Source organism: Zonotrichia leucophrys, chromosome 23, assembly GCF_028769735.1.
Source record: "Zonotrichia leucophrys gambelii isolate GWCS_2022_RI chromosome 23, RI_Zleu_2.0, whole genome shotgun sequence".
Lineage (NCBI taxonomy): Eukaryota > Metazoa > Chordata > Aves > Passeriformes > Passerellidae > Zonotrichia > Zonotrichia leucophrys.
Genome location: NC_088192.1, coordinates 4,158,412 through 4,219,359, shown reverse-complemented (window position 1 = coordinate 4,219,359; position 60,948 = coordinate 4,158,412). Strand labels below are relative to the sequence as shown.

Below are 60,948 nucleotides of genomic sequence, written 5' to 3'. Positions count from 1 at the left end.
CCCCATCACCCTCACCCAGTGACTGGAGGGATAATTGGTGAATGTCTTGTGGTGATTGAGTTACCAAGCGAGCCCTGAAGTGTCTTTCCTCATCAGAGTGTCACACAAGTTGCATTTCTGATTTTCCTGGTGAGTAAGAGCCAGAGCAGAATCACTCCAGGGAAATCCACAGCAGTTCAGTGCCCTCGTTGTTAAGGGGCAGTTACTGCCACGTTATTGAGGGGCCAGGAAAGTTAGAAGTCTTGGTAATGCATTTTAAATGGTGATCAGCACAAAGATATAAACATGAAAAAGCTTGTAATAAATTGAGGAAACACCGTGAAACTGGGGAATGCAGGCCCAAGCTGCATTGGCACATTGGGGTCCCCCTTTGGGGTGCACAGGGGTGCTCTCCTCAGGAGCAGTGTGAACCAGACTGGCACACTTTATTCTTCAAAGTAACCAAGGTTTGGGCTGCAGGTTCAGTGCAGGGCAGCTCAGAGCTGCTGAGGGAGGTCTGAGAAGCATTCAGGCTGTGGAGGGAGCCTGGCACCAGGGCAGGCACTGGCCCTTGCTGTGGCCACTCTGGAGCTCCTTCCCTGGCACTGAACCCTGGCACTCACCTCAGAAATACACAAGCAGCAGGACCAGCCTGTCTAAAACACCTCTGACAGTGAGTGATGGCCACATGCTACAGATCCCTCTGTGAAACATAACCAGCCTGCTGTAAAACCATTTCTGATGTGACTGAAAATAAAAATCCTGATGACAGCACTTCAAACAGAACTGCTGCAAATCTCTGTAAGTGGATTTAATGAAACCAGCAAGGAAGAGAAGAGCAAATCAAAGGTAGGACAACTTCTTTGTTCAAATTACTGTAATTGGTACAAAAATTATGTTGGTGGTTGTTTGCACCATTATACTTGAGGTACATCCTCATTTCTCCCTCAGTTCTCAGTTCACCCACTCTGCACCTCTGCCTTTCAAGCAGAGCAAGTGAAGCCACAGCAGAGGGGCAGGCTGAGGGGAAGAAGCCTGGGGGGTGCTGGAATCCTGCCCTGTGCTCAGGGCAAAGCATCTCTGAGGGGCAGCACCTGCATGTTGGGGAGGATGAAAGTTTGACAAGAAAGTCTCACAGATATGTATGTTTAGCAGAAAGATTTTTGAATGTAGAATCTGAAGGAATAGAAAAGAAAGCAAGTTTTGGTATTGAAGAAAAGAATTGCTGAGCCAGTCTCACTGGATAACCAAGGAGGCAAAGGGTGTGTTAGTTAGAAGGGGTTTTTATGACTTAGAGCAAAGGATAAACCCACCTCAAACAAGAAGATGTTTTTACCAAGCAGAAAGATAGCACAGGCAAACAAGTCAGCAAAGTTGCAAGTAGAAAAAAGGTCTCAGAATTTTCCACTGCAAGAAAACTGAAAACCAACTTCTAGCTTAAACTGTAATGTACTGACTTTTAGTGATTGGAGAACAGTAACATGAATATGGTAATTATAGTAGTTATGATAGGCTGTAGATAAAAGTTAAGGTATAGATTGGTTCTGCTGTATTGAGATGCTCAGCAAAGAAAAGTATAGAATGCATTGTAACCAAAACCGAAGCATATAATGCATTGTAACTAAAAGAAAAGTATACAATGCAATGTAACCAAAACCAAAGTATATAATGGAATGTAACCAAAAGAAAAGTATATAATGCATTTGTAACCTAAACTCAGGGTCCCCAGGCCTGCCTGCGGCTGGAGCTGACAGCTGTAGGCACAGGCTCTGTCCCCCACAACCCTGGACTGCTGTAACATCTTGGATGGAATAAACTGCATTTTGGAGAGCAGCCTGGAGTCCCACATCTCATTTTGTCTCTCACATCTGCCTCCTCCATGAGCCTTCCCACTGCTCCCAGGGGAGCAGATCCCACACACAGCTCCTGAGCTCAGGGCCCCGTGTGCCCTTCAGGCTCTGTCACCAGGCTGTGACACCTGGATCCCTCCTGTCTGGCTCTAATTAGCAGCATGTGGTAATTTGTCTCTGCTTGAGTTGGAATTTAACACCGGGTGCATCCGTGCCCCAGCCAAAGGCAGGGTTCTTGCTGATGATGACAGAACAGGGTATGACTTACATAAGGGTAATGATGTTATGCTGCCTGGAGCTCTGGATTTTCTCAGTATATGATGAATGTGAGGCATTTAAAAAAATTAGAGACTCTATTTTACATTATTTTCTAGAACGTGGATATCTGGGGGCTGTCTGGAAATCCATTAGCAAGAAATGTAAAGATGCTTTAAGGCATTTACCCAGATTAGCTGTGTTTATGCAGTCAAGGGTCTTTTATGTGATTACCTTAAAAGCTAAAGAACTGCTGCAAAACATTTCTAGTGCAGAAGACATTGTGAGGCAAAGAGTACAGATCTGACAGAAAGACAGAGCTGTTAAAAAACAAGTGCTCAGCTCTGGTAGCTTTGTATTTGCAGACAAAGAACCCAGAAGGTAGAAGGGTTTTCCTTTTGCAGCTTTGAGCATGAGATTTATGGGAAGTGTGGTGGTGTTCACAGGGGTCTCAGGATGAGGGAAGAGATGAGAATCTTGACTTTATGTTTTGGAAGGCTGATTTATTATTTTATGATAGATATTATATTAAAAGAAAATTATATATTAAAACTACACTAAAGAATAGAAGAAAAGGATTTCATCAGAAGGCTAGCAAGGAATAGAAAGGAATGATAATAAAATCTTGTGACTGACTAGAGAGTGAGACAGCTGGACTGTGATTGGCCATTAATTAAAAACAACTACATGAGACTAATCAAAGATGCAGCTGTTGCATTCCACAGCAGCAGATAATCATTGTTTACATTTTGTTCCTGAGGCCCCTCAGCTTCTCAGGAGAAAAATCTTGTCAAAAGGATTTTTCATGAAATATATCAGTGACAGAGAAGCTTTACATTAACTTCCATTTTCACTGTGATTTCTGCCAGTTAGCAGGAGGGGATGAGCAGGAATGGAGCATTGTGACAGAGGGAAGAAATATCTGAGCCCTGGGGTCAGCTGGGGCTGGCACACTGGTGAGGTGCCACTGGGACCTGATGTCTGAGCCACTTTCCTCTCTGGGATATTCCCTAATTCCACCATGCTTGTGCTGTATTGCTGCTGCTTCCTCTGCTCTGGCTCTGCCCTTGTCACAGCAGAAGTCCTGGACTGTGTTTGTGTGACATGCCAAAAACACTGCAAAACTGCAGAAATCCTTTGGTTTTATTGTACAATAATACTTGCAAGTGTGGAAGAGAAAGGAGAGGTGCAAAAGCTTTTGTCAAGGATTGCTCCTTCAGCTCTACATTGGGGCCTGCATCCTCATGGCTCCTTTGTCCTTTAGCATAAAAAGTAATTTGTCAGCAGAAGAAGTAAAGTTTTGTTTTTCAGTACAGATCTGGCTGTCCTCCCACTGAGACTTTCAACTCTCTTTATCTCAGGAATTGATGGTCTTGGTTTCTGATTCTCTTTCCTTGGTGTTTGTATTGATTTTTTTTTTTCCAGGAGGGTTATTTTCACTGTGGTGTCAAAACTATCTTTCTGTCTGCACTTACAGCAGGTAATAGCTCAACTTGGCCAATTACACATTTTCTGGGCTAGCCCTGCTCTTTGCACAAGATCCCCTGAAAATCTGGAGCCTGGCTGACCTGATGCCTTTGCTTTTCCTTTGCTCTTGTCTCTGCAGGCTCCAGGCAGGAGTGGGGAAGGGCAGCAGCCCCAGAGCTGGATGTGAGCAGCAGAGATTGTGGTGTTTGTGAGGGTACCCAGGATGAGGTGAGAGATGAGAATCTGACTCCAAGTTCTTAGAAGACTGATATATTACATTACATTACATTAAATTACATTATATTATATTACATTATATTATAACATTGTATTACATTGTATTACAATATATTATATTAATTCTATTATATTATATTAATCACATATCATATATCATATCATGCTGTACTAAAACTATACTAAAGAAAGATTAAAGATACATCAGAAGCTTAACAAGAATGAATAATAAAAACTCATGACTGACTCAGAGTCTGACACAGCTGGCTGTGATTGGCCATTAATTAAAAACAATTCACATGCTGGATAAACAATCTTCAAATCACATTCCAAAGCAGCAAAACAGGGAGAAACTGAGGGTTCTCATCTTCCCAGGAGAAGAAATCCTGGGATTTTTCAGAAAATATCATGGTGACAGAGATGAGCAGGCAACCTGGTGCTGCTCTTCCTTCACCTGCTGATACTGGCCCCTTGTTGTGGGCTGTGCCATCCTGGGGACAGCATCCCTCCATGCTATCCTTGGTGTGACTTTGTGAAGAAATCCAGTAGGATCCATTAAAGGCTGCTCTGTTTCTCTGTTTTCTTCACACCAGCAATGGCTTTGTCATCTGCTGCTGCTGCAACAAAATTCATGAGATCATTTTTCCCAAAGCATGATACTTAAAATCTCAATTAAAATACCTCTGGCTGTTCTACCACCAAGGCTTTATAAGTGCTTGGAATAATATTTCAGATAAATGAATAAGCTGTGTGCTTTTAACATGACAGACCCTTCTTCCAGGAAAACATATCTAACATAAAATATTCTATATACTTCCAAAATCCTCTTCCCTGCTTGGCTCCTCAGTGACAGCAAAGTGTGCATGCCTGTGGAGCTTGGTGGTGAATGGAGCTGTCCCAGGGGTCTGGATTGATTTGCTTCATGACATTGATACCTTCCACTGTCCCAGCAGCAAGACCCAGTGTGTGAATACTAAAAGGAAGCTGCTGTGCCTGGAGGCAGGCAAGTGAATTCCTGTGTATTACACTGTGAGAGTTGTGTGTCATATTAGAGCAATCTGCCTTTAAAGGGCATCTTTCAAGCACAAACTAGCTTTTTCCCACACTTGAGTGATCACACAAATAACTGTGATTAAAGGTCAAGTGCCTGGGTTTTTCTATTTTACTCCTTAAAAATTTATATGCGAAAGAAAACCTAGAAGTTAACATAGCATGAAATTGTCATGCAGTTCTGAGCCTTTAACGACAACTAAATATCACTTTTCTTCCTGGGTGGCTTGAGAAATCTTCAGTAATAACGGGTCACTTCTTTTGGTTTCCACTTGAGGAAGATTATAAATAAACCCTGTCTTTTGCTTCCCTGCTCTGTAACATGAAGGAGGGAGGGTTTTGGTGGTATGAACATGTGTCCATAGCCAGCATGGCTGTTCCTGCTCTCACCAGGAGCTCCTGGGCTGCAGGTGCATGGCAGGAGGGGCTCCAGGGCTGGTGCAGCAGCACATGAAGCACTGATCCATGCTGAGCTGTCCTAGATGGGAGGAACATTGATAAATGGATTTCCTCACCAGTAAAGTTATCACAGAGAGATGAAAGGTAATGACCATGTTGAGAAATGGAGAGCTGGAAACATTCTCTGGCTCCAAATGTTCAGCTGGGCTTGGCGTGAGGTCTGAGCACCAACTCCTGTGAGCAGGGCTTGGTATGGGCAACCAGAGCCTGGCTGGGCTGTGCTGGATGGAGGCTCAATGCTTTTAATTTTAATTTATACTGCAATATTTTACATCTGACACACAATCACAGCAAAAGGAACATCCCACAGGAATAAATGTTTGCTTTGGTATCATAGTATCCACCATCAGGGAGAAAACTGGTGAGCATTCAGCCTGACTCAACTTTGCAAGAACCTGCAAGACCTACAATTAATAATCAAACCTCACTGAGTTCCTTCCCCCATGCAGGAGGCTGCTGGAAAATACCTTGGCTTTTACACGACTAAAACAAGCCAATAAACGCTGGATCGTTAAGGCTTTGTGCTGTGGTTTGCACACCAGCATGAGCACCAAGGGTTAGTCCAGCCCTTGGAATCCCAGGGCTGGGGAGGTCACTGGGAGCTGTGCCATGTCATGCTTGTTTCATCAGCCCCTGGCTTTGCTGCTGGTGTTGATCTAAAGCCACTTTCCGTGAGCTTGGAGTTGTGCTCCTTGCAGCCAAGGATTGAAGAATCGCCTCTCCATCGCAGGCAGCCGCAGCACGGTGCTGGGTGTGGGTCTGGCAGGACTCGCCCTGCCCGGGCTGCCTTTCTGTGGTTTCTCTCTCGGCATATTTGCTTTCACAGCAGCTGCTGGGCTTGGAGGACCTCGACACGAAGCCGGGAATAAAATTTCAAGACAGAAAGGCTCGATAAAACCGACATTCCCGGACATCGCCTGCAGCCAGGGCAGGGATGAGACTGCCCCGCTGCTCTCCCTGCTGATTGCGGCGGCAGCATCTCGTCAGCAGCGAGGGCAGCAGTTCCAGCAGCACAAAGCTCAGCACGGCCGCGCGTTCCCTCAGGAGCCAGCCCGGTGACCGAGCCCGAAGCCGGTGACCGAGCCCGAGCCCTCACGGGGGCCGCCCACCCTCAGCCGGCACCGGAGTCACCGCCCTCCCGCTCTGACCACGCCCCCTTTCGCCCCGCCCTTGTCTCCCATTGGCTGCCCGGGTCGAGGCCCCGCCCCGGCGGCCGCGGTTGGCGCGCAGCGGCGGCGCGGGGCGCGGAGTCGCGGCGCCATGGAGACGGCGCTGCCGCTGCCGCTGCTGCTGCTGCCGGTGCTGCTGCCTCTGCCGCTGCTGCTGCCACTGCTGCCGCTGCTGCCCGTGCTGCCGGTACTGCCCGTGCTGCCCCGCGCCGCCGCCGAGCAGGGTGAGCCGGGCGTGGCGGCAGCGCCTCCCGGTGCTCCGGCGCCTCCCGGTTCTTCGCCGCTCCCGCGCCGTGTCCCCGGTGCTCCGTCACCGCCGTGTCCCCTCGGCGCATCGGCGCCGGCTTTGGTTGCCCGCGGCGGGTCGCGCAGCGGGTTGCGGTACCGGGAGCGGCCGGCTCGGCTCGGCGCTGGGGTCGCTCCGGGATGGCCGGACCGGTTGTGGGGCGGGTGTGCCGCCGCTCTCCGGGGCGCGGGGTTCTGCCGGAGGAGCGAGAGAGGACGGACGAGTCCTCGTGGAGTGACCGGGTCAGCGCGGGGTGTCCCGGTCCCCGCGGTCACCGGGGGAACGAGGCAGCGCGCTGCCAGTGCCGTGACACTGTTCGAGCCTGGGGTCCGCGTTCGCGGGGACTGCGCTGCCACGGACGGAGCCCGGTGGTCCCGGAGGCGAGAGGAGCGTCCCGGAGCGTTCCGGAGCGGTGTCAGGGATGTGCCGGCCGGGGATGCGCCGCCGCACCCCTCGTTCCCGGTGTCTGAGCCCGAGGCTCAACCTGCCGCTCCGGGGCTGTGGCTGTTTGCTGGCTGTGGAAGGATCGTGAAGCTGTGAACTGAGGGAGATAGCTTTTCCTGTCAAAGACAGAATTGGCTGTTTTGTGGGAGAAGGGTGGTGTTTGCCAGGGAAATCCCTCTTTCAAAGCAGCTGCTGGTGCCTTTCGGGTCCAGCATCCGCACGCTGTGGGCATGGCACAGTGGCAGTGCTGTCTGTGGTGATGGTACAGTGCTGTCTGTGGTGAGGGTACAGTGGCAGTGCTGTCTGTGTGTCCCTGGGGTTGCACAGTCCTTAGGGCATTGATCAGGCACCTGTGGGGTTGTTCTGGCTGTGCAGTGACAGCTCCCTGCTCACACGGTGATGCCATGGCTGCTGGAGCCCTGGCACAGCATGGCACTGAGCTTCCCAGTGCATGGACACGGTGGGTTTTACCAGCATTTTTTAAACCAGCATTTCCTGTGTCGGTGGTTTTCCTAATATGTTGTCTTGCCTGCAGTTGTCCTGCTGGACTCCAAGGAATCACAGGCGGAGCTGGGCTGGACCTCTCACCCATCCAACGGGGTAAGCACAGGGGTGGGACTGTCCCTCTGCACCATTGGGGAGGGTGGAAGGGTCAAATGCTCAGCAGCATTTCAAGTCCTGCCTGCGAGAGCTTTGCTTACACAGAGCTGGGGTGGGGCTGGCAGCCTTGGGACCTCCTCAGTCAGGGTCTATAGGTAGCTTGGCATGATCACTGCCAGGAGCCTCTGGCAGCAGAACGAGGAGTGAGGTCCCTCCTCAAAATGGGATTTAACACTACTAAAACAAGCCAAAAAACAATAAACATCAGGGGGAACACTGGTGGGCATTCAGCCTGACTCAACTTTGCAGGAACCTGCAAGACCTACAATTAGTAATAATCAAACCTCGTTGAGTTCCTTCCCCAATGCAGGAGGCTGCTGGAAAATACCTTGGCTTTTACACTACTAAAAGACAAAAGGGATTTTACACTGCTAAAACAAGCCAATAAACACTGGATCGTTAAGGTTTGTGCTGTGGTTTGCATACCAGCATGAGCACCAAGGGTCAGTCCAGCCCTTGGAATCCCAGGGCTGTGCCTGGGGAGGTCACTGGGAGTTGTGCAATGTAATATTTATTTCATCAGCCCCTGGTTTTGCTGCTGGTGTTGGTCTAAAGCCACTTTCAGTGAGCTTGGAGTTGTGCTCCTTGCAGCTTTGGGTTCATTTTCCTAAATGGAAATTAAGTGTTCAGAGGGAAGAGTGATAGGTCTGGAGTCATGTGTGGCACAGCTGTTTGTTTGCAGAAGAAACTCTGTTCTGGGTATGTTTTGACTGTTTTGCATAAATTTACCCCCAGAAAAGATTGCTCTGGGAAATTGCCAGGTTGTCATTCAGGCTGTGAGGGTTGAATCATCATCATTTCACTGATCAGAATCTCTGCTGATAGCTTTGGGGAAACCCTGTTTCACTTGCAGGATTGGAGGATTTGTCCTGTTGCAGCTGAAACTTCTCCTGGCAGAGAAGCTGCTGCTGTTCATGAAGGTGTTTGACATTCTTATGTGATGGTGTGACTGGTGTCCTTAGAGACGGATTAGAGATGGATTTCTTGGAAATCTTGGATTTCTCTGGGTGGCCCAACCCCATCCAGCATTACACTGTGTGGATGCACTTTCCCAGGGATGGAAAATCTGAGGAGTGTGTTGGAAATGAAGGCTCTGGCTCCTTAGCAAATGATGTGTCCAGAACCAAGCTTTGTTTTCCAAGATCTGCTCCCAGTGCTGCCTTTCTGGTTGCATTTTCACATTTATACCTCTGTGGAGAGCTCAGGTGTTGGGTGGTCCAAGAGCAGCTGGTGGGTTTGGTGGGCTGAGGACTTCCAGGGACAGAAAATATGAGGAATGTGTGGGAGATGAAGGCTCTGGCTCCTCAGCAGATGATGTGTCCAGAACCAAGCTTTTTTTCCCAAAATCTGCTCCCATTTTGGTTGCATTTTCACATTTTTACCTCTGTGGAGAGCTCAGGTGTTGGGTGGTCCAAGAGCAGCTGGTGGGTTTGGTGGGCTGAGGACTTCCAGGGACAGAAAATATGAGGAATGTGTGGGAGATGAAGGCTCAAGCTCCTTAGCAGGTGATATGTCCAGAACCAAGCTTTGTTTTCCAAGACCTGCTGCCTTTCTGGTTGTGTTTTGACATTTGCACCTCTGTGGAGAGCTCAGGTGTTGGTCGGGTGGAGTAGCTGCTGGGTTTGGTGCCTACAGCATAATGGTGGGGAGGGGTGGCAGTGACATTTCTGCTGGTTGGTGTGTCTCTGCTGGGGCAGCTCCCAAGCTTTGTGTTCTGTCCCCAGTGGGAAGAGATCAGCGGCGTGGATGAGACCTACAAGCCCATCCGCACGTACCAGGTGTGCAACGTGATGGAGCCCAACCAGAACAACTGGCTGCAGACGGGCTGGATCGCCCGGCGCGATGGCCAGAGGATCTTCATCGAGCTCAAGTTCACCCTGAGGGACTGCAACAGCATCCCTGGCGTGACCAGCACCTGCAAGGAGACCTTCAACCTGTACTACGTGGAGTCTGACTCCGACCTGGGCTGGAGCGTCCACGAGGGGAAGCACACCAAGATCGACACCATCGCCGCCGACGAGAGCTTCACGCAGGGCGACCTGGGCGAGCGCAAGATGAAACTCAACACTGAGCTCAGGGAGATTGGGCACCTGAGCAAGAGAGGCTTCCACCTGGGCTTCCAGGATGTGGGAGCCTGCGTGGCGCTGGTCTCCGTGCGAGTTTACTACAAGAAGTGTCTGAGCACGGTGCAGAACCTGGCGCTGTTCCCCGACACGGTGGCAGAGACGGCCTTTGTGACGCTGGTGGAGGTGCAGGGCACCTGTGTGGCCCATGCTGAGGTGGATGTGGATAACCCCCCTCGGATGCACTGCAGCGCAGAGGGAGAGTGGCTGGTGCCCATCGGGAAGTGCATGTGCAGCCCTGGCTTCGAGGAGAAGGACGGGGCATGCAGAGGTAAAAGTTGCCATTGGTGTCCTGGAAGGTTTTGTGTGTGTCAGTCCATGCTGCTGCCAGAGCTCTCTGGTGCCTGAGCACAGTTTGGATAAATGGATATTGGATATTGGATATTTGGATAAATGGAATTGTCTTTTGCGGCAATATGTTTGTTTGGGTGATGGCAGCTCCCCAGTGAAGCACCAGAGGTTTGTTTGGAGGGCATGGAGACCATGGTGCTGCTTGGGCAGATGTGTCAGAGCAGGTTTGGTGGGCTGAGGACTGCTGCCAGAGCTCTCTGGTGCCTGAGCACAGTTTGGATAAAAGGATATTGGATATTTGGATCAGTGGAATTGTCTTTTGCGGCAATATGTTTGTTTGGGTGATGGCAGCTCCCCAGAGAAACACCAGAGGTTTGTTTGGAGGGTATGGAGCTGCTCTGCAGATGCATCAGAGAGGGTTTGGTGGGCTGAGAACTGCTGCCAGAGCTCTCTGGTGCCTGAGCACAGTTTGGATAAATGGATTTTGGATATTTGGATCAGTGGAATTGTTTTTTCTTTGTTTGGGTGATGGCAGCTCCCCAGTGAAGCACCAGAGGTTTGTTTGGAGGGCATGGGGCTGCTCTGCAGACCTAGCAGAGTGGATTTGGTGGGCTGAGGACTGCTGCCAGAGCTCTCTGGTGCCTGAACACAGTTTGGATAAGTTGATATTGGATATTTGGATAAGTGGAATTGTCTTTTGCAGCAATATGTTTGTTTGGGTGATGGCAGCTCCCCAGTGAAGCACCAGAGGTTTGTTTGGAGGGTGGCGTGGGGCTGCTCTGCAGCATAGTGATGTGTTAGAGTGGGTTTGGTGGGCTGAGGACTGCTGCCAGAGCTCTCTGGTGCCTGAGCACAGTTTGGACAAATGGATATTGGATATTTGGATAAATGGAATTTGCAGCAATATGTTTGTTTGGGTGATGGCAGCTCCCCAGTGAAGCACCAGAGGTTTGTTTGGAGGGCATGGGGCTGCTCTGCAGCATAGTGCTGGTTAGGCAGACGTGTCAGAGCTCAGGATGCTGTCAGGCATTTCCCACAGCTTTATCTGTAATGTTAAAATTACTCTAGAACATTAATATCCCTATTGATACGCTTTGGACACGGTTTAATGATTTGGTGACTGTACAGCTCACAAGGTTGTGTTTAAGGGCAGCTGCACAAATGGATGCACCCTCTGCCTTAACAAGGCATCCCACTAATGAACCTGGGGCTCTGACCATTTCCATCTTTCAAAGGCAGGTCAGAGCCAGGTGTGGGATGCTGGCTGCCATACTCTTCCTCAGAGTGTGCAGCCTCTGAATGGAGAGAATTGCTGGGATAATGCCACCCCTGGGCACCTTCTTGCCAGCTAGGACCTGGGGGAGGAGGTGAATTCTTCAGTAAAACACATCTGAAAAGATCCTTTGCTGTCCAGATGATACCTTGGATGTCCCTTTTCACCTCACAAACAGATTGAGAAGAAAACAGCTAAAAGTCCCAGGCATTGGAGTTCCCCACACTGGAGGCAGGAGGTGCAGTAGGAGATTGAGCTTTCTGCCCTCCAGGAGCACCTCCAGCCTTCTCACTGGTGGTGCTGCCTCCCTCCAGGCTGGTGGGATGCCCTTCCCAGTGCTCTGGGCAGTGGCTTCTCCTTAAGAAGACCTTATTAAAGCTATCAAATTGAAATCTCAGTGCTGTTGATTGCTTCAGTGGCTGCATGGCAGCTTGCCACGCTTCCCACATCTGTTTGGAGTGGGGATTTACATAGTGAGTCCCAGAAGGCTTTTGCTAATGTTTCAGGTTTCTCTGTGTTGAGTTTAAATAATTCATATTCTCTGAGGAAAAATATTTGAAGTAATTTAATGGACATAATTAAGTTTCTCTCCCCTCTCACAGAAAGCAGGTCATTAGTCATTCTCTGTGGAGCAGCGTCTGATGTCTGGTCAAATATCAGAAAATAGTTTTTAAGGGTTGAAAGTTTTGGGTTTGTTTGCAGCCCTGCATTAGCATAGTGCTAAGTGAATAGCTTGAAAAGATTCCTGATAAAAGCTGCCTGGGCTGTGGAAATTCTTCAGTGAGAACAAAAGCCCTTGAGCTGGAGGCAGGGGGATGCTTTGGGAGTTTGGGGGTGCTAAACCAGCCAGGTGATGGCACAACACACCTGGCACCACCTCTGTGATCCTGTGCAGGCTTTGGAGGGCTCTGAGGGTGTGAATCCTGCATGAAACCTCTTGGTCACAGGTTATTTTACAGGTTTTGTGGGCCTGAGAGGTCTGAGCGGTGGACTGGGGATGGTGGGGGCTTTGCTGGCGCCTGTGGGGTGGCATGGGGGCCAGGGTGGTGGTGGCAGCAGGACTGTGGAGGTGGTGACAGCAGGACTGTGGTGGTGGCAGCAGGACAGTGGAGGTGACACCAGGACTGTGGAGGTGACAGCAGGACTGTGGAGGTGGCACCAGGACTGTGGAGGTGACACCAGGACTGTGGAGGTGGCACCAGAACTGTGGAGGTGGCAGCAGGACTGTGGTGGCAGCAGGACCATGGTGGTGACAGCAGGACAGTGCACGTGACAGCAGGACTGTGGTGGCAGCAGGGCTGTGGTGGTGACAGCAGGACTGTGGTGGCAGCAGGGCTGTGGTGGTGACAGCAGGACTGTGGTGGCAGCAGAACTGTAGAGGTGACAGCAGGACTGTGGAGGTGGCAGCAGGACTGTGGTGGTGGCAGCAGGACAGTTACAGGACTGTGGTGACAGCAGGACTGTGGTGGTGGCAGCAGGACTGTGGTGGTGACAGTACGGCTGTGGTGGTGACAGCAGGACTGTGGTGGTGACAGTACGGCTGTGGAGGTGACAGCAGGACTGTGGTGGTGACAGTACGGCTGTGGTGGTGACAGCAGGACTGTGGTGGTGGCAGCAGGACTGTGGAGGTGACAGCAGGACTGTGGTGGTGACAGCAGGACTGTGGTGGTGGCAGCAGGACTGTGGTGGTGGCAGCAGGACTGTGGAGGTGACAGCAGTGGAGGAAGCAGGAGGTGAACTGCTGAAGGTGTTTAACCTTGGTGGCAGAGCTGGTGTCCCTGTAACCCTGATTGAATTACTGAGAGCATCCTGTACCAAGAGAAGGTTTGTGTCCTCACTCTGAAATTAGGAGAGATGACAAAAAGGACAATAGGATTTCTGACTCTGCTAATTCTGGCTGCAGGAAAGCTGAGCCTTCCCATGTCCAACCTTCTGTCCCGCACCACTGACAAGTTTGCATGTTTCTGATGAATTGTTTTTCTGTTTGGTGGAGTGCAGCCATCTCTGGGGTGGGACTGCACAACTTTAGTGTCTGTTTAACATCCACCCACGAAGAAGAGGAGAGTTTGTCACTGAAAATACACTCAGACTTGTCTTGCCTGATGTATCTCTGCAGCCAGCTGCTGCTCTGTGCTTCCTCTGACCATAAAACCCATTCCCAGCAGATGCACAGCAGGCAATTGGGCAGCCCTGTGCTCTGTGGATGATCCCTTGCCCATCCCTGTTTTGTTTTTACTTGCCTTCTCAGCTTTGATTTCTTTTTGCCATTAATTTTGTCAGGTGTGAGCTGCAGCCCCTTTGTGCTGGTTGTTTTGTGTAAATGAAGCCCTGATGTGGGGGATCTGCCTGACATTTTCATTCAAAGTTGTCTCCTTCTGCTTCCTCTTTTCTATCCAATCCCTGGTAATATCTGCAAGGAGAATTTCAACAAAGCTCAAGGTTAATATTTACCAGCCAGATTTGCTGCAAATAAGACAACTTAAACCAGACATTGCATTAATATGATGGAGGCCAGTTACCAAAAATAGCAGCCAGCCACTCTTCTTTGACAGAAACAGTAAATTTGTGCTCTGGCAAAGTTTCCTCCTCAATTCATTTTCCTCCATTTCTGACAGCCCTGGCAGGAGCCAGCTCTGCCCTGCTGCTGTGTCCCATGCTCTGCTGCCCCCACCAGCACCTGGAGCCCAGCTTGGTCTGGTCAATGATGGTCTAATTAGTGTCCCTGTCCCTTGGCTACATGGGAATGACATCACTGGAAACAGTTTTAGAGTTGGAATAGTTTCTGGTGCTTTGTCAGGATTTTTAAGTGACCTTTTAAAGAGATGAGGGTTGCTCATCTCTTTAAAACCTCACACAGGAGGCTTCAGTGCCAGCCTTGTCCACAGGTGCTGTTTGAAATGGGGAATAACAGAAATTCCCCCTCCTTGTCTGCATCACTGGGTGGATTTTTGAGCAGCATGTTGAATTCAGCCTGCTATGGACAAGACACAAGGAAGATTTATTTGTATTTCTCTTAGGGAGAAAGCAGAGGTTTAGGGTGGGAGTGGGATGTGGGGTGAGTCAGATGCTCTTCTGTCCATTGGATGTGTCCCACCACAGCATTGTGTCACTGCAGTGTCCTTAGGTGGAAAAGAAATAGTTCAATTGAAAGTTAGAGAAATTTTTGACAATATTTTGTCATTTACTGCAAAGATACCTCCTGAAGCCTGAGGTCTGCTTTTCTGTTTGAATAGAAAAAAGATGGATCCAAGTGTACAGCACTTGGAGCTTTTGATTTGTTTCATCTTTTATACATTAGCTTACAAACCTGTAAGTGCTCCTGGAGTGTTCTTTATCTGCTGACTGATGCTGGAGGATTATGCATACATTTATTTTTTCCTCCTGGAGCTCTGCAAGTTGCACAGAGCACCAGGTTTTGCTTTCATCACAGATGCAGCCACAGGCATCCCACAGTCAGGCCCTGTGCTTGCTGCTGTGTGGAACTGGAGGAAATTCCAGAGGAAATTCCAGAGGAACTGATTTCAGAGGTGAGATTCACTGGTTTGGGCTGTGCACGCACACACATGGAGAGAGGTGAGCATTGTTTGTGAAGGAGGGAAATTAGAGGTTGGATCTAACATGAGGAGGTTTAGGTGATTTGGGTGTGCTGCCCACCAGCCACACACATGGAGCAGCAAAAAGAGTGTCTCTGCAGTAATGTCCAGCCATGGAGGTGTCCATCCTTTGGGATTGCACGTTCCCTTGCTGCTCACAGCGTGTCTGAAATAATTCTGCCTTTGGAAGTCGTGACAGATGCACACACAAATCGTTCCGTGACATTTAATTTCAGAGCAAGCTGCTCTGACAATTACAAGCATCACAAGTTGTTTGCAGGATTCCTGTGAGGTTAAGGTCATGGATATCATGGATAACGTGTTGGATGGGCTGTTGAAATCCAGAGGGGACGTGTCCTGCCCACAGCTGAGGGGGTTTGTGTGAGCTCAGAGTGCTCAGTAGGGCTGTCCTTCTGTCTGTCTGTCTGACTGGTCAGCCAGTCCTTCACCAGGAGCTGCTTGGTGGCTGCATTATGGAGCTGAGAACACAGCAGTGAATTGCACTTGGCTCAGAGGATGTGCCTGCTTCAGTGTGTCCTTGAGGAACATTCTGGCATAAATAGCACAATGAGGTTCTGTCAGTCCTGGCTGGATTCATCAAATGCACTCTCTTAGATATTTCCAGACTGTTTCTTCTGGGCTAAATCACTAAATTTAATTTCTGCTGTTAAGAGTTCCTTTTTGGGGATGCACAAGGATCTTACCCTTGGACTCAGGTTTTCTTTTTAGTACTCCACAAATTATTTAACAGGGACAAAAATTACAGAGTAGCATTGTCTAGAGGTGTCAGAATTGCTGGCAACGTGTTGGACCATAGGCTGCTTGTTAAAAACCAGTTATTTAAAACCTCCAAACTGTGTGGAAGGCTTTTGGATTCTCTGGGGTGGTGCAGCCTAAAGTTCCCATCCTGGCAGACATGGGAGCAAGGTGAGAAGAGCCTGACTCAGTGCTTGCATTGATTGCTCCTCATGCTGGCTTTGTCCCTCTCACAGAGGCACAGAGACTGGACACGAGTGCTGTCCCTCCTCTCTGCCTGCATTATTGATCCCAGCTGGTGCACTAAGGCAAGGTGAGACCTCAAACTCAGCATGGAGGGGCAGGAGCCTCTCTGCCACCCAAGGATGTTTTCAGCAAGGCTCTTTGACCACCTCAGTGCAGCACTGAAGCTCTGTCAGTGATTTACACAGGGTGCCCTGGCTGGTTTGGGCAGGGTGTCCTTGTCCATGGGCACTGCTGGCAGCATCTGTCCCTCCTTGGGGCTGCTGTCCCCTCCTCTCCCCTGTGCTTTGCCTCTGAAGCACTGATGAAATGTTTGGAACATAATAAAGAGTGACTTGATAATGGGATTTGGATAGATGGAGTAGGGCTGTGCCAGTGAGGGGTCAGCAGGAGCTCCTGTGAGAGATGCATTGGGAACAATTTGGATGACAGTGGTGACATTGCAGGTTTGAGTGCTGGAAGGGCCCAGTGCTCCCAGTCTGCCCTTGCTGGGAGGGATTTGGGCTGTCAGGCTGCCTGTGGTGCTGTGCTGGTTCCTGCTGTGGCACCCCCAGTGCTGGCTGCCTGTTTGCCCAGCTGTGGCTTTCCTAAAGAGCATTTTTATGAATGTCTGCTTCAACAGAGAAAATTAACACACATTAAAGCAGATGAACTTTGTCAAATACAATTCCAGGACCAAAACTGGAAAGGAATTGATTTTGGAAGACAACCCAGTTGTAGTGTTAATTATAAATGCCTGTATAGGCATTTTGAGTGAGGCTGCAGCTGTTATTAATTCATGCTGGCACACACAGCACTGCTGCTGGTAGGACTTCACTGGGAAGGGGAATGGAAAGCTGTGCTGTGCCACTGGAGTGGGAAACCATACATTTTCTAGGTCTGCATCCTCAGTTACCCCTGCTTTCCCCATGGCACAGGCTGGGAATGAGAGAGGACGTTGCTCTTTCCAAAAACACCCTGGTGCTAAGAGAAGCCTTTCCCAAGGTTGCCCAATGCTGGGTAATTAGCCAAGCTGCCTCACAAATGAGTGCTGCTGGTTTGGCAGTGTGCAGGCAGTGTTACAGAGGGGGAATGTGCTCTCCCTGGCAGTGACAGGATCCTAAATGTGATCCTCCCCTCCTGAGGAGCTCCTGTGGTCAGCATGGTGGAGCTGGAGAGAGGCACTTGATCCATCTGACCCATCTGACTGCTTCTCTTTGGCTCTAAGACAGTTATTGAATTTCATTGTTTAATAATTTAGTTGTGGTAGCACCAGAGGACCAGGAACAGGATAGAAAGCAGTGTACAAAAAAAGAGAATTTCATTCTATAAATTGATGACCTGATCCCCCAAAGAGCTGTCACATACCCACTGCAGAAATAAGCAGTGTGAAACGACAGGGACACCTAAACCAGCTGGAGACCAAGAAAAACACTCGTAGGATGAGGTGGAAGAAGGTGGGAGTTTGTCTGAAAAAAGAAACAGAGACACACACATGATGCATCACATGTGCTGGGGGCACTTTTGTTCTTTTCAAGGGCAAGTTTTGGATGGCCAAGATAAAAAAAAAAAAAAAAGCAAATAAAGCTCATAGCTCCTTGTGGAACATACTCACATGTGGTGCCTGCTCCTGGGCCACGCAAATTGGGGCATTTTGTGGTGTCATTAATGTCAGGCACTTCTGTAAACTTACTTGTGGCTGTTAGAAAACAGGGTGGGCTATTCTGAAAGACACTTCTAATTGGGAATGTTCAGTTTCCTGCCATGAGATGTCAGATTTGTGTGACAGGCACATCTGAGGGATGGGGTCTGGGTTTAGTGTTGGATCTCATCATGTTTGTAGACAGGATAGATTTTCCTGTCTGATGCAGTGATATTTCTGCCCTGTATTTCTGCCCTCTGTGGTGGTCAGTGCTGCTTAACTAAAGGAAAAACCACACTCTGTCTCCATTCTATGGATACACTACAAGTTTTTATTTTGTTTCTCAACTCTAAAGAGGGAACTGGAAATTTCAGGAGTAATTTTAACATTTGCTATTTTTTCCTGGTTTATCTAGCACCCTAGATAGGGAATGACATTTATTATGAAAGTCAGTGCAGAGCTACAGAACCCAAATGGGTAAAACCAAGGGAATCTTTCTTTCTTGGTGCCAGGATCATGCAGGTGCTCAGGGAAAGCAGCTTAGAGGGTGGTGTCTGCTGGCCAGGGACAGCAAAGGAGGCTGCCGTGAGATGTCAGATTTGTGTGACAGGCACATCTGAGGGATGGGGTCTGGGTTTAGTGTTGGATCCCATCATGTTTGTCAACAGGATTGATTTTCCTGTCTCATGCAGTGATATTTCTGCCCTGTGTGGTGGTCAGTGCTGCCTAACTAAAGGAAAAACCACACTCTGTCTCCATTCTATGAATACACTACTAGTTCTGATTTGGCTTCTCAGCTCTAAAGAGGGAACTGGAAATTTTGGGAGTAATTTTAACATTTGCTATTTTTTCCTGGTTTATCTAGCACCCTAGATAGGGAATGACATTACTGTGAAAGTCAGTGCAGAGCTACAGAACCCAAATGGGTAAAACCAAGGGACATATTTCTTTGTTGGTGCCAGGATCATGCAGGTGCTCAGGGAAATCAGCTTAGAGGGTGGTGTCTGCAAAGGAGGCTCCAGGAATCAGGGAAATGCACTCATCAGACATGTCAATATTTGTGTGGCTCTCCACTAACAGCCTCTCTCTCTTTCAGCTTGCCTTCCAGGGTTTTACAAGCTCTCCCTCCGTCTCCCTCTGTGCTCTCCATGCCCTGAGCACAGCTTCACACATGAGGAAGCCTCCACCTTCTGTTTGTGCCAGACAAATTACTCCAGGTCTCCTTCAGACCCACCATCTGCCTCCTGCACACGTACGTCTCTGTCTGTCTGCCCAGGCACTCTGTCTGTCTGTCCAGACACCCTGTCTGTCCTGCAGTGCCCAGGGCTGTGCCTGCCTGCTCTGTGTGCTCACCTCAGTCTGTGCTGGGGTGGGGATGCAGGGGATGGAGGGGCTGTCCCTACAACCCAGACTGGTGAGGCAGATGTGCAGTCAGGCTCACAGACTCCCTGATAAACTGGGACACTGTCATTTAGGCACCATAATTCACAGGTTTTAATTAAATAGCCTCTGGTTAATTGGACTGGACTCCAGCTGCTCTGGTGATGGATGCTGTCCAGCTGGCAGCACAGGGATGAGGAACCCTCCATGTCTGCTGAGCATGGCTGGGCAGTGTCTGACCAGGAGTGAGCTCCAAGGGCTGGTGCTGCTCAGGGAGGTGCTGGATCCAGCCAGGTGCTCCTCATGCACACTGTGAGCTGTGGCTGGTGGTGCACACACACCCCTGCAGCTGGCATCCTCTGTCCCACATCCCACTGTGCCTCTGTGTCCCCTCGTGCCACCCCTGGCTGTCCAGGACCTGTGTGTCCCTTTGTGCCACCCCTGGATATCCAGGACCTCCCTGTCCCCTCGTGCCACCCCTGCCTGTGGCTGTCCAGGACTGTCCCCCTGTGCTCTACCCCCAGTGCCTGCTCTGCTGCTCCCATACAGAACCTTTAGGTTTGTGATGTGTTATTCTTTGAGCCAGGTCTTATGAGCTCTCAGAGAAACCCATCACACCTGAGACAGCTCAGCTACCCTGAACAGCATAAAATTAGCAGCATGGCTTCTGAGGCAGTGTTGGAAACAGAAAAAGGTTTAATAAAAGGCAAAATAACAAAGCTCTTAGAGAGAAAAACTGAGCCAGGTTTTGCAGGGGCAAGAGATTCTTGCTCCCGCTAAAACACCCCACAAAAGTGATTATTTCCTTTGTTGAATTAGCTAAGTGGGAGCTCTTGGCCTCTGTCCAATTGGGCAGCCCCAGGTCTGAGGTGAAGTCCCCAAGGTCCAAACTGCGAGAGGAACTTGTGGGCTTTATCCTTTTTGAAGCAGACAGAATAATTCAGTCACTCCACCAACAGAGAGCACATTCCTATATGTTTACCCCAACACCTGTGCCCTGACCCTGTTTTCCTTGCAGGCCCCCCCTCAGCCCCCCGGAACCTGGTGTACAGCCTGCGCCAGAGCTCGCTGGTGCTGCACTGGAGCGCCCCGGCCGACGCGGGCGGCCGCAGCGACCTCACCTACAGCCTGTGGTGTGCCCGCTGCCCCGCAGGGCCACCAGGGCACTGCCAGCAGTGTGGCACCAGCGTGGGCTTCGTGCCACAGCAAACGGGGCTAGTGGAGCGCACGGCCACGCTGCTGAACCTGCTGCCCCACGTCACCTACACCATCCGCGTGCTGGCGCTGAACGGCGTCTCGGCCGTCAGCCCGCTGGGAGGGCAGCAGTATGCTGAGGTCAACGTGTCCACTGGGCACACAGGTAGGTGACACTGTTGGAATAATTACCAATATAGCTGGATGGGATGTGCTTGAGCTTGTCTGGCCTTGCCGCTGAACCAAACAGCAGCACTGTGGTGTTTCACCCCACAGACGCTTTTGGCTGGCTGGGTGTGTGGTGTTTCACCCCACAGACACTTTGGGCTGCCTGGGTGTGTGGTGTTTCACCCCACAGACACTTTGGGCTGCCTGGGTGCTGCAGCTGGGCCCGTGGGGACAAGGCCAGGCCTGCAGGAGCTCTGGTGGTGCTGGGATGGAGCTTCCCCCCATAACAGGGGCTGCTCCTCAGGTTTCCCTCTGGCAGAGAAGCTTTAAGGCGATGGTGAAGGAAAGGAGTTGGTTCTGATGGAGGGTTTGGATGCAGAGCTTTATTCTGGCCCACAGGCCTCTGAATGCAGCAGCAGCTCCAACAGAACTCCCTGAGCCCGTGGTTGCTGCTCCTTTGAACCCCAGGGAGAGGGGCAGGGAAGGGGCAGGGAGCCACCAAGCAGGGACAGGAGGGGAGGGACAAAGGGACAAAGGACACCTGGATGGCCCAATGCCCCCAGGGGTAGAGGGCATCCTTTGAATCTGCCAATCACTTCTGGAATGCCAGGAGTGACAGACAGTGCTGGGAGGGGAAAGGAGAGGGGACTGACACACCTGGGAGGGAATTATCAGGGGAGGGACCCGAGGTTCTGGGGTAAACCCTGAAATCACAATGCAAGAGCACAGATGGGGACAGCTTGCTGCTTTGTGCCCCTGTGGCTGCTTTGCTCTGGCATGTTGTGTTTGACACTTCTCTGGGAGGCAAGGTGTTGTTGGGGAAGATGAAACAGGAAGGCCTTATAAATATGATTGCCTGGCAAAAGATTGTGAGAATATGGAAACTATAAGCGAGATTGAAATGAAAGCAAGCTTTGAGATCCCTCAGTTACTGAACAACTGGAAAACAATGGCATGGCCAGCTGAAGGTGATCCCCTTTGGATCAAACAATCCCCTCTGCTTGCAGACAGGCCCAAGGCTCAGAGCAGACCCTGCCAGCTTGGCAGAAGGGACCCAAAGAGGAGTTTTTAGGGTTTAAAATGTAACCCAGTATGGGAATGTAATGATTCTTATAGGATGTATGTAAATGCTATAGGATTTGTGTCTTGTACTAGATTGGTTAGTGAGAATTAGAATATTCAGCACAGAAGAAGATTTATTGTATTGTAATGGGAACCTCGCCCTCTCATCCTCTGTCCCCCTTTCTTCTCTGGGCCCTGCTCTGAGCTGTGGCTGGCAGCTCCCAGCAGGGCCCTGCACCCAGGCCCTTTGCAATAAACCACAAGTTCCCAGCCCTGGCTGCAGAGATCTCTGGTCTCTGTCCATCCCCACCCTCCTACCCCCATCTCTCCTACACAAGGAGTGAGCCTGGTGACAGCCTGGGCTGTGAAGGGACAAGTCTGCTCTGAGATCTGGCTCCAGTTTGAATTTATAAATCATAAAACCCCCTTTGATGAAGCAGCATTTACAGCCCATTCATCAAAAAATCCTCCTTAAAATAGATAATTCAAATGTTGGCTATCCTTCAGAAACAAAAAAATTGATTTCCTCTCTCTATCCTGTGCTGGTTTGTGACACAATTCTTACTGTAACTGTCCCTTTCCATTTCCAGTTTGGCATTTCTGTTCCCTCAGGTAAAGGGAAGTGAGTGCCCATCCTGTGGACAGAGGGGTTGGCTCAGGAGTCCCTCCTGAGGTGTTGTCTGTGCCAAAGGACAGTCAGGTCCCTCCTGTGCTGTTGGCTCTGCTGAAGGACAGTCAGCTCTGGCTTGTCGTGTCCTTGTCCCTTCCTCTGCAGTTACATTATTAATTTGCATGAAAACCCTTTCCCAAGCCACACTTAATGGAGACAGATGATCCTCAGGTACCTCTTGGCAGGAAGCGGCCAACAATTTCATCTGAAGAGATTAAACTTTGATCTTGTTAGAAATAATTTCCCCACCACTTGATCAAATGCTTTTTTGTGCACGTTGCTGCTTTCTCTTCCCTCATGCCATAATCCCTGTGGCTGCATTGGGGGATGCTGTGCTGCAGACTGCTCCTCAGCTGAGGTGTCACTCCTCATTAGGATCTTTGCTGTTCAAGGATGGATTTAGCTCTGGGAAGGTCTTCTGCCTCCTGAGCTCAGGCCAGAGGCACAGAGAACAGGCTGGGGTGTGGTGAGAAGCCATTCCTCCATCCTGGTGCAGGCAGAGGGACCTGGAGCTGCCACCTTGCCTGGGCCCCCAGGTCTGAGCTGGCACAAGCTCAGGTGTGGGCAGTGAGTGCCCTGTTCTCTTAGGGAGCAAAGCAGCAAGTCAGTGATGCCAGCCATGCCTTGGTGTAAGAGCCTGAATGAGAGATGTGGGACTCCAGGCTGCTCTCCAAAATGCAGTTTATTGTATCCAAGAGGCTACAGCAGTCCAGGGTTATGGGTGTCAGAGCTGTGCCCACAGCTGTCAGCTCCAGCTGCAGGCAGGCCTGGAGACCCTTTAGTTTTGATTACAGTGCATTATAGACTTTTCTTTTGGTCACAATGCATTCTATACTTTTCTTTGCTGAGCATCTCAATACAGCAGAACCAATCTACACCTTAACTTTTGTCTATAGCCTATCATAACTACTATAATTACCATATTCATGTTACTGTTCTCCAATCACTAAAAGTCAGTACATTACAGTTTAAGCTAGAAGTTGGTTTTCAGTTTTCTTGCAGTGGAAGATTCTGAGACCTTTTTTCTACTTGCAACTTTGGCAGGCTTGTTTGCCTGTGCTATCTTTCTGCTTGGTAAAAACATCTTTTTGTTTGGGGTGGGTTTATCCTTTGCTCTAAGTCATAAAAACCTCTTCTAACTAACACATCCTTTGTCTCTTTGGTTATCCAGTGAGACTGGCTCAGCAATTCTTTTCTTCTATACCAAAACTTGCTTTCATCTCTATTCCTTCATCAGACTTTACATTCAAAAATCTTTCTGCTAAGCACACATATCTGTGAGACTTTCTTGTCAAGCTTTCATCCTTCCCAACAGTCCTTGGCTGCTCAGAACAGCTTTTCCCCTGGGGAGGGGGAAATCTCAGCCCCTTGCTCGATACCATGTACTCCTGAGGGAACTGAAATGCACGTCAAGAATGTGGATAATTAATCCTGTAATCTGCTCAAAATCAATGTCTCTTGTTGAGCTGTCAAGTCTCCAGATGCAGGTGGTGGCTGGGAATTACCCAAACAGCTGAGGCTCGGAAGTTTCTTGGAACACTGACAGTTTTTATTGCTGGGGCTGCCCTGCCCTGGTTCCTCTTGCCTCTGCACCATTGGCAGGGGGTGACAGTGATGGTTAACCCATTCCTATCAGCAAAAAAGGGGAGAACTGAGGAGAAGCTTGTCTCCTGAGCTCTGTCTGCTGATAAGCAGGTTCAGAGGAAAAATTAAACAAGAAACAAGACCTTATTTATCTGTCAGAACCTGCTCCTCTAATCCAGCTCCGTGCTGTCCTTCCCTTCCAGCACTCACCAGAGGGAATTGTCCATCGCTCCTTGTAATTGCAGCCAAAAGAAGAGATGCAATTTAGTCTGCAGGTGGCAAAATTAATACTGTGTTTTTTCTAATCTGTCCCCAGCATGAGACTAAATAAAAGTGTTTGAGGAGTGAGGGGAACTGTTTGCCTGCAGGAGTGAAGCTGCATTAGCCATGTAAATGTGCACTCCAGGCCACTGTCATTTGTATTCCCGGCAGGAATACAAGGCTCCTGCCTTAAAGAGCTTTTAAATCTGCTGCTGATTAATAATGCAGCCAGTGCCAGAATGCATCCTCCTTCCTGAGGCTGGAGATGGGGGTTGAGCTGGATTTGGTCCTCCAAAGCAGATTTGCCTGTGTGTGCCCAGGGCTGACTCCGTCACTGTGGGGCAGTGGGGCTGCAGGATGAGCAACAAAAGTCTGAGCTCCTGGGGTCTTTGTCCTGAAAAGGTGCCTCTTGATGGTGAGGCAGCTTCTCTGCTTTGAAATGGAGATATCTGAGGCATGTTCAGTGTTGGGATGTTAGTAACTGGTGAGGGAAGGGAGAGGTAGCTCTATCTGCACAAGCAGGGGGATTTGATGTTTGTGCCCAAGTGCAGCTGTTGGGTGCAGTGAGTTGTTCTGGGGAAGGACACAGTGCCACATGTTATTTTATGCTTGTTCTGCTGTAGTTTTATGCCTGTTCTGCTGTAGTTTTATGCCTGTTCTGCTGCTACCCTGCTTAATCAACAGGAGAAAACCCACGTACAGGGGAATGGAGTTTATAAAATCAGGCAGAGTGGTGAATAATTTAATGTTTGCTTTTTCAAATATAGGCAATGATAGGAGAGCTTAAAATATTGATGGGAAACACATTTTTTTTCTTCACAGTGTGAAATGCTTTATAGCCTGTGTGATTTTCTTTAATGTTTTTTAAACATGTTTGAGGCTGGCACCTGCTTTTCTGTCATGTACCACGGGCTCTGCTCTAAAGCACATCTGTGAGTGAGGAGGATTTTTCCTGATGACTTTGTTAACAGTCAGGACCACACAGTCAGGTCTCTCCAGTCCATTTCCAGGACTCAGAGACACAGGAGGGCAGCTGGGTGATATTTTATTGATGGGGATCATACAACACTGTAAGGAGCACTTAGCTTATCTCACAGGAGCAGGACCCAAGGCAGGTGTTGGGGGATAATGTTGGATTATGTCCCACACCCAGAGGGAGCTCTGTGTGGGCCATGGAGCTGCACAGGAGCCCCTTTGACTCCTCTCACAGGGAGCCAAAGTGACTTGGAATCAAGGAGCAAACCGCCATGAATAAAACATCATGAGGGCTTTTTATTTAAGCAAAGATTAATGAGCTAAGTAATAAATACAAAATTTCACGGATATTTAAGTTTATTTTCTAGGGACTTGTTCCTCTCCATGGGAGTCTTGGTGGGACAGAGACAGGTCCAGTGAATGTCCTGATTTGATGGGAAGTAGAACAAGCTAGAAATACCCTGTGCAGCTTTTCCTGTGCCTGAGGGCTGTGAGCTTCTGCCTGCATAGTCTGGAGACTTGTTTGGAGCCAAACCTGGTTAAAATGGGAATATTGACAAGTGCATTTTGCAGTGGATGAACTAAATGGATGCATGCATGCTGGGGAGGGAGTTTGTGCTGACCAGAAACACAACACAGGCAGCTCCTGAGGCACTGCCTGCTCTCAGAGCAGGGGTCAAACCCTCAGCAGTCCAGGGTAGATGTGGTGTGAGGTGGTTCAGGGGGCCTTGGTGTGTCCCTCTAGCCCTCCTGATCAAAGATTGTGTTTTGCCTTTCCCAGACATCCTCAGCAGGGTTCAGAGCCCAGGACAGAGCCCATCCTCAGACTCCAGCAGCACTAAGGGTGGAGGGTGCTGTTGGGATTTTTGCCAGTTTTCCATTGCAGGCTGCCCATGGATTACAAAGCTATCTTCTCCCACTGCATGGCCACCAGCTCATCCTGGAGCTATTCCAGTCCTGATTCAGAGAGAGGGGACTGGTGTCTGCAGAAACCACAAACTCTGTGTAAGTGAAATGTTTTACTGGAGCAGCCCCTCAGTCTCTGCCCTTTTCCTCTCTGCATTTCCAGAGCCAGCTCCTGTCACTGACATCCGCACAGACAGAGTGGAGCAGAAGAGTGTCACCCTGTCCTGGCAGGAGCCAGGCCTGCTCACTGCCAATGGCACCGAGTACGAGGTCAAGTACTTTGAGAAGGTGAGCTCTGGGTGTGGGAGTCCTTAAAATCCCAGGGCTTTGGGAAAGCTGCAGAAGGCAGCCTCAGAAACAGCAGAACTGGGATTGGAGCTAAGCAGTAGCCATGAGATTGGTCAGCAGAAAAATTATGTAAGAATAGAAAAGGACGGACAAATAGAACAATGGTCTGGGTATTAATGCTTAAGGAGTTATTATTAAGGAGTATTAAGTTTTAAGGAGTCTAGAATAACTCCTTAAGCTACAGTAAAGTTTATCTAGCAGATATTAGGAAGTTCTAACCTTAATAATGGAGCTCTGTGCATTGTGTTTTAAGGCTTACAAGCAGGTATTGTATTTGAAATAAGCAAGCATTGTTTTAACCAAAGGTACCTGTGCTTATAGTGGTTGGATAGAACTACTGTCAATGTGCTTTTGCTTTGTGTGATTGGTCAAAAAACTTTTAACATGAGTTGTAACATTGAGTTCTTTGTCTGCTGCCTGGGATGTGAGCTGCTGGCATCTTCCCATTGACATAATCATGTAATGAGACTGATGCTGGAAAATAAAACAGCTCAAGGCTGTTCCCCAGCAGCCCCACCCTGTTTGTGATTTGTACAAATTTGTACATATTGCCTGGCTGGCAATACTGGGCACTGCCATGGGCTCTGCTTGTGCCTCTGGCTTTGTGCCCTTCCCTTGCCCCCCTCAGGAGCAGGGGTGCTGTGTGTGCCCATCCATCTGTGACTGACACCACAGTGATTCCTACATCCCTGAGGAGATGCTCTCTGTGTTCCCAGCCTGCTCTCCAGGAGGGTGTTGCACCTTGTGCTCTGCACTGGTTTAGGACTGAGAGCCACAAACCTGTGACTGTGGGTGGCCCTTCTACATGGGAAATATTTTCATGACAGTTTCTTGATTTTAAAAACTGCTGCTGTTTGACAGGTGCAGAATGTTGGGGATTTTAGGAGAAATACCAGTGGGCAGAGCTGGGACAAAGCTCTAAATGAAAATGAATGCAGTTTATGACACAGTTCTGCAAATTACCTTATCTGCGTGCGCTCAGGCTCGTTCTGGAGCTGATGGTGTGTCAGGCACACTGTGCAGGTGACATGTCAGCATTCTGTATTTAGAAACAAGCTACCCTGAAGCTGATTCATATTAATGTGATTTGCAGCATCTGATAGATTTGAGAGGAGGGATCTGTGGAGGAGGGCAAATGCTGGAGCCCAAGACAATAATTCCTGTGCAAATGGGCTGCAGCAACATGATACTTGGGGTATGAAATGAGGAACCTTCCTCCTTGAGTACAGAATTTAAATTCAGTTTAGCAGTTATTCACTGAAATGAGCCTCTTGATGCTGACATGGATATCAGCTTAGTTCCTAATCTTTGCTTTTAAAGCTTTTGTTTTTACTGTGAAGATTCAAAGGGGGAAACATATCAAATGGAAACACATTTGGTAGTGATGTGAGCAGTGCAGTGAATGGCTGCTGCAACTTGCCCATGCCCATGCCAGACTGTGGGGCTGGGACACTGAACTGTGGAGTTGGGACACTGCCTGTGCTGAATTGTGGGGCTGTGGGACACTGAACTGTGGGGCTGGGACACTGAACTGTGCTGAAATGTGGGACTGTGGGACTCTGCCAGTGCTGGACAATGGGGTTGGGACACTGCCTGTGCTGGACTATGGGGTGGGGACACTGAACTGTGGGTCTGGGATGCCCTTGGGGCTCCACCTGCCTTTCACCAATCCCCACAGATTTGCTCCAGTCCTCAGCAGCTGCAGCAGGGGAGCAGGGAAGGACTGGCTGCTGCCACAGCTGGGCCTGGCATGGGGAAGTTGCCATGAGGGGTGGCACAGCTGCTCCCCACCACCCTATTTTCTACCTTCATGTCCTCACAGCACCATCTGCCACCTCCTGTGACCTTCCCATGTAATTTCTGTTGATCAGACAGGCAGTGAATGTATTGTTTCTGATGGGGCCCAGAGCTGAGGACAGGACTGTGCCACGCTGGCTCTGTGTCACAGCTGTCAGTCCAGCTCCATCTCAGGTATTTCATTATTTCACAGGATCAGAGAGATCAAAGCTACTCAACTGTGAAAACCACATCAACGGCCGTGACAGTCAATAACCTGAAGCCTGGTACCCTCTACATTTTCCAAATCAGAACATCTTCCTCTCCAGACTACAACCCTGGCATTGAAGTGGAGACATTGGCAGAGTGTAAGTGCAGCAGGGCTCTGAGCTGAGCTCTGGGGATGCTGTGCTTGTGCTTCTGGTTTCATGGAGCAGCACTCGTTCCTCTGGTTCTGCTGCTCCAGGTCTAAGGGTCACTGCTGCCCAGGAATTTGCTTCTCCTTGCATTTTCCCATTAGATTTTGATGAGGTTGGTCCTGCCAGTGCTGGGGGAGCCTTTCCTGGCTCTTCTCAGTGAAGAGTCAATGAGGGCAGCTGCTCTCTGGCTCCTTTCTCATGAGGAGGCTGGGACAGGCTCTGCTCTTTGGCTGAGCTTGCCCAAAACCACGCTTAGCTCATGGCTGCTCCCTGCTGCTGTCCTGGCTCAGGAGGCACTTGGCTTGCCTGCTCCTTGGCTGGCTCAGGGCAGCCAGCAACAGTGTTATCTGCTGAGACTTCTCCTTTTAAATTCCCATTCATAACTCTGGTCCAAAAGCATCTTATTTCACTGAGAGAGGGCTGGAGGGATGTTGGGCTTCAGCACAATCCCCCACGCTGGCTGGAAGAGCAAGGCTGAGCTGGCTGGCTCAGAACAGCTCCCACAGATTGTGTTTAACAGGGCTTTAAATTGCCTTCATTTGCCACACAGAAGACATTTCAGAATTAATTGAAGCCAATAAAAATTTTATAGAGAATGTAGTAGCTATCTAATACCCCTGTTTGCAAAAGCAGGAGGAAAAGGGATTAATGTGATGAAAGAAAACTATTTGTGAGGCCATAAATTTTGATATGTTCCTCTGATAAACAGGATTCTTCCTCAGCTTTGATTCCCAGCTCCAGGAATTGTTGCAGCAGTGCTGGGCTGCTCTGTGTACAGTCCCCAGCATGTTGGACTGATCCCACCAGCCTAGGCTCTTAAAACAGACATGTTTTCTGAAAAATCCTTTCCTTAGGATTTTTCCTCCTGAGAAGCTGAGAGGCCTCAGGAACAAAATGTAAACATTGATTATCTGCTGCTGTGGAATGCAACAGGTGCATCTGTGATTGGTCTCATGTGGTTGTTTCTAATTAATGGCCAATCACAGTCAGCTGGCTTGGACTCTCTGTCCAAGACACAAGCCTTTGTTATTCATTCCTTCTTTTTCTATGATGAAATCCTTTCTTCTCTTCTTTTAGTATAGTTTTAATATAGTATATATCATAAAATAATAAACCAAGCCTTCTGAAACATGGAGTCAGATCCTCATCTCTTCCCTCATCCTCGGACCCCTGTGAACATGGTCACAGAACCAGAACATGAATTGTTGTGAGGATGGTGAAAAAAGCAGCCAAACTCCCCCAGCTCTTCTGGCCATGGGAGCAGTGAGCAAGGCAGCTGCTCTCCTCAAACCTGGCTGATGAGTGGCTCTGCTTCCCTCCTGCAGTGACAGTGGCCTCCAGTGAGCAGAGCCCAGTGCTCATCATCGCCGTGGTGGCCATCGTGGGGCTGACGGTGCTGCTGTCCCTGGTGCTCGGTGTCATGGTCTGGAGGAGGTGAGCAGGGCCAGCTGTGGTCCAGGGGGGTTTGAGCTGGGGTGAGGAGCTACTGCCCAGGTGCTGCTGGGCTGTTGGAGTCTCTGTGGTCAGGATGACTCTGAGATACCTTAGAGAGTCTCTTTTTCCCAGCCCAGCAGCTGAAGAAGGAGTCAGGATTCTTCTGTTCTGCTTTTCAAGGTTGTTTATTTTCTCTTATCTATAACATTCTTTCTCTGACCTGCTGAGATCTGTCTGGCAGGTCAGGTTGTGGCACACTGAGTGCCCTTGGGGTGGTGTTGGCTTTTTATACTAAGAACTACATGTACTTTATTTACAATAATTTTCCATTACCTATCACCTATGTTAGACAGTCTGTCTCTACTCTAAAACAATCCAGAAGTGCCACCATCACAGCAGAAGATGGAGGCTAAGAAGAAGAAGAAAGGACAGGACACTCCCAGATTCTTCCATCTTGCCTCCTGAACCCCCATTCTAAATCCCCAAAATTCTACATTTCACCTTGTGATAAACTCACTATCATTCTACTCAAACTCTTGTGGCTTGTAAATCTTCACACAAAACTGATAATTGTTTCCATGGGCTAAAATCAAAGGCATAGGTGTTTTTGACTCTGTGCCAAGGTCTCTGAGCCCCCTGCCAGGTTCTCGAGTCAGAGGAATGTCCTGGGTTCTGACACTGAGCATCTTCATTCTCTTTGCAGGCAGTGTGGGTACAGCAAAGCCAGCCAGGATGGGGATGAGGAGCTGTACTTCCACTGTAAGTGGCACCAGCTGTCACAGCCAGTGTGACTGTGGGGATCCCTGATTTATCCCTGATTTATCATTGTTAATAACCCACCAAAGCAGCCCTGAGCCTTCACATTTGAAGTGCTGTCACCCTGGGTTATCCCAAAGCAGGGGCCAGCACAGCAAGGCTCTCTGAGGAGCTCCATGTGCCAATGTCTGTCCTGGCTGCATGGGGATCACTGTGTGCCAGAGGAAATGGGGACACTTGCATCTTCCATGGGGTGTGTAAATTATTGTCAGCTTCTCAAGCAAACAGTTTTGTTTTCTGGGGCTACTCTGGATTATTGAGCAGCAATAATTTTACAGTTGTCAGAGGGAATTCAGATGTAGGGACTGATGAGTTTATTTGATTCCAAGCCTATGGAGTGCACACATGCTTTTCTGTTCCCCAAAGCACCTTAGAAGTAGAAGAGCCTGCTTTGACCATTTCACTTGGCTTTGGAGGGTGGGAGCTTCACTGGAGCAAAGGGGCTGCTTTTCTTTACCCAAGGGTTGTGGCAGTGGAGCAGAGCAGTTGGATTCACTCAATCCTAAAAAATAAAAATCTTAGGAATCTTAGAACTCAGTCTTTTGCTTTGCTTATAGAAAGGTGGCACGTTGGTTCTGCCCACAGACCAGGAGATGGATGAGCTGGGATGGTGTTTCACAGGATGGGTGGGTGGAAGTTTTGCTGAGCCCCTCTCACCTGCCCTTTCTGCCTTTCCTGCAGTTAAAATTCCAACCAGGAGGACATACATTGACCCCAGCACCTGCGAGGACCCCATGCAGGCTGTGCACCTCTTTGCCAAGGAACTGGACAATGCCAGCATCAAAATTGAGAGGATTATCAAGACAGGCAAGTTCCAGGGGTGGTGGCTGTGCTGGTGTGCTCCCCTTCCACTGAGCCATGGCAGTCCTGGGGGTACCCACCTGCAGCACAGGAATTTATCCAGTGAGGGTTTTATCCTGAAGCTTTGTTCCTCATTCCTGGTGTTTTTCCTGAGGCACTGAGCACAGCCAAGCCACACAGAGCAGAAAGCATCAGCAATTATCTGCATCTGGGCAGTTTGACAGCAGCATGAAAACTATTTATAAATACGTGAACCTAATGATTTATCGATTTTCATCAACTTCACTGCCTAAAACTTAAAAGCAAATTAAAATCCCCTGACTGGACCCTAGAGCCTTAATGGCTGCTGTGTGCCAGAATGTGGGAAACGTGATCATTCTTTGTCATTTGTTTTCCTAAAGATAAATTCAGCTGTAGCAGCAGCAGAGGAAGGGAGGAGGGAGGGCTTTGCCTGCAGCTGAAGGACAGTGTTGAAGGGGAGAGGACACTGAAGAGGGGATGAGGTTGCCTCTGAACTGCAGGGTGGTGCAGCTCAGAGGAGCCCCATGTACCTTTCATGAGCAAACTGGTGTTCGAAAAATCAAGAAAGAAATTAGTAAGGAAGACATTTAAATCTAAGGAATTGAGGAGTGTGTTTGTCTCACTGCTGACCTAACAATAACCTGATTTCCAAATCAATAAAGCTGCTCATAGCTACATGCTTTTTGCTGTCAAGCCAATATTGGTTTTTTATGTTGGGAATTCTGTAGCTCCTGTTGTGGAGCACATGGCTGTGCAGTGGGATGTTCTTCCTCAAGGATTGCAGGAACCCTCCCTCACAGCCCTGCTGTGTCCAGCTCTGTGGGAAGCAGACCAGGAGGCAGAACCAGCCAGACCCAGAGCATGACCTTGGTGATTAATTCTCCTCTCATGGGCTAAAACACAATATGCACTGGGGCAGAGCATGGAGAGAACACTGAGAGGCTCTGGAGGTGCCTGAGGGTCAGCAGCTTCCATGGGGTGTATAAATTATTGTCTTATGATCACAAGCAGCCTTGTTTTCTGGGGCTACTCTGGATTGCTGAGCAGCCATAATTTTACAGACAACAGTTGTAAGACTATTGGAATTTACCAATATTGCTGGACAGGACGTGCCTGAGCTTGTCTGGCCCTTGGTGCTGAGCCAAACAGTGACACTGTGGTGTTTCACCCCACAGACACTTTTGGCTGGCTGGGTGTGTGGTGTTTCACCCCACAGACACTTTGGGCTGCCTGGGTGCTGCAGCTGGGCCCGTGGGGACAAGGCCAGGCCTGCAGGAGCTCTGGTGGTGCTGGGATGGAGCTTCCCCCCATAACAGGGGCTGCTGCTCAGGTTTCCCTCTGGCAGAGAAGCTTTAAGGCGCTGGTGAAGGAGTCGGTTCTGATGGAGGGTTTGGATGCAGAGCTTTATTCTGGCCCACAGGCCTCTGAATGCAGCACCAGCTCCAACAGAACTCCCTGAGCCCATGGTTGCTGCTCCTTTGAACCCGGGGAGAGGGCAGGAAGGGCAGGAGCCACCAAGCAGGGACAGGAGGGGAGGGACAAAGGGACAAAGGACACCTGGATGGCCCAATGCCCCCAGGGGTAGAGGGCATCCTTTGAATCTGCCAACCACTCGGGGCCCTTCTGGAATGCCAGGAGTGACAGACAGTGCTGGGAGGGGAAAGGAGAGGTGACTGACACACCTGGGAGGGAATGATCAGGGGAGGGACCCGAGGTTCTGGGGTAAATCCTGAAATCACAACGCAACATAAGACAGAATTCAGATGTTGGGACTGATGAGTTTATTTGATTCCTAGGAGTAAGCTAGTGGTAAAGATTAGTTTTGCCTGGGGGTTCATTAGCAGGGGAAGGAGTTGAACCATCATTTTCGGTCTGTGGACCCAATAGTTTGTTTAGCTGACCGTACTAGAAAGTAATATAAAGGAAGTATGGAGCATTTTGATTCCTCTAGTGTGGGTTTGATTCCTGCTTTTCTAAGTGCTAGGAAATGAGAGGGCTGGTGTACCTCCATGTTCACTTTATCAAAGTGACCCTCAGTGTTCAGGCACATTTCCAGTAGGGCCTTAGGTAAGGAGGTAGGCCTGCATAGGTAGGCTCCCACACATGCACAGAGCTCAGGATGGCCTGGTGTGAGTGCAATCAGTCCTGCCAGGGATGTATTTAACCCATTTCTCTGCCATGCAGGAGAGTTTGGGGAGGTGTGCCGGGGGTGCCTGAAGCTGCCCAGCAAGCGCGAGCTGCCGGTGGCCATCCGCACGCTGAGGGCCGGCTGCTCCGAGAAACAGCAGCGCTCCTTCCTGGCCCAGGCCTGCACCATGGGCCAGTTCGACCACTCCAACGTCATCCGCCTCGAGGGGGTCATCACCAGAGGTACATTTATTGGAATATTTACCAATATATCTGGATGGGACCTGCCTGAGGCCTTGTCTGGTTCAGGGCCTTGTCTGGCACTGTGGTGTTTCACCCCACAGACACTTTTGGCTGGCTGGGTGTGTGGTGTTTGACCCCACAGACACTTTGGGCTGCCTGGGTGCTGCAGCTGGGCCTGTGGGGACAAGGCCAGGCCTGGAGGAGCTCTGGTGGTGCTGGGATGGAGCTTCCCCCCATAACAGGGGCTGCTCCTCAGGTTTCCCTCTGGCAGAGAAGCTTTAAGGGGATGGTGAAGGAAAGGAGTAGGTTCTGATGGAGGGTTTGCATCCAGAGACTGCTCTGAATGCTGCAGCTCTCTCCCATGAGTGTGTGTGCAGAGCCTGGCTATGGATGTGATAGTTAAATGGATATTTGTGTAAATCCAAAGAAACCAGAGCATATGAGCTGATTCTAACCCTAAAAACTAGGGTTTTTATAAGGAAAGGAAGTTCTGGCTGGGCTGGTTGCTTTTGCTGGGCTGTGCTGTCCTTTGTGATTCAGAGTCCTGACTTCTGATACTGGAATCCTTCCCAGCTGGGAATGGCAGGGAAGCCTTGGCCCTAGTGCTCTTTATAACCTGGCTGAGATAATGCCCTTATCTCCCCCAAAAGCCAGGCAGTGCAGGAGTTGGCACTTGGATTTGTAACCCCTGCAGGGTTTGAGTGATGGCAGCACTGACACCGTGCTGTTTGTCTGTCTGTGCAGGGAGCACCATGATGATAGTGATGGAGTACATGGGGAATGGCCTGCTGGACGCCTTCCTCAGGGTGAGTACTGGGGTGTCTGCCCAGCTTGGACTCTCCTGACCGTGTTCCCATGGCTGCCCTTTGGCTTTTCCTCCTTTGCTTTCACAGAAACACGAGGGGCAGCTGACGGGCACGCAGCTCATCTGCATGCTGCAGGGCATTGCCTCTGGCATGGCATACCTGGCAGAGATGGGCTATGTGCACAAGAGCCTGGCTGCCCACAAGGTCCTCGTCAGCAGCAGCCTGGCATGCAAGATCACAGGGTTCAGACAGCCTCAGGAAGACAAGATGGAAACCATCTTCTCCACCATGGTGAGCTGCATTTCCACATTCTGTTGTCAGCACTTTTCCTAGGCTCCCATCTCCTTCTTCAAGTATGAGCAGGGGTTCTGCACCTTGGGCTTCTTTCACAGGTGGAAATCCAATGTGTTTGGTCAGGGACCTTCACAGCACCATGCGTGCTCTGCCCACTACCCTGCTGCACAAATCAGGGCAGAGGGACTTATGTTTGTACAGCTGTGAGGGGGTTTTCCTTAAATATCAGTGACAAAATGCCATCAGCTCTTCCTGAGGACATTCTCCTCTCCCATTAATATTTCAGGACTCACACTCCAGTGTAGCATACAGTTGCAGTGACATTTTAAATGAATTTTGAGGAAAAAGTTTTCTCTTAGCACTAAATGTGCTCCTGGCACATGGGTTTGCTCAGTGCCCTCCCTGTGGTGCCAGGCAGGGCACGATGAATAGTGAATGGCTGCCTTGGAATTACCAGCCTTGGCCACATCCTGCTGGGCTCTCAGAAGGTTGCAGTTTATTGTAGCCCCTAGATATGTGAAAAGTCTCTGTTTCAGCCTGCATGTTCGAAGAATGAGTCAGAGCTCTTCAGTTCTCGGTCTCAGAGTTGTTTATTGTATCTTATCTATAAAAATTTTTCTCCCTGCCAAGGTCCATCCAGCAGGACAATTCCAGGTACATTGCCTGCCCCCAGGGCAGTGTTATCTCTTTATACTAAAAACTACATATAACATGTTTACAATTACTTCCCAATACCTATCACCTATATTAAGCAGTGAGCTTCTACTCTAAACCAATCCCAAAGTGCCAACATCACAGCAGAAGATGGAGGCAGAGAAGAAGAAGAAGAAAGGCTGGACACACCCAAGTCCCTCCATCTTGTCCCCAAAACCCCTATTCTAAAAATCTACTTCTTCACCTAGTGATAATTTTATTATTACATGACTTAAACTTCTGTGGCTTTCAGGTCCTCATACAAAGCTGGTAATTTGCTCCATGGGTCATAACCAAACCCACAGGTGTTCTGGGCTGTGTGCCAGGGTCTCTGAGCCCCCTGGCAGGGGTCCCAGCAACTCTGGACACCCAGAGGGATGCACTGAGTTCCAACACTGGGCCAGTAAATCCTAAATCATTGCTGCCCTTCTGCCTGTGCAGCGTGGGAAGAGCCTGGTGCTGTGGTCAGCCCCTGAGGCCATCCAGTATCAGCACTTCAGTCCTGCCAGCGACGTGTGGAGCTTCGGCATCGTCATGTGGGAAGTGATGTCCTACGGGGAGAGACCCTACTGGGACATGTCCCACCAGGATGTGAGTGCCCTGCAGCTGCTCAGTGCATGCTGCTGCAGCTGCAGGAGGGGCTGGGAGGCTTCCCCCAGGGTTTGCCTCTGGTTTGTAGCACCAGCTGACCCCAGCCCCTGGTGTCGTGCAGGTGATGAAGGCTGTGGAGGATGGGTTCCGCCTGCCAGCCCCTGCCAACTGCCAGCCTCCCCTGCACCAGCTGATGCTCAACTGCTGGCAGAAGGACCGCAGCCAGAGGCCCAAGTTCTCACAGATCCACAATGCCTTGAGCAAGCTGGTGCAGAGCCTGGAGCCCCCAGAGTGCCCCAGCTCCACGTGTCCCAGGTGAGCACACCTGCCTGTCCCTCCTCTGCCCTGCTGTGCCCCACTCCCTGTTCACCCCCCTCTCTGCTGGCAGGTCCCATGGCACCTCCATCCCCCTCTCCAAGAGAACCTTCTCAGCCTTCCCCTCGTTCAGCTCCGTGGGGGAGTGGCTGGAAGCCATAGAAATGGGCAGATACAAGGACAACTTCACTGCTGCAGGCTACTGCTACCTGGAGTCTGTGGCCAGGATGACAGCCCAGTAAGTGACCCCTTCTCCTGGCTGTAACCTCGTGTGTGGGTGCAGTGAGAGCAGAGCCACACCCAGAGTGATTTACTGATAACCTGTGGTGCTGCAGCACAGGGTGGTGGGCTCAGAGCTGCCCCACACTGGTGTGCTGCAGGCTCCTGTTAGCCCAGAATGCCTGGTCAGGGTCAGTGCTGCTTTGGCTGGGACTAAAGACTGGGGATTTCTTATTTGTGCACACCTGGAGTGGGTGCTGTCTGGCCTGGAAGCAGTCAGTGTTGGGGCACACAGTGGTCACAGTGATGTGAAATGCACATCAAGAATGTGATAATTAATCCTGTAATCTGGTCAAAAACAATGTCTCTTGTTGAGCTGTCAAGTCTCCAGATGCAGATGGTGGCTGGGAATTACCCAAGCAGCTGAGGCTCAGGAGTTTCTTGGAGCACTGACAGTTTTTACTGCCCTGCCCTGGTTCCTCTTGCCTCTGCACCATATGCAAGAATGCAATGATTCCCAAATGGGATTCAAGTTAGCTCATCTCCACATGCTTTTATATTCATTAGCCACATCTTAAGTGCTGTAAATACACACTTGAGAAGTGTGGATGGTTAACCCAGTGATGGTTAACCCATTCCTATCAGCAAAGAAGGGGGAGAAGGTTGTGTCCTGGGGGAATGGCTGCAAGCTGGGTTTGTCTGTAAGTGTTGTGTGTGCTGGCTGACGTGGGGCTCATTTTGCAGAGACATCCTGAGCCTGGGCATCACTCTGGCAGAGCACCAGAGGACCCTCCTGAGTGGGATCCAGAGCCTGCGGGCCCAGGTGATCCGGATGCACGGCCGGGGCGTGCAGGTGTGACACTGTGTCTGCAGCCCCTGCTCCTGGGGAGGAGAGACCTGCTGGGCCAGCCAGCCCCACCTCTGAATCCTGGGGGTCTCAGGTGGGCTGTGGGAGCTGCTGGGTGCTGCCAAACACGTGGTGGGAGAGCAGGGCTGCTGTCCCCTGTGCCAGCCCAGCATCCCCAGGGTGGTGCCTGGGGGACGTGGCTCTCCCCAGGGCTGTTTGTAAGATGAGTCAAACTGTAGTGATGCCATTTCATGTGGTAGTTGAGTTCACAGGGTGGGATGGACCTTTTTGCACTGTCTTAATCCAGAGCCAACACTTCTGTATCCAGTATCCTGCTGGTGAATCCATGGGGAGTTTTATACAGCCTGACAGATCACAGCAACCCCACAAGGAGTTTTTATTGCTTTTATATTTAGAGAGCAGCTCTCACCCAATGCCCAGCTCCTGGAAGGTGACTTTCCCCATCTGTGCTGAAGGAAACTCTTTCCCAGTTGCATCCCTTCTGCTCCATGAGCTACTTCACAGAATTTGACACCTCAGTTGGTGAACAAAACCAAATATTCTCCAGTAAAGCACAGAGGAAATGGTGCTGGCTGCATCCATGCAATCCACTCTTTATTTTGTGAGCACTGTGCTGCCTGCCTGGCATACTGGCAGCTCCCAGAGCTGCAGCCTGATCCCTGAGAAGACATAAATAGCATCTTAATAATACAACTTTCCTTGAGGTTTGTTAATTAAATGGGTATTTGCGGCTCTGTATGGAGTTTTGTCAGGTTTTATTGTGATCTGTAAGTGTCTCAAGTGAATTATTAATGCTGAAAGGCAAAGATTTACATGGGGGATGAAGGCTGTGGGAGATGCTCAGAGTCTGGTTGGAAATGTGCTCCAGTCAGACCCTGCTTTTAGCTGCTCTGAGAGGATGAAGATGTGAGTGAGGATTGAGTGCAGGGCCCCTTGGGGCTGGCAGGGTGAGCACTCTGCTCAGGAGAGTGCTGCATATGCTCTGGGGAAAACAAGATCTCTGCCCCCTCTGCAGTTCAAACCATGCTCCATCCCCAGAGTCTCTTGGTCAGTGTTTTTAAGAGAAATCATTTCTCCAAGTCTGGCCCATTCCAGTCAGGTTGGTCACTTGCCATCCCCCTGTTTCCCAGCCTGAAGACAGAAATAGCAGTGACCCAACCCTGCATTTAGTGAACTGCCTGATCCCAAGGATCAAGTGCAGTTTGTGTGCTCTGTGTTTACACTTTATCTCTAGAGAATGCATATTACAGCTCTCTAGGCAGGGGTTTGAACTAGCTTGGTTCTGGGTCTCCTCTCCCCTCTCCCTGCTGGTGCTGCCTGTTGGGATGCAGGAGCCATGCTGGGAAGTTGCTGCTGGTGGAGCTGGTTCAAGGAGATCTGGAGACATCTAGGGCTTGGTGGTGAGGTGACAGCGTGCCTCAGTGTCTTGGTTTGGAAAGACAGGAGTCTGCTGATGAAGGCAGGAGCCCCCCCTGAAATGGAGAATGTAAACTCTCCCCACCCCTCTGAATTGCTATAAATTTTAAACTAAGGGGCTCTCAGGCAAAAATATGGGAGCAGGAAATAACAGTTCTTTAATAGGGAAAGGAAAAAAAATAAAAGGATAAAATAAACAATGCAGTAAACTAAACCAACAGTGCCAGAGTCAGAACCCAACCTGACACCCTGTGGGTCAGGCTGTTGGCAGCAGTCCCATTGGAATTGTGGCTCAGCCCTCCTGCAGTGTCAGGGCTGGTTCTGCTGGAGCAGGGATCCTGGAGAAAGGTGCAGTCTCTGCCTCTGGAGATCCAGGGGCAGAGGCAGCTGCTGTTCCTCTGGGCAATCCAGTGCAGAAGCCGTGCTGGTGTTCCAGAATCTCCAGATTCTATCCGGGTAGGAATGCTTGGCTCCTCCCTCTGGGCTCCCATCTCCCAATGGGATGCTGTAGTTCTTATCAGCCATGCAGGGACATTCAATAGCTGTTATCAGCAGGTGTCCCCTCCCGAGGGAGGAGTGATTGTGATCACTCACAGAGAGAGATAAGGCAAACTGCCCACTTGACAAAAGACAACTGCTATACAGATGGTAATAGAGCACATCTTACCTTGCAATCTGGAACAGTCAGATTGGAAAACAAACTTGGCCATCAGCAGGCAGCACTGTGTTCCCTCGAGTCCCCCAGAACAGACCCTGCCTTTAGAATAAGGAATGTGACAAGGGCCAGCTCTGGGTGCCTCTTGTGGCACTAAAATCTGCTTTTCTGTCCCTCTGGATGCTGCCCAGCTGGAAAGGGATGAACCAGAGCACAGTTATCTGTGGTCATGGCTCTTTCCCTGGGCTACAGTGGCTGGGGCTCACCAGAGCTCAAATCTGAGCACCTGTTGGTTTGACCACCAAACTCCCCAAAAACTCATTTCCTTTTCAAACCAGGACACTCCTGTAGTAGCTGTGGCTGTGTGGAGGGGTCCCCCAGGAGCTGGGCTCTGGGATGAGCTCTGACCCAGCAGAAACAGGAGTGATCAGCTCTCCTGCTTTCTCCTGCAAGGAAGGAAAGGAAAGCCCCTCATGGAAGCAGCCTCCTAGCCCAGTTTTTGCAAGAATAAACCCTTTTAATTGAGCTCTCACCAACATGAGATAACAAAATTCATAGATTAGGCTACAGATTGTTGTTATGATATTAAAATTGCATCCTCTCAGCTTCTCTCCTTGGGGAAGCAGTATAATTAAATTAATCAGCAAGGCTGTTTTGCAGCTGCAAGGGAAATGCCTCAAAATGACCCTGATCTCTTCCCGTCCAGCCTCTGGCATGTCCTGAGGCTCTTGCCTTCTCCAGCATCTGCAACACTCCCCTCACTAGAAACCAAATGGGAATCAAGGTGGTTCATCCCCAGATGCTTTTATATTCATTAGCCACATCTTAAGTACTGTAAATACACACTTGAGAAGTCAATATATATTTTTATAAGCTTGAGACAAATGTAATATAATATAAAGGACTCTGTGTGCATCTCATGTTTGAGCTATAGTCAGACATCTCCAGGGAATCTCAGTTGGTTTGGAATATTTATTAATAATGATAATAACAATGATAATAATAGTTATTATAAATGCTAATAAAAATCTATTGACATTTTTTAATATTTTGTATTTATTGAACCACGGTTGAAGCTGGCAATAAAGAGATATCTAAATATCAATAATCCTGCCCTGGTTTGTCTGTGTGGGTCATTTCAATGTTCTGGGGGGAAATGCCACTTTATCAAAGGTGCCATGTGGTGAGTAAGGGACAGTTTTAGTAGCACCAAGGTGTGAAGTGATGCCTTGTTTTGTTAAATGACATCTGTGCTAAGGTGGGTGACACCTGTAGAGGGACTGGAGGGGTGGTTTCTTGCTAGTGGCACTTTATGGGGAGGAAAAAGCACCTGCTTTGCTTTTCTGGTGCATGTTGTGTGTCAGAAAGGTGCATGGGCTGGCCTGTGGGCCAGGTGCTGTTCAGAGAGGTGGGAATCCCTCCCACCACCCCTCAGCATTCATTGCATGGTGAAAGTGAAACCCAGCACTCAGCTGGAACCACCAGCAGGTTTGGGTTTTGGGGAGAGCAAGGGAGGAACCAGGGCTGCTCCTCCTGCCCCTCACTACAGCCCAGACATGAAATCATTACTTTCCCCCTTCCTCAGACATGAAATCCATCCCCTTCCCCCTTCCTCAGACATGAAATCATCACTTTCCCCCTTCCTCAGACATGAAATCCATCCCCTTCCCCTTTCCTCAGACATTAAATCATCACCTGCCCCCTCCCCCTGTGTTCTCTCAGTGCAGAGAGGCTGCCAGACCCGGGTGCAGGGCTCATGTGAGCCTGGCCTTGCTGCCACCTGTCCTGGGCAGTGCCCTGGGAAGGTTAAAAGGAACCAGGCTCTGCAGGAAGAGCAAGGTTTGAATGTGAATAATGGCTGATTATCAGGAAGAGCAGGTGCCATTTGTCATGCTAATCAGCGATCTGTCAGCTCAAGCAGCTCCTTTCCCCCTGCTGTTCCATGTGTGCCTGGAGAGCCCTGCCTGGGCTGGGACACGGCCAGACCCCTCAGCTCCTCCTGTCACACCAAGGACGGGTCCCCAGTGCCACCCTGGGCTGTCCCAGTGCCACCCTGGGCTGTCCCCATTGCCCTGCACCCCCCTCCTCAACCAGGATTAGGTGGGTGCCCCTGCACTGGCTGGCCAAGGGGTGCCCATGATGAGACAGATGTGAGGATTTTTGGCCCAGCTGAGGCACAGCTGGATGACCCTGAAGTAGGGCTGGGTGACACCAGGATAGGGCAGGATGACATTGTCACAGGGCTGGGTGACACTGGCACAGGGCAGGGTGACATTGGACAGGGTTATGTGCCACTGGCACAGGACTGGGTGACATTGGCACAGAGCTGGGTGACTCTGGAGCAGTGCTGGGTGACACTGAGACAGGGCAGGGTGATATTGGCACAGGGCTGGGTGACATTGGTACAGAATTGAGTGACACTGGCACAGGGTTGGTGACACTGGCAGAAGGCAGGGTGACACTGGCACAAGGCTGGGTGACACTGGCAGAGGGCAGGGTGACATTGGCAGAGGGCTGGGTGACACTGGCAGAGGGCAGGGTGACATTGAACAGAATTGGATGACATTGGCACAGGGCTGGGTGACATTGGACAGGATTGGGTGACATTGGCACAGGGCAGGGTGACAGTGGCACAGGGCAGGGTGACATTGGACAGGATTGGGTGACATTGGCAGAGTTGAGTGACATTGGCACAGGGCAGGGTGACACTTGTGCCTTGCCACTCAGAGCAGGGCCATGTGCACAGCAGCAAGAGCAGCCTGGCAGGCACAGCAGCCATTGAGTGACACAATTATAAACAACTCCAGCCTTTTTATCTTCCTGGGGCTGCCAGGCACCTGGAGCAGCACACAAAGAGCAGCTGTTATCACTCAGCACAGCAGCTCCTCCTGGGCAGCTGCCACCCCTGAAGGGGCACAGACAAAAGCAGAGGAGCTGTGCTGTGCCAGCAGGTCCAGGTGTGTCCCAGAGCCACTGGCACAGCATGGCCATGGAAGCCCATGGAAGCTGCATTTTCTTTTTCTGCCACCTCCAGAGCCCCAGCAGCAGGAGCAAAGGGGAAGGAGGACAGACACGAGGTTGTTCAGATGTTTCTGGAGTTTCTGTAACAATAAAAAGCACTTACAAGGTGTTCTCCCCTGGTACCTGCTCCCTCACACTGTTTGTTAAGGGTGATGTCTGGCTTAGAGGATGTCAGTAATTAAAAAGTCATTTAATGAGCTCTGGTTTATTGGCAGAGCAGACTTTCAGGAGTTGTTGTGCCAGGAGGAGCATTGCAGTGCTCACAGAACTCTCTGAAAAGCAGCCACTGTTGGTGGTGCTGCACAGCTCTCAGGGTGGCACTGGTGCCAAGCCAGGGTCATCCCCTGCCTGCTCTGCTGCTGGGCACCTCCTTGTGTATTGTGGCAAATCCCTGCTGTCTTGGCATCTCAGCTGCTCACAGTGACCCCAAAATACATTAAAAAGTCTTTTCCCAGCCCAGCAGTCAAAGAAGGAGTCAGAACTCTTCTCGTTCTCAAGGTTGTTTATTATTTCTTATCTATAAAATTTTTTCTCCTGTCCAGCCGCGATCCTCTCAGCAGGACAGAGGCGCACTGGTGTTATCTTTTTGTGCTAAAAACTATGTGTACAGTATTTACAATAACTTCCCAATACCTATCACCTATGTTACACAGTGAGCTTCTACTCTAAACCAATCCAAAAGTGCCACCATCACAGCAGAAGATGGAGGCCAAGAAGAAGAAGAGGAAGAAGAAGAAAGACAGCACACATTCAGATTCCTCCATCTTGCCCCCCTGAACCCCCATTGTAAAAACCCCAAAATCTATTTTTCACTCTGTGATAAATTCACTGTCATTCTACTTAAACTGTTGTGGCTTGCAGATCCTCATATGAGGTTGGTAATTTGCTCCATGGGTCATAATCAAACCAACAGGGGCATTTTGGGCTCTGTGCCAGGGTCTCTGAGCCCCCTGGCAGGGTCCTGGCAGTCCAGGACAGACAGAGAGATGTCCTGAATTCCAACCCCCTGGCACCTGCAGCATGTGGGGAGCTGCCCTTGCTGTCCCTGCGTGGTGGGAGCTCAGCTCACTGCTGGGTGTGAGCCCTGAACATTTCCCTTGACTCCCACAGGATTGAAATTCCATAATGGGGCTGAAATAAAGCAGCAGCATCACATCTCTGTGGGAGCCCTCAATCATCTGCTCCAGAGGCACCCTGGGGAAGCGTTTGGAAGAGAATTTAGAACTGGGCAATTCAGGTTTTTCTTGCAAATCCCTCCTGTGTAATGAAGCCTGTTCCTGGTGGCTTGTTCCCAGGGGAATATTGTGGCTCTGTTTGCTGGAAGTTTAATGCAGCCCAGGTGTGATGGGGCAGTGATGCCTCAGGTTTTAGCTTTTATATTTTTCATATTCTGTGCTGCTTTAGTGTGTGGGTCTGGGCTTCATATTAACGGATGGTGAGCTCTGCACAGAGCAGGGAGACAAAGCAATTCCTACTTAAGATGGGGACCAAGGACAAATAATCCAAATTTCAGGCCCAAGAGCATAAACAACGTGGGCTGAAGAGAGAAAAACAAGAAGGATGGGACGTCATAATTTGACAATTAACTCCAATATACAAATAGGGCAGAACTGATAAAAGTGAGAGACCCCATGACCAGTGGTCCATTTTTGTAACATTTTGCTTCATCTTGGGTATAGCTGGGTATGTGCTCTTGTGCTGCCCAAGGTGCATCCATTGAGGCCTTTTAATAAATCCCTAATTATTCTTTAGCTCTGTCCAGTCTCTGTTCTAGGGCAGCCTTCTCAAGGCATCAGCAGCAGTGGGGAGCAGCCAGTGCTGCCAGACCTGGCTCACAAACCCTGTGGCTGCAGGCCCAGGAACTCCTGGGGTCCTGAGCAGGAGGTGCTGGGGCTGAACCCTCAGGCAGCCCTAGGGGTGGCACTCAGCCCTGGGGGTTTATTTGAAGAAATAAATATTATTTTTAATATTTATTTAATATGAATTAAATATTTTTAAGTTAAATATTTTTAAGTGAATTCTATTAAACACTAGGAGGCAAAAAGATTAAGAGGGCAATGAAGGAGATTTTTGTGATATTTAGGTGTTCCTGGGTGATGGCAATTCTGTGTTGGATAAATGGCTGTTTGTGAGTGTAAATACAGTCTCCCAGGGTAATGGGATGTACATCAGGAATGCTGTCCACCCCTGGGGAAAAACAGACACCTCAAAAATGATGAGAGTTTCCCTGGTTAAAATCATCATTTAGAAGTGCTGTCCCTCCTGAGGAGAGCTGGGTGGATCTGTGAGGCACACACTGTCTCACAGCAATGCTCAAATCCCTGCCTTGCCTCAGGGGGAAAAGGATGTGTTAGGTATCACATCACACTGCATCAAAATGAGAAGTGGCACAATGAATCCAACTCCCCAAAATAAAACTTTCTTCCAGAAATAAGCTTGTCACTGTCAATTTAAACTCTTGCCAAAGAAGCGTGATTTGAGACAGGTTCCTCTTGCCAGTGATTTACAGTGGTGGGTGTGTTTAATCACTATTTCTGATAGCAAGAGTCTAAAGGGAGGTGTTTCTATTCAAAGGTCCAAACCCAGATCCTAAATGCAGCTCTGATACAGCACAGCTGGGAGGAGAGAGCACAAAGGACAATGCACTGAAGGAAAAGGAGCTTTTCCTCCATTTCCCCTTCCCCAACACCACGGTGGTGACACATTGGGGCTCTGAGTAGGACCACTGCCCACCCAGCCAGAGCCCTGCCCCTGCACCCCACCACCCTGAGGGGGTTTAAGGGGTTATTTAGAGACAAAATCTTACAGAACTCTGCAGGGAGGGAGGGGATCCTGCCTGGTTAACAAACTGTGAGAAAGGCACCAGAGTGCCAGCTGGGGAATGGCCTTTGTCTGGAGAAAGGCCTGATGTGCCATGCATGGCACCAACCCCAGTGCCTCCATGTTGGGGAAGATGAAACGGGAAAGCCTTATAAATATGGTTTTCTGGCAAAAGATTGTGAGAATATGGAAACTCTAAGCGAGATTGAAATGAAAGCAAGCTTTGAGATCCCTCAGTTACTGAACAACTGGAAAACAATGGCATGGCCAGCTGAAGGTGATCCCCTTTGGATCAAACAATCCCCTCTGCTTGCAGACAGGCCCAAGGCTCAGAGCAGACCCTGCCAGCTTGGCAGAAGGGCCCAAAGAGGAGTTTTTAGGGTTTAAAATGTAACCCAGTGTGGTAATGTAATGATTCTTATAGGCTGTATGTAAATGCTGTAGGATTTGTATGTTGTACTAGATTGGTTAGTGAGAATCAGAATATTCAGCACAGAAGATTTATTGTATTGTAATGGGAACCTCACTCTCTTACCCTCTCATCCTCTCTCACTCTCATCCTCTTTACCACGCTCTTCCTTTCTCTCTCTTTACCTCTCTTTCCCTCTTGCTTTTACTCTTTGATCTCTCTCTGTCTCTTTCTTTGGGGTTCCTCTTTGGGCCCTGCACCCAGGCCCTTTGCAATAAACCACAAGTTCCAAGCCCTGGATTCAAAGATCTCTTTTCTCTGTCCATCCTGACCATACTACCCCCAATGCTCCTACAGCTCCCTTACTCCATCACTAGGGGATGGGATGGGATGGTGAAATGCTCCTGGGCTGTTCTGCTGCCAAGACAAATCCCTGCCATGCCCCCAGAGCAGCCCAGCCCTGCTCAGGGAACCCACTGAGGCACCAGCTTGTGGCTGGTGGGACCCTGTAAGACCATGGATGTGCTGTTTGGGTCCAATCTGCAACAGGACCCTTCCAGGCTGAGCCCGGCAGGGGCTCTGTCACTGGCTTGAGCAATGTTTCAAACACATCATTTATTTTCATTACACTTGTACCAATATCTCTGTCCCAGCATTCCTGATGCAGGTCGACAGCAGTCCTCAGGAATGCTTTAATTGTGTTTTCCTGGCTTTGCACAGCTCTTATCTAATGCCTCCTGGCTTCATTAGATTAGACACCTCTTGTCCCGAGGATGTTGTCATGTTTTCAAATGGCTTCAATCAGCACCTCCCAGGCTCTGGCTATTTCAGGATACAATAAAGCTGAACCTCATCCAGGCTGGTGAGTAATGGAGGTGCATCTCCCACCCCCGTGCAGCCTGGCTTTAAATTTGCCTGCCTGACATCCTGTAGCTGCAGGCAGAACACAATTAAACCTCTTGTCTTTCAGGCATCGTCCACGCTCACACACAGCTCGGGAGGAAGAGCTCAGCAACAGCAACTGGGTTTGTAATGATCTTGTCATCCAGAAGAGCAGAGAGAGATAAATGAAAGAGTGAGGAAGCAGCCAAGATCAAAGCCAGCTCTCCAGATGTCCAGGGCATGGCAGGTTGCAGGCTGGCTGTGCTCATCTCCTCAGACCCACGCTGGCACAGGATGCAGGGACGTGTCCTCAGTGCCAGGGAGTGAAATGCAGAGGGAGCAGCCTAAGCCCACCCAGCATTGGTGCTGGGGGCTTCTCTCCAGGTTTGACTGCTCATAAATCTCATTCTGCAGAAGTGTTCCTCCTCTTGGGGTCCCAGGATCCCTCACCAGCCTGTGTCCCCACCACCCAGCTGCAAAGTGCCCACAGGCTCAGGAAGGAAACTGAGGTGGGAAGGGACAAACCAGACCCCAGGGTGGGGACAGAGACCCCCAGCTGCTCTCTGGGGGAGAATGATGGTGATAGTGGAGCCCTGGAAAAAGTTAAAGATAGAATCTAAAATGTTAGGCTTTGTGCTTTCCCAGATCAACTGCACCTGCGTAAGCCTTATAATTTAATGATAAATTATGTAATTGTTAGATGTAATGATTGTTTAGTAATTAAATATAATTATTATATAACTATAAGAAGAATAATGAGAAACTATGTTGGAAATTCAGAGAGGGGCTAAATTTATGTATACCATAGAACAATCTAAGTTTAATAATTAACATGAAAGTTACATAACAATAGAGTATAAAACCATGATCATTTTGGATGTATGGTCAGAGTCAGATTTGGGTTGAATATACCCCTGGCACCCAGAGCTCTTAATAAAAAGCACTGCATATAATCCCCTGTGATTATGTGGTTTTGAACACAGCTAACAATGGCTCCAGGACAGTCCCTGCACTGTGTGTCCCTCCTGCAGCCCAGCACAGCAATCCCAGGCACTCTTCCCTGGCAGCAGAATTTCCTCAGCCCTATCTTCTTAACATGAGCCACCACAATATCAGCATCGATCCATTTCACCCCACAGGCAGTGTTTTGACTTCTGGAATTCATCTTACCTAGCAAGGGACTCTAAATATATCCCAGACAATTTCCTCTCCTCATTTTTAATAATCTCTTTCAGCCTTAAATTCATTTTTGAAAATATGTATTGGGATGATGGGCTTTTTATCACACCTGTGTCATACAGCTCACAACACACACACACACATTCCTTACAGCACTCCTGCATCAATTTGAACAGCACTTAATTCATTACAGCCCCATCACTGCCTGTGCCTGCTCCCCTCAACAATGACACTGGTGATTTGTCACTTGGGTCCCTGTAGGCAGCTCTGTCCCACCTTGCAGAGCCACTGTCACTGCCTGAGCCATGGGACGGGGTGGAATAGCCCTGTTCAAGCACAGCAGGTGTAAAGGATGCTGGTGGAAACTCAGGGCACTGGGAATATTTCTCTGTCTGCTCTGGGGTGCTTTGATTTCTAGGGGAGCACTGACTTTGACCATCATTTATGGAGCAAGTTTCCTAAACCTCAGAATAGCCTAGAATCCACTAGGGTGTGAAATATATTGTAGATGCATCACTTAGGTGGGAAAATTTAGGTTTTGGGATTTTTAGTATGTAGTGGATGGAAGCAAAAACCTGAAGACAGAAAAGATCCAGTGGATCTCTCTTTACTGACACAAAACCACTCCAGGAGGGTTGGGAGGGCCCAGCCAGGGTCCCAGAAGTTGAGGAATCAGCCACAAGTACCCAACAGCTGCTTCACTGTCCCCTGTGAAACTTCCAGAAGGTGGCAGGTGGGAGAGCAGAAGCAAAAACCCCTTTTCTGTCCAGCATCTCTTGACTCACTGGGCACAGCAGGGCTGAGGCTGTGCTGGCACATCCTCCCAACCCTGAATCTTGGTGAGACCAGAGGGGAAGAGCAGGCTCTGGCTATTTCTGGATACAATAAAGCTAAACCAATGTGCTGGGGCTGTGCTGGCACATCCTGCCAACCCTGAGCCCTGCTGAGACCAGAGGGCAGCCATGGGACAGCACCAGGGCTGCCTCTCTGGGCTCCCAGCTCAGTAGCTCCTCTAGGAAAACTTCTCCAGCAAATTCCCATTTTGCTAGAAATTGGGCAGGACCAGTGGTGCTTCTCTGGGCCCCCAACTCAGCTGACCCAGGAAACACAGAGTTTTGGTGGAAATACATGAGTCAGAGGAGAGAGCTGCATGTGCTGTCCTGCACCTTCAAATCAAGAACTCCTGCATGAAAAATCTGCCTGGAGATGGCTCTAATTTGTTCCAAACCATCATCCCTTCCATCAGCAGGCAGGGAATTGTTATCTATTTATGTCTTACACTGCCATTGAATCCATGGCCAGCTGGAAGATGTTGAGGATGACAAACCTGGCAGTGCAGCTCTGCCAGGCTGCTGGAGCTGCTGCTCAGGAGCTCAGAGCCAGCACAGCCCAGGAGCTTCACTGATCATTATTTCTCAGATCAATAGTTTCACATTTCCATTAATAATTTGGGCAGAAATGTGGAGTTCTCACAGCTCAGCTCAGCACAGAGTCCCCCAGGCCCCAGGAAGCCCTACTTGAAGCAGGGCTGAGCTCTGGCACAGCCAGGGGAAGCAGAAATGGATTTTCCCTGCCAGGCTGCACTTACCCAGCCCTGGGGAAACAGCCATGTGCTTGTTCCCTCTGTAGCTTCCTCTTTCCTAAGGAAAACTTCTTTTGGAAGAGCTTTGATCTTAAAAATTCCAACTCAAGCTTTTAAATCAGTTAATTGACCAGTTAGAGCTTTTAAATCAGTGTTGATTTAAAAGAATTCTATAGCCAGGCTAAAAATTCTAGTTAATTTTGTTTTCATTTTTTAAAGCAGAATCTCAACTTAGACATCCAAAAGCACATACATTTTTTATTTACAGTTCAACTAATGGATACCTTTAATTAATTAATATGTGCACAGCAGAGCAAGGCAGGTGTATGTGGAGCTGAGTGGGATATGTTATTGCCACCTGCAGTTAGGACTCAGAATCTGCTCAAACCTCTCAATGAGAGTTTTCCAAATCCATGAGGTCTTCCATACAATAAAATGCTTGCTCTCCAAAAGGAAATTAATGTATAAATGCTGTTCTATAAGCTTTGCCACACCCTGCACCAAAGAGCTCTGATTGCAGTTTATCTCCATTTTAACCACATGCAGGCCTGGTTTTGCCAAAAGTAGAACTTTTGAAATATAGAAAAGGTTTCAAAATCTCAACATCCTTGTTTATAGCCCCATAAAGAGGCTTAAAGCAAGGACAGTGTAACAGCTTACCAAGAAACAAGCTTTTTTCTAGAAAAAGAAAATTCTAGACAAAGTTAGAGAGAAGCAGAGTTCTTTACTCTGAACATGGCTCTTAACATGACAACCATCAGGCTTTCTGCCCACTTGCTAATCTGCAAGCCCAAGAGAAGCGTCATGGTTTCAACCTTAAATGAAATTTCCAATTAATTTTATTTCTCTCCAAAGTTCTCTCTCAAAGTTCATTCACATTGGCTGGCAAAGTTCTATTCATTTTTCTCCCATTACACACCATAGGTAAAATGACTAGTTTTTAGCTTCCATTCTGTATAACAATAAAAGAAATATACAAATTAAAACAAATTAAAACAAGTCTTGCTCACTGACTTCCATCTTGGGGCATTTTTGCCTGGTTGCAAGCCTGTGTGAGACAAACCTGAAAGGAAAGAGAAATCCATCAGCACTCAGAGACACTGGTACAGCCCACAAGCACCTGCAGCTCCAGCCTAAAGCACAGCTCTGTTTTTCAGAGTGACAACAGCTCTTTTCCCCACTCTGTACTGAGCCAGACGTGATTTGAAGTTCCTGCTTCTCCCTTCTTTCCTCCATGCTGCTTCTTCACCTCAGCCAAAATTCAGGACAAGGGGTCAGGGGGAATAAGGAGTTTCTATTGCAGCTCAGCAATCCCTTGACTGGTGGCAGAGGGACAGCACTGCCTTACAGCCATGGCTGACAAAAACACCCAGACTTACTGACAGCTTCTGCATGAGCCCTTGGGCCTTGGGGTTCAGCTGAAGGAAATTCTTCTTGGTCAGATCCTTTTCTGTCAAACGTATGCTCTGTGGAAACAAACACAAAGCTCAGGTTTTCTGTCCTGCCAGCTGAAGACAGTAAAAGAGTTAAATAAAATAAAAGAGATTAAGATCTAAGTATAGACAGGCAGAGAACTACATTCAGCTCATCTCACACCTTTCCTGCAGAGCATTAATGCATTACTGGTTGTGGTGGTTTTAAACAGCTCGATTTGTGGTATGAGGGATAAAGCCAGGGAGTGAATGATTTTGTTTAGTGGGTGCACTGGCATTCAGCCATCATCAAACCCACTAAAGCTGCAGTAGTGTAAGTGCTTTAAAGTGAATGCACAGTGAAACATCCTCCTGTTCTGTTTCAATCAGCTTGAGCAGACCCCACTCCTGGCTAAGAACCTCTTCAGGTTTGTTTGAAGCTCAATCAACCCCTCAGATAAACTGCAGTGGCACAGCTAAAGAGACAAGAGGGGCTGAAGGGAAGCAGGTGAGGCTCCAAAAGGTGCCTGGGCAGTGAAGGGTCAGGATTTACCTCTCCCCCACCGAGGGGCAGGGTGAGGATGACATCCTCAGGCTCGGCCAGGGGGCTGCCCTTGGCAGAGAAGGTGTAAACGCGCTCGTTGATGGCAGGAGTGCGCAGCCCCGGCGTCTTGAACATCCTGAAACGAGATAGCAGTGAGTGATGCTTGCTCACAGCACCTGCAGACCAGTAAGAACCTGAATGAGGGATGTGGAACTCCAGGCTGCTCTCCAAAATGCAGTTTGTTACATCCAAGAGGTTACAGCAGTCCAGGATTGTGGGCAACAGAGCTGTGCTGACAGCTGTCAGCTCCAGCTGCAGGCAGGCCTGGAGACCCTTTGGTTTTAGTTACATTGCATTCTATACTTTTCTCTTGGTTACAATGCATTCTATACTTTTCTCTTGGTTACAATGCATTCTATACTTTGCTGAGCTTTTCAATACAGCAGAACCAATATATACCTTAACTTTTATCTATAGCCCATCATAACTACTGTAATTACCATATTCATGTTACTGTTCTCCAATCACTAAAAGTTAGTACGTTACAGTTTAAGCTAGAAGATGTTATTCAGTTTTCTTGCAATTAAAAATTCTGAGACCTTTTTTCTATTTGCAACATTGGCAGGTTTGTTTGCCTGTTCTGTCTTTCTGCTTGGTAAAATGATCTTTTTGTTTAAAGTGAGTTTATCCTTTGCTCTAAGCCATAAAAACCCCTTCTAACTAACATCCCCTTTGCCTCCTTGGTTATCCAGTAAGAGTGGCTCAGCAATTCTTTTCTTCTATATCAAAACTTGCTTTCATTTCTATTCCTTCTTCAAATTCTACATTCAAAATTCTTGCTGCTAAGCACACATATCATGAAACTTTCTTATCAAGCTTTCATCCTTCCCAACACAGTCCAAGTCTTTCATTTCAGGTTCAAAGAGACACTAAAGGCTGTGTTATAAACAGATGGTGTGAAGCAGACTGGAGCAGAGATAGAAAGGAGATGTATTTGTTTTCTCTGTTAACACACCTGGGATCAAATCTGGGTGTAACCATGGAGGTGCCTCCCTGAGCACACATATCAACCATTCTGCCAGAAGCTGGAGTGATGAAGCTGTTTTTGCTTGATCTGTTAAAGGGAAATAAACATCTGTACATAACACAACCTCTAACAAGTGTACAGACACTTGGAGAAGGTGACCACCACTAACCCCAGGGGTTATCACTAACCACTGACCCCCAAACTGGGGACAGCTTGTTCTCACAGGACAGCCAGCTGTCCATCTTTAATTCACATCAATTTTGCCCTGTAGTGAGGCACAACTCTCCCCCCAAACCAAAGCCCAGCCCACCAAAGAGAGATATTGATATTTGCACTCTCCATTTCTAGAGAGGAGACAGAGACATCACCTTTACCTCTTGTTCATGCCCTTCACTCTCGCTGAGGGAGGTCTTCTGGCCACACGTGGTTTTTTGGCAGATGCCTTCACCTGCAGCACACATCACCCCCCACATCAGTTACTTCCCTCTCGTGGGACAGCTGAGTCCACACAAAGAGGCTTCCACACAAAATGCTCAGTCCCTTTCCATGCACAAGAGCCCAGAACAAACACCATTCAAGCCTTTGGGACCCTCCCCACTGCTAGAACTCTCTGGGAAGCACCAGCTGGGTGCAGTCTCCCTCAGGGCATCCTGGGCAGCCCTAGTCAGCAGCTCAGTCAGGAATTCCTGTCCTGAGGATAATTCCACCCCAGAGAACAGCTACTTACTCACCTTGCCAGTCCTTGCATCCCCACTCTCAGCCTCTGAAGGACATTGGCTGGCAAGTCGAGATCTCTTCTGCTGTGGAAGTGATGGAGGCTCTGCTTCCTCATCACCTTCAACACTCCTTTTGATTCTACTCACTGGAAAGAGAAAGTGTTATCTAACTGAATAATAACTTTAAATTATTATTTAGCAGGGAAGGCAAACAGCTACAAGCAGTTTTAGCAACAATTTGCTTCAGAAATCCAAATTCCAAAGCCTAATTGTTGCCAGAGCACTACTTTGGATTATTTTGAATGTTTTAATGAAATTACTTAGAGGTACTGCAGGTACTAGGGATAAAAGTAGAATTATTCTCCTGGTTTAAGCATACTGATGGATATGAACAAGAATTGAATTATTATTCACATTAAGCAACCACAACATGCTTCCACATCACCAGTGATGCCACAATGCTTAAACTCACCCTTCTCAGCAATATCCAACAGGGGATCGATGATGTCTGCGTTCAGCCTGGGGATTTTCGTTATTTCCATGTCTCCCTAAAATTAAAAACACTCGTGGCACCATTGGGATTGTTGGCAGCCAAAAGTTTGTGTAAGTTAAAGTTGCAGAGCAAACCCCCAATAATTTTACAGCCAGATGAGCTCCATGTTTGCTGTTGGGCTGAAACTGGGCCTTTCATGCATCTCTGCCTCCCTCAGGACTCAGTGCCTGGTTGGCAGCTGCAGGTTTGCCTTTCCTACACCCTGCTGCCCAACCAGCTTGGAAATGCTGTGCTTTACTACAAAGTCACAGGGATTTGGGAGTGCTACCTAGCAGATAAGGAAAGATCAACCGGGAGGAACAGCACCATATAAATCACACCTCTGATACAACCTGCCTCTCTTTATTGTTGAATTTTAAAGAAACCTTTATGAAAATATTGATGTAACTGTTTCACTTGTAATCATCAGTGTGAGGAGTGGAGTAGGATAGCTTTAGAGAGCTTTATGTTTGTTCTGGACACATACCTTAGCCATATCCTCTGGCGTGTTTTCACCTCTTGCTAGAGCTAGAAAGAAAAGTATCAGATACATCAGGACATGTCAGGGGACACTCACACAGCACAGCAGGGCTGTCACCATGGGGGTGAAAAACCCAGCACAAACCAGAGAACAGAAGCAGTGGAGTAGTGGGGTCATTCCCTGGGGATTGCAGGGAGAGTAGATCTCATCCCATGCCCTCCCTTACACCCACTGGGGTTCATTATTATCCACGGAGGAAGGGGTCCCTGAGCCCAGCACCCCCGGCCCCGCTGCTCACCGAAGAATTCCAGCCAGTTCACGTCGCGGATGGCGGCCGGCAGCCGCAGGATGGCCATGTCGTACATGTGCTCCACTTCTTGCACCATGCGCTCCCCGTCCGCCTCGATCCGCTTCAGCCGCCGCTCCACTGCGGGGAGACGAAGCATTAGCCCTGCCCGCAGGCCCGGGGCCTCTCTCCTCCCCGCGATCCCCTCCTTCTCCTTCCCCCTGCCCTACCTTCTCTGTCGAAGTCTTGGAGGAACGCCTCCATTTTGCGGCGGCGGGCGCTGGAGTTACCCTTTTTCTTGGTGGGCGCCATTGGTGGTTCTGTGGTTCTCTCCTCAGCGGGTTCTTATTGCGGGTTACTTATCACGGGATCTCTCCACTGCGAGTTCTTATTGCGGGTTACCTTACTGAGGATTATTTATTGCAGACTCTTTGTTGCGGGTTATTTTTTGCAGGTTCTCTCCCCAGCGGTTCCTCCGGGCAGGCTCACTGAGAGCTCCCTCAGCGCTCGCTCCTTCAAACGCAACCGCCGCCCGGGCTGCCCAATGGCGGCGCGGCGCGCCCCGATGACGCGCGGCAGCAGCGCCGGGCGGTAATGGCGGCGGTGATGGCGGCGCCCGTGGCCGCGCTCCGGGCCTGGTCGGAGGCGGTGGCGCGGGCGGAGACGGCGGCGCGGGAGGCTCTGGCAGCCACGGCCCCGCTGTTGGACTCGCTGGCCGCGCTGGCGGCGCAGATGCGGGCGGCGCAGCGGCTGCCATGGGACGCGACGGCGCTGGGCGCCTTCCCGGAGCTGCGGGCGCGGCTGTGGCGGAAGCAGCGCGGCGCGGCCGAGGCGCTGCTGGAGCAGCTCGGCCAGCGGCGGTGAGGAGGCGGCGGGGGCCGGGCGGGCAGGGCTGCCAGGGCCCGCCTGACCCCGCTGTGCCGGCAGGGAGGAGCTGCGGGCCGTGCGGGACGCCGTGGGGGCCGCGGGCAGCGCCGTGCTGCGGCTCGTGGAGGAGCAGGGCCCGACCGAGCTGGGGCTGGCCGCGGTTCTGAGGCGGGGGCCGCGCTGCCCCTCGCTGGCCGATGTGCTGGAGGGGCTGCAGGACGTGGAACGCTACTACCGGCACCTGTATCCATCCTGCTGGGGGTGTCAGGGCGGTGCTGGGGGGCTCTTTTGTCCGTGTTGTCCTTAGCAGGCACGAAGGTACTTGGAGATCAAACTGCTCCTGCAGCGCCTCAGCTTAGACAGCCTGGCAGACGTGGAAGCCCTGCCGCAGTGCTGGGAGAGGATTTTGGAGCGTTACAAAGAAGATGATGTTGTTCAAGGTAGTTCTGTGTGTAAAGAGCTGAGGGGTGTTGCCCAGGGCTCTGTGCTGATGTCTCCTGGTGACAGGCCTGGCTGTGCTGGCTCTGCTGGTCTCTGCAGCAGTGGGTGACCCTGCTCTGAGATCTTGGTCAGCTTCAGGTGAAAACACTCACCATCACATCTGGGCACAGCTGGAAGCAACATCCTCACAGTGTGGCAAGGGCTCAGTGCTCATCAGTTCTACCCACACTTTTTTTTATTGCCTTTAAGACAAGTTTTTGGGATACAGAATACAGGTAAAGCACGTTCAGCTGACGGGATTGTTGTTTTTCTCTGTCTCAGATACACTCCTGAAGGTCTCACTGTTTGTGGAGAACCATCATGAGGTGAGCTGCTCACCTGGCTCCTGACAGGCAGCAGGGATTGGCACTGCCCAGCTTCTGGAACATTCTGCAATGCTGCAAAGGGGATGAGGAACAGAGGGAGCTCTCCTGGTGCTTTTTGGAAGCTGAATGAGTTGAGTCTTGATCTCAGCATGAAATGCTTGAACTATGCCATTTTCAAGTGGAAATGGCCTTGGTCTCTGAAGAAGAGGCTGAGCCAAAAAAGCCATGAAGATAGAAGGGAGTCACCTCCAGCTGTGGAACTTGTCCTTTCCTCCTTCTGCCATGCCTGTTTTGTGTCATGGCAAAAATGTTCAGACTTACATGAGGTGCTGCAGGTGTGTGAGTGTAATAGAGTCCTTTAGGCTGCAGCCATGAAAGATATTTGTCTTTACAAATAAAGAAAACATGTCAGATTTAGAGTTTAGAAACAGTGCTCACCTCGTGTCTTTGAGCAGTGTGTTTGCACTCATCCTACCTGGGCATGGAGGAGGAAGGAAGCAAATCTGAATTCACTCTTAAAATTTCACTGTCTGGTAGCCACTGCTGACAGTTCAGGGACAGATTTTGGTGGCCATGGCACTGATCCTCTGAAGGTTCCCAGGAATCTGTGGGATGTTTGTCTCCCAGCTGTGTATTTGGTGAGGAGCTGCAGGGTGACATTTTCTGGGTCCCCCGTGGCAGGAAAGAATGAATCTGATTCCATGTTCTTAGAAGGTTATGTTATTATATTATATTATATTATATTATATTATATTATATTATATTATATTATATTATATTATATTATATTATATTATATTATATTAATACTAAAGAATAGAGAAAGGATACAGACAGAAGGCTTAACAAGATATTAATTAAAAACCTGTGACTCGCTAGAGTCTCAACACAGCTAGACTGTGATTGGTCATTAAGGAAAAACCAATTCACATGTTGAATAAACAATCTCTAACCACATTCCAAAGCAGCAAAACACAAGAGAAACAAATGAAATTATATTGTTTTCCTTTTCCTCTGAGGCTTCTCAGCTTCCCAGGAGAAAAAAATCCTGGCAAAGAGACTTTTAAAAATGTAATAATAACACTGCAGCTTCTTGGAGAAAGCCAATAAAGAATTGCATGGGGCAGGTTGTGGGTGTGATATTTGTGCTCAGGTTTCTGTGTCCCCAACCTGGGATGTCTCTGTGGCCACCTGAGGGCACTGCATGACCCATGAGCACTGAGGAGAGCAGATCAGGGTGCTGGGGGTGCCAAGGGTGGGAAAGGGCTGGGGCTGCCAGTGCTCCCATCAGGAACAGGGGATCATGAGTTCTAGCTGCAGTTCTTCACACAGAGTTATAATTGCAAAGAAAACCTGTTCCTGGTGCTGGGTGCCCTGCCTGTGGCTTGAGCATGATTCCTTCACCCAGGGTTTTCTGGGAAGCTGATAAGCCTCAGAGAAATTAAGAACAATTCTTATCTCATTTGCTTCTCCTGTGTTGTGCTCATTTGTAGAATGTGTTTGGAGATTGTTTACCCACAGGTGATTGTTCCATTGTGTTCTGCTGTGAGTTGTTTTGACTCTTTGGCCAATTGGTGCCAAGCTGTGTTGGGACTCTGGAAAGAGTCTCAAGTTTTCATTATTATCTTTTTAGCATTCAGTATCTTTTCTGTTTTTAGTATAGTATTCTTTAATATAATACAGTATAATAAAGTAATAAATTAGCCTTCTGACAACATGGAGTCAGATGCATCATTCTTCCCTGCCACAGGGCTCACTGTGATTTACAATCCCCTGCCCAGGGTGGAGGTGAGGTGGGTTCTGCTCCTGGTGGAGGCTCACGTGCCTGTGCAGCCTTGTCTCCTTACACAGGGTTTGGAGCATGTCTGATGGCTCAGGGTGAATCAAGGGTGTCATCCTCACAAACCAGATGGTGAGCTTGGATGCAGAATTATCTTTGCATGTGTACAAGCCTTCAACACCCTCTCCTGTCAGCCTCTCTTCAGGACAGCTGCCAGTGAACAAATGGATTTAAATTCAGGGAGATGTTCAGCACAGTTCAGTGGTGGCCCTTCTGCTTCTCCCAGATGTTTGGCCCCTGATGTCTTTGTGCTAACAAAGTGCTGAGGGAGCTTTCTGCATTGAAAGTGGCCGTGCCCTGACTCTGACTGACTGAAATGGGGTGAGTGAGGTGCTCATTGAAGTTCTGGTGTGATTAATTGCTCTGTGCTGTTCCTGCTTCCTGGGCTGTGTCACCAGCTGCATTTGCCTGCAGCTCTGTGGGGTGTGAGTGAATTTCTGCATCAGAGCACTTTAATTGGGATCAGCTGTGGGTTGTTCCACTGCAGATGTGCATTTTCTGCCAGGATGGCTGCCAGAGACCCCAGAGCTGAGGAGGACATGGTTCCTTGTGTGTGCAGAGCTCCCTTCAGCCTGGGAGCCAGGGTGGGCATTCAGCCTGTCAGTGCCACACGTGTCCTCAGGCAGGTGCAAAGGCCACTCCTTGCCATCACCCTGCCTGTCAGGGTGATGCTTTTTCCTTGATCCTAAAATTAAGAGCCAGACACAGTTAAGGGATAAAGGGTTTTTATCTTGGTATTTATTAATGATCCTTACAGTGCAACACTTCATCAAGGTGGAGAATGCTGAAATGTACACCTGAGAGATTGTGTATACAATTGTATAGATCTTACAAATTAGTATATCTAATAAAAATGCTTCAATGAGAGGCTTGAATCAACAGTGTGACATTTTCTCAGCTCAAAGTATTCCCTTTTGGATGGGCTTAATCTTAGTTTATAAGATATATTTTAGATGGGACCTTGGATTTTCAAGGATAGTGTAGGGTTTTCCAACTTTCACCTACAAGGCCTTTAGGATGTTTGATCTTCTAGCCTGACAGAATACCAGGACTATATTAAGTTTACCAGGACTATATTAAATTATCAGACTTAAAGAATTACAAGTATGTATTCTAAGAGCACTGAGAATACATAAAAAAATATAGGAAAGATCTATAAAAGATATATAAAAGGCAAAAATTCATCATGGCATCATTCAGCCTGTGCTGTGTCTTAGTGAGGCTATGGGTAATGCAGCACTAAGGGCTCTGAGACCCACTGGTAAAATATATGTAACCATAAAAATAAATCCAAGTACCTTTATTTTTGGAGTAGAGCTCTTAAAAGTATCCTTGCACGGAGATCTGTCTTTGAGGAATGCAATAAAATGCAGTTAGCAGCTGGAGCTACCTTGTTAAAGGAAAATTGTCAGGAAACACAAAGCTCACACTTTGATTTTCAGCTTTGCCTCCTGCTAACTCCATTGGAAAACAGTTATTCTTCACTTACAGGAAAAGCACAAACTCAATTCAGCTATTAAGTTCAAATGCCCACAAACATTTACAAGAGCACCTGACTCGTGTATGGTTGTTTTGTTTCCTCCCATTGGGGTGGGCACTGGTTTCTGGTGCAGTTCTGCTTAGAAATGGGGACCTGCTCTTGGTAACACCAGATTTCCAAAACAAACCCAAAGCTTTGCTTCAGCCTAAGCTCATGGATTTGAAACAGATTTCAAACATGAGTGTATTACAAGAGCCCACAGTTATGGAAAAGACAAAGGATTTGGCACCTGAACTGAAGTGCAAAGTGGCTCAGAGGCAGAAATATGTAATAAAAAGCTTTGTGATTAATTTAATAAACCAAGTATGGGCTTCACAAGTCCCTGTGGTTTTTGAGCTTATTCTTTGAGACTTTCATCTTGGCCTCAAGCAGAACTCCTCTGTGACTTTGCTGAGGGGCTGCCTGAGTACTTATTTGCTCTGAAACACAGCAAACATTCTCCACTACATGTTAGCTGGCTTTTTACTGTTCCCCAGTCCTGGCTCAGTGTTTCTCTAATGCCTATGACTTTGTCACAGCTTTTGCCCTGTTGAGCTCCAAGGAGGGGCAGATTCTGCTGATCTGGGTGTGTGCAGTGAGTGGGGAATGGTTCTGTGCTGTTGGCACCCCAGGTCCAGGAGTGGGGATGTGCTGGAAGGATGAACCTGCCTGGTTGCCCTGTTCTTCCACCACCTCCCCAGCTACCAGTGCCTCCCCACACACCAGAACATACAGAAATATTAATAATCTATTTAATTTCCCAAAAAAGCACCCTGAGACTGGGTTCCCCTCTGTCCCCCAGCATGCCACAGCTGCCATGGGATGGCTCCCTGTGTCGCCATGATATTTTATGAAAAATCCTTTTGCTAGGAGTTTTGCTGAGAGGCCTCAGAAATGAAATGTAAACAATAATTATCTGCTGCTGTGGAATGCAACAGGTGCATCTGTGATTGGTCTCATGTGGTTGTTTTTAATTAATGGCCAATCACAGTCAGCTGTCTCAGACTCTCTGGTCAGTCACAAGATTTTATTATCATTCCTTTCTTTTCCTTTCAAGCCTTCTGATGAAATCCTTTCTTCTAGTCTTTTAGTATAGTTTTAGTATATAACTTTCTTTTAATATAATATTGTCATGGTTTGACCCGGAAGGAGTTGGGAATTCTGGGAAGCTGTGGTCAAACCAATGAAGGTTTTGAGTTTCATACTGACACCTGGTGTAGCCAGTGG

The 60,948-nt window shown here is 49.1% G+C and overlaps 3 protein-coding genes across 3 annotated transcripts; 2 read left to right on the top strand and 1 right to left on the bottom strand.

Annotated features, from left to right (window-relative positions):
* The first annotated feature begins 6,557 nt into the window (after positions 1-6,557).
* EPHA10 (EPH receptor A10) lies at positions 6,558-40,815 on the top strand. The gene is made up of 17 exons (XM_064731446.1): positions 6,558-6,690; positions 7,732-7,796; positions 9,581-10,250; positions 18,853-19,008; positions 20,155-20,496; positions 26,120-26,244; positions 28,295-28,448; positions 29,825-29,933; positions 30,637-30,692; positions 31,431-31,556; positions 33,756-33,941; positions 34,686-34,747; positions 34,835-35,038; positions 36,176-36,325; positions 36,447-36,640; positions 36,714-36,878; positions 37,604-40,815. Exons 1-17 carry the CDS (start codon positions 6,558-6,560, stop codon positions 37,716-37,718), a joined length of 3,012 nt encoding a protein of 1,003 aa, XP_064587516.1. The 3' UTR covers positions 37,719-40,815.
* A 9,580-nt stretch (positions 40,816-50,395) lies between these two features.
* CDCA8 (cell division cycle associated 8) lies at positions 50,396-55,249 on the bottom strand. Its single transcript, XM_064731653.1, has 10 exons — positions 54,920-55,249; positions 54,702-54,830; positions 54,410-54,450; positions 53,863-53,938; positions 53,406-53,536; positions 53,049-53,122; positions 52,663-52,761; positions 51,657-51,783; positions 51,071-51,157; positions 50,396-50,754 (listed from the first exon to the last, which is right to left on the bottom strand). The coding sequence occupies exons 1-10, from the start codon at positions 54,999-55,001 to the stop codon at positions 50,698-50,700; spliced, it is 903 nt and encodes a 300-aa protein (XP_064587723.1). The 5' UTR covers positions 55,002-55,249; the 3' UTR covers positions 50,396-50,697.
* A 34-nt stretch (positions 55,250-55,283) lies between these two features.
* On the top strand, positions 55,284-59,504 carry AIRIM (AFG2 interacting ribosome maturation factor). Its single transcript, XM_064731654.1, has 4 exons — positions 55,284-55,549; positions 55,617-55,799; positions 55,875-55,996; positions 56,319-59,504. Exons 1-4 carry the CDS (start codon positions 55,284-55,286, stop codon positions 56,384-56,386), a joined length of 639 nt encoding a protein of 212 aa, XP_064587724.1. The 3' UTR covers positions 56,387-59,504.
* The last annotated feature ends 1,444 nt before the right edge of the window (positions 59,505-60,948 follow it).

Bases quoted from the DNA above. Each gene is read 5' to 3' on its own strand.
- CDCA8 (XM_064731653.1), bottom strand. From the start codon at position 55,001: ATGGCGCCCACCAAGAAAAAGGGTAACTCCAGCGCCCGCCGCCGCAAA. The intron at 53,123-53,405 runs GTGAGTAAGTAG...TGTGTGCTGCAG, and splicing joins GGGATGCAAGGACTGGCAAG to GTGAAGGCATCTGCCAAAAA. The intron at 51,784-52,662 runs GTGTGTTAACAG...ATCTCGTTTCAG, and splicing joins ACACCCAGATTTGATCCCAG to GATGTTCAAGACGCCGGGGC.
- AIRIM (XM_064731654.1), top strand. From the start codon at position 55,284: ATGGCGGCGGTGATGGCGGCGCCCGTGGCCGCGCTCCGGGCCTGGTCG. The intron at 55,800-55,874 runs GTATCCATCCTG...GCAGGCACGAAG, and splicing joins GAACGCTACTACCGGCACCT to GTACTTGGAGATCAAACTGC. The intron at 55,997-56,318 runs GTAGTTCTGTGT...TCTCTGTCTCAG, and splicing joins AGAAGATGATGTTGTTCAAG to ATACACTCCTGAAGGTCTCA.
- EPHA10 (XM_064731446.1), top strand. From the start codon at position 6,558: ATGGAGACGGCGCTGCCGCTGCCGCTGCTGCTGCTGCCGGTGCTGCTG. The intron at 33,942-34,685 runs GTACATTTATTG...CTGTCTGTGCAG, and splicing joins CGAGGGGGTCATCACCAGAG to GGAGCACCATGATGATAGTG. The intron at 34,748-34,834 runs GTGAGTACTGGG...TTGCTTTCACAG, and splicing joins TGCTGGACGCCTTCCTCAGG to AAACACGAGGGGCAGCTGAC.